This window comes from Fundulus heteroclitus, chromosome 17, assembly GCF_011125445.2.
Source record: "Fundulus heteroclitus isolate FHET01 chromosome 17, MU-UCD_Fhet_4.1, whole genome shotgun sequence".
In the NCBI taxonomy this organism is placed as follows: Eukaryota; Metazoa; Chordata; class Actinopteri; order Cyprinodontiformes; family Fundulidae; genus Fundulus; species Fundulus heteroclitus.
The window spans coordinates 1,078,426-1,146,963 of NC_046377.1; the positions used below are offsets into that span (position 1 = coordinate 1,078,426).

Genomic DNA, 68,538 nt, shown 5'->3' on the forward strand with positions numbered 1-68,538 from the left:
TTCTCTTTATTTTAGAGTACAAACAAATTACACATCCCCCGTTGGAAACCTAGTTTTAATGTCCTTGATGCCACTGAAGGCAACTGGAGAACATGTGTAGGAATATGTCAGTTTATTGCTTATTTTCCATTATCGCTATCCTTTTGATCACACTTCCATTTAAAAATCCATAAAATGATATACTTCACAAACCTTTCTTTTTTTCCTAAGATTTTAACGGCATTTACATCAAGCCTTGACTCCTGTATTCTGTGACCCTCCTTTCTTTTGTTATGTGATGGTGGGTTATATGACCAACATTATCAAACTTTGAATTTTTTTTTTTTAAGTTTTTTTTTTTTGGAAGTGGGGATTGGCAGATCACTTACGAGTAGTTATTAGGTTATAGCTCTGGTAAACAATCAAGTATTGGGGACCTTCTTTTCACATACAGCCTAAAAAAAAAATACATAGAGCCCAATTAATATCTTGTTTCTTAGCTAGTTATTTTGTAGCTATTAATTGTTGTTGTTGTTTTTTTGTGTGGACCAATGTCATTTAAAGAAATTCCATAATGAGAAGATGTGCAGAGCTACAGGATGGTTATTTGATTAGTTTACATTAGATTTACAATACACAGGAAACACCAGTGAAAACTACTCTATTGGTTAACTTAGCCCCATTGAACCACACGTCAAGATCAGCTTTATTTCCAGAAAGTAAAGAAATTCAATTTATGTTAACATTATTAGAATAATATCTGTCCATCCGGGAACAAAGTAACCCCAAACCAATACAGCGCCACCACCATGCTTTATAGTTTACTTGATTGTTTTAATGGCTTAGGGCATCCAAATAATAGCTATGCTTCCATTGAATTACTGAAAAGGAATAAATCCATTTCTGGACAACATGTCAAAGAAAAAATATTGTTAAAACCTATGATCACTTCATACGAATAAAACACGTGTGATGTCAAACCAAACTTGAATATTAGTTTTGCTGAAAGATTCACTTTTTTTTTCTCCATGCCCTGCCGCTGCTTCAGCCTCCACCTCATCATTGTGAAGCGTTTCCTCAGACGCTGTAAATCCATGTTTGATGGGCCGGTCTCCACCAGCCTGCCCCCCCGCTGAGCTTCAGAGAACTGTTTTCATTTCATTCCGAAAGCTCTGGTGACGTGATGAGCGCCGGCCTCCTTCCACTGTTTTCTAGTCTAAATCAGAGGAGTATTTCAGAGACGCCAAGCTGTTCAGAACACCACTGCCCACATGAACACATCCCAGTAACTTGACAGACCAGACAAGCACACAAACGCAACACGTGTGCACATAATACCGGCCCACTTGTGTGTCTCACTTCTTTGGCAGCAATCTACTGACCCGGACGTGAGTGATCGACAGAATACTGCAACGATCAGAACAACGCTCGTCCAGATTAAATTTAGCCTGCGGAAACGATTCAGAGCAATACAGTGGATCATAACAGTAGACAACCCTGGCGAAATCTGATCATGGCAAACCATTTGACAACTTTTTCCACCTTTAATGTGCCATCAGTGTCTGCTACAGTCCAGCTGAAAAGCAAACAAGTCTGCAAAAGTTGAGGTGACATTAGTCCTCTCTACATCATCGGTTACAATTAAATGGACCATGGGGATCATGTCATTCAGCCACTTTTAAGATGGCCAATGGCCGCTTTTCTTTTTGAGGCGCTGTCCTCAAATGTCCCCAGCCGTCTGGGTGAGGGGAGTTGAAACACTGGTCAATAGATTTTATGACGTTTAAGGCAAAGTGTTGAGCTTATAAAGTAGTAAAACGGCCTTTTCTCAAAGTCTGCTGAAAAAATTCCTGTGAGCCGCTTTATCGAGTCCTCCAAAAACAGAAAGCTAACATGTTAGCATTAAGCCAGGTCTTCAGCAGCCTCCTGGCATCAACAGCATGAGCAGGATGTAAGTTCATTGATGACTGTAGTGTCGATCACTCCATTCTGTTAGAACGCCTGGAGAACTGGGTCGGCCTCTCTGGTACAGCTCTCAACTGGTTTAAATCCTACTTAAGGGAAAGGGACTTTTTTGTGTCAGTAGGTAACTTTACATCCCAGACGACAAAAATCACATGTGGGGTTCCCCAAGGGTCCATCCTGGGTCCCCTCCTCTTCAACATCTACACGCTCCCTCTAGCCCAGATAATAAAAAACAACAACATCAGCTACCATAACAATGCAGACGACACACAGCTCTACATCACTATGTCACCAGGTGACTATGGACCAGTTCAGGCACTGAGTAAATGCCTAGAAGAAATCAATACGTGGATGTGCCAAAATTTTCTTCAGTTGAATAAAAACAAAACAGAAGTAATAATATTTGGACCAATAGAGGAGAGATCAGAAGTTAGCACACAGCTTCAGTCGCTTCAGCTAGAAACCACTAATCAGGCCCAAAACCTGGGAGTAGTGATGGACTCAGACCTGAACCTCCAAAAGCATCTAAAGACAATTACAAGGTCAGCTTTCTATCACCTGAAGAACATTTCTAGGATTAAAGGACTGATGTCTCAGCAGGATCTGGAAAAACTAATCCATGCGTTTATTTTTAGTCTAATTGATTACTGCAATGGTGTTTTCACAGGACTTCCTAAAAAGTGGATCAGACAGCTGCAGCTGATCCAGAACGCTGCTGCCCGCGTCCTCACTAAGACTAAGAAAGTAGAGCACATAACCTCAGTTCTAAAGTCCTTACACTGGCTCCCTGTATCTCAGAGAATAGACTTTAAAATACTTCTGTTAGTCTATAAATCACTAAATGGCTTAACACCTAAATCCATCACAGACTTGTTATCAGTGTATCAACCATCCAGACCACTCAGGTCTTCTGGCTCCAGCCTGCTCTGCATACTTAGAACCAGAACCAGAACTAAACATGGAGAAGCAGCATTTAGTTCCTATGCTCCATTTATCTGGAACAAACTTCCAGAAAACTGTAAAAGTGCTGAAAGCCTGAGTTCCTTTAAATCGAGATTAAAAACACATTTGTTCAAAATTGCCTTTGAATGTTCTAGTTAAACTGTTTTACTGTTTTTAATGTTCTTTTTTTGTTTCTACATTCTATCCCTACTTGCTTTTATTCCTATATTTTAATCATGTAAAGCACTTTGCATTGTCTCTGTACTGAATTGTGCTATATAAATAAATTTGCCTTGCCTTGCCTTGTAGTTGCATGTGTTGAGTCAGAGATGTATTTGGAAAGATATGATGACGCGATGCATGTTTGAGGCGATGCATTGTCAGAAGGATATTTGGTGGTTGCTGTAGTGCACCTGTTAACTTCCTGTTCGCCATCTTGGAGAACAAACAGAACAAACCAACACCACGCGGGGTGGACCCCAGTTAAGTTTCTGCACTGTTGCAAACTTTAGCAATCAGAGATAAAGAGATGAGCAAGATATTTTTAGATTTGTCCAGTCATGAGCACAGATAAAGGAAGTATCATGCCACAGTAGAGGTGGTTGTCAAGGATAGCACTGGATTTACGTGATTTAGCACTTTACCACTGATCCTATCTCTTTAAATCAGTCAGTTCCTGTTATATTTTCCAGAGGAATAGTGTTTTTTTTTAAACATTCATATATCATATCATATCAGGATGGTACTTAGAAATAAAGCCAAGAAGCTCCGCCTCTATGATCACAGTCACACAGCAAGATGAGAAACGGAAAACAAATTTAAGATTATTTTTCGTTTATTTCCATAAACATGACTAGCATTTACACTTATGTATGCCATGTCAGAGCGTTAGGAGATTATTTACAGGAACATTATTTGAAGGAATACTTTAATAGTTGGTGTATGGATTCATAAAAGGCACTTGTCCCTTTGCATTCAGACTGTCCAGCAGTCTCTCCCACTCCACGGCCAGCTTTCAGTCCACTTGGCAGATAAAAAGAGTTAAAGCTGCATCCTCTCCCGCGCCGCTGCACCCGTAAGACCCCCGAGCGGGGGCTCCTCCTGCGTCACCGCATTGAGGTGACGCTCCGCTGCCTTCAGTCGCTCCTGCAGCTTCCGTGCCTCCTGCTCGGCCTTGCGTGCCGCCTTGCGGGCGTTTCTCAGGGAGCGTTTCACCTTGCCGACGCGCTCCTTCAGCTGCCGGTTCCTCCTCTCGGCCGTAGCCAGGCGCTCCTGCAGCTTCCGGCCCCGCTCCTCCTCCTCGAACAGGGCCAGCTGCACCGAGGAGCACAGCAGCTGCAGCAAAGAGTGGAAAATAGAGGGGTGCTGTTTAGTATCCGTGCTCAGAGTTTTGGGTTTTCCGACAGTAAAACCCAAGCACTGTAAATGACAACTACCACATCGTTATTTTTATCCTGAACACACTAACACAGGGGGATGTGTGGATCATTATTGGAGTAAGGTAGGGGTGTCTAAATGTGAAGTTGAAACATAATTTAGGTTTGTTTACGATGCAGAAAACAAACCTAAATTATTCTGTTTACCTCTGGAAAACAAGAAAATTAGTTCAATTTCTGTAGAAAAAAGACCTGTTAATCATTGTAGACGTGAAACATAAAGATAATCTTGCAGGTTTGCCTGGTCAGGGAAAAAAAAAAAAAAAAAAAACAGAGAATGGTTCAGGTTCAGGTTTCATATCTTTGTCTGAATCTTTTGTATTTTCATCAATAACAGCAGGATATGGGTCACTCTTCCTTTATTTAGCCACATTTCCTAAATGGGTGTGCATCTGGTTCTCAGTGAAAGCCACTGGATGCTAGTGGTCCTATTTCCTATCACTACATTGAAAGAAATTAAACATGGCTGAGAAAAGATGAACTCTTTGTGTTGCACCTTATATTTTCCATTCTAAGAAGATTTTCATTAATATCTATTTTCAAATGGCCTCCCATCATTAAAAATTGCACACTAAAATTTTCTTTTACATTCACATTACCCGCCGGAGCTGGGAAAACAAATCTATACCATGCTTGGACTGTAGTCCAGGGCCGCACAAAATCAGCCACCATCGGCCCCTGGGCCACACTTTGGACACTCTTGGAGAAAAGGCTCATCAAATCACAAATAACCAACTTTGAAATAGACAGCGACTGACATCAGGCAGCTGGAATTGCCATAATCTTAACTCTATTAAAAATGAATGGACTAGGTTTTTAAGAAAATAACAATGGTTACAAAACCAAGTGGCTTCCATTAGGGCTGGACGATATAGAAAAAAAGCATATTGATAAAATAGAAATCATATTGTCAAAAAATTCAAAACATTTTAAGAGCAGCCCTGGCCATTTTATGCTGTTGCTTGATGACCTATTCTTAAATGAAGGACATTGAATTCAAACACAATCTTTTAGTCAACAAACTTTTAACCAAAACTGTATGATTGATTTGTTTCATTGTTGTTTAATCTTTATTTTTAAAGTGACATTGAGTGTTTTGTAAGGTGCTTCTAAATAATATGTATTATTATTATTATTTATTATCACATCTTTAAAAAGAAAAAAAGGACACACGCTCCCTGAAGGAGCTTTCCTCTGTCTGCGTTTGTGATTGGTTGGGAGGATGTAATGACTGTGGTATTAACCTACATGATAGGCTGGAATGCAAAAGGAAGGCAAAACTGTTCTTCTGTTTAACTTTTTATTGACCCCTGTTTTTCCTATATAACCACGCATCTATCAATCGATATATATTGTTATTGAATTATCGTCCAGCCCTAGCTTCTATGTATTTTTTTAAAAAGATATCCATCTGTAATAATGTCGAACAAAGAAATATGCGACCTGTGTCTTTTATAAAAGTGAAGTTGTGTGTTGCGTCTTCAGCCCCTTCTGAAAATCTGAAAAATTAACCGATCCAAATGCATCATCAGAAATCCCCCAAACTAATCTGACATTCAGGCCCATGATTTGTGTTCGTAAACCTTGAACCTGTCATTTTGCTGCACGTGTGTAGTCAAAGTGGGAGTGTGTCCGTTTCTGGTTAGTTCTGAAATCTTTTTGGTGCTCATAGGAAGGCGCTCAGTGTGATGGCTGCAGAACACACACACACACACACACACACACCATCTGTGAAAACATCCGGGTGTTGCCCGCCTGCTGCTGGGTATCATCTGGGTAAACACTCTCTGGAGAACATGTAAAGATACACACTCATATAAAATGTCTACAGGTTCATTTGAGAACAAAGAAACTTGTGTGTTTTTTAATTATTCAATAATAATTTAGCACATAATGGGCAATCGTCAGTACCCAACCCAAACTTCTACATGTTCTATAGTTCCTTTTACCAAAAACGATCCAACAAAACTGTTGTTACACAAGATAGCCTGGAGAACTCGAACAACTGTCAGCTGTTTGGCTAGTCCGAATGATTTGTGCTTTAGAACCAGACAGAAAACGTGTAAACTAGAAAACGGGATGGTGTCTTATCATTGTGAATAAATTGCAGCATCTATTTAAAAAAATGAAAATGAGGAAACGCAGAGGCTCTGTTAATCCTGTGCAATTTACGTGAATAATTAACATGTTTATAAGAGGAAATAAATATGGTTGCATAAATGTCCATACTCGGAAGTAAATATATTGTGAACACTCCCTTATTTCAGCATTCAGTCCTCCTGAGTTCTCATCCGCCATCAATTACAGAAGTGGTAATGGTGGTTATGAAAGAAATTTAAGCAGTTTGAGTATTTTTTTTTCTAAATGTTACGCCAGAAGCTGTTTCAATATGATTATTATTATAAATTATAATTTGGTATTATAATTTTAATAATAGGTAATTCAAACTCAAATAGTAGCTATAACAAAATATGGCTCAAATGGTGGTGATACCAGGGCTATAAGCTTGTAATGATTCATAATACTAATGCATTTATTAATTAGCTGTTATGGACTCATTTATGCTGGAACAGGAGGTCTGATCGGTTTCTGGCCGATGAGATTTATCCAGCAGCGTTGATAACTCACATTATAACTGCAATTAGAGTTTAAACCATTACTCCTTATCACCAATCCAATGTTAATGTCTCTGTAATAATGTTGGACGTTAACTCAAAAAGAGGCAAAGGGGGGAGGTCTTAATGATGTAATCAACCCTTACGCTAATGTGGGGTGGTACCTTGATTAAGAGGGTGGCCTGAATGAGAAATTCAAGGGGAGAGCGCAAATTGAGTCTTAACAAAGAGATTTAACTATTAAGATATTAAGATAAGAGGACAAGAAAAGAGGAACGGAAAAGATGGAAACATCGACCCGCGGCGGAGTCACTTATAAGAACCACAAATCAACACAGCCAAAATCACTTACAAAATGCATGCACATACATCAGAAAATATCCAGCAGTTAAACAAACTCCATCTTGGAGTAATTAAGCATTAAAGCTAAATCCTAATAGGTTCTCTGCCCAGGCAATGCTAAATCACCTTAAGGGTGAAAAGAGAAATAATAAAAAAAAGGGGAAATCTTTCTTTACATATGCTTTGTTTGGCCAAAACGAAAGCGTGGTCCCTTTTACGATCACCGGGAGATAACGGCTCTCAGTCTTCGATCGAAGTGGGTTCAGAAAGTACTTTTAAAGTTGACTTCCTGCTATGATTAAGCAGGGATGAAGTTTCTTCGAAAATCCTTTTTGCAGCGAGAAAATCGAGCATGGCACGTGGGGAAAATCCCAAACAGGATGAACAGCTGAGGGTGTCTTCCCAGTCCGGCGGGGCGCCAAGTAAGAAAGGATGAGCGCAGTATGTCCATCGCTTATAAAACCTTCCATAGTAACGTTATCTTGTCGCTTCGTTGTTAGGGTTGGCGGCAATTTTGGGCCTTGTTGCATGATGGGAGTTGGTGGCCATTTTGACCACATTGCATCATGGGAAATGCAGTCTGTCACGTCCTGAACTGGCGTTCCATAAATATGCTCATTTCCTCCCTTTACTTAACGGCATATTGCAGCATTGGATTTTCCTTTTCCTTGGGGGTGGGGGGTCTAATGGCATTTCAGAGGTTGGCTTTGGACATCCTCCTGCATCCATTACCTGATCCATGTATCGTCTGTACCTGCCTATCCATGCAGTGTCACAGGGGGCCTGGTGCCTGTCTCCAGCAGTCATTGTGCAGGAGAACACGCAAACCCCATGCAGACAGACCCCAGATCAGGATTTGAACCCAGAACCTTCTTGCTGCAAGGCTAACAGCTGCATCACTTTTCAAACCTGAATGCTTGCAGCAATTTTTAAAAACGTATTTATCGAACTTAACTCTAGACGCCCACAAGACAAATGCGTGACAATCAACAGCCTCTTTCTCTTAAAATACCAACCACAACAGTTTCACAAGCAGAATACGGGGTTTCAGCTGCAAAAAGCTGGAAACTCTGCTTTAGGTAGATGATCGGTTTAAGGATGACGTATCTCTCTGCTGCTGTCAGGTCTTAGCTGGATTTTTTTTGTTTTTTCACAAAGACACAACTTTCAGATATTATGTTGTCATGATTTAGGTTTTTGTTTGCTTTACTTTGGACTTTTCTGGACCTTTCATCAGCCTGTCACCTCTCAGCCACCAGCCACTATCCAATCAGCTCAGCGCCAGTCAATCAGCCCACATCAACTCCACCTGCTGCCAGTGATTAGTCAGCCAGGCTCACCTGTTCACCTGTCTACATATACCTGCTTCATCCAACCCATCTCTACCAGAACATCTCATTTCGTCTCGTCTCGTCTAGTGTGGTGTGCCCTGTTTCTACCAGATCCTGTGCTCAGCCAGCTGGACTCTTCAGATGGACGTTGCCAGTTTCCCCGTGAGTTCCAGCTGCTCCCTCTGCCTGATGATGATGAAAATCTTAAAACATTTTTCACAACATCAGCATTTAATCATCCTTCCACAAATACTGAGACCCAACCTGTACTTATCCAATGACACCAAACTCACAGCCGGAGCTACAATGGAAGAGTTTGGATCAAAGTGTAATCAACTGTTAGAACGGCCCAGTCAAAGTACAGACCTAAATCCAATGATGATCTGTAGCTAGGCTTGAGGAAAATGGATGTTCACAGACACTCTCCATCCAATCTGACTGATCTTGAGCTGATGGAGAGATACCCAGGAGACTTGCAGCAGCAACGGCAGCAAGAGGGAGTTCTGCAAAGTAACAATTCTGGGTGGTTGGATACAAATGGACGCTGCACAGACTTTTATTCTTCAAAACCTTTGAAAAGTATCTAACATTTTTCTTCCGCTTCAAAGTTGTGGCCAACTTTGTGTTTGTCTATCACATAAAATCCCAATAAAATACACTGAAGCCATCACAAAAGGCCGTTATACGACCAATGCATACAAACAGGAAGCAGAGGCGAAGGATAAAAAAAAAAAAAAAAAAAAAAAAAACAGAAACCCTTTAATCAAGAGACTTAATAAAATTAAAGTCAACAGTCCAAAATCCAAAACATGAAGTGAAGAGCAGCCAACAGAAACAAATCCAAAATCCTGATGTAAATCCGGGAAACCAGGGACACGAGATGCAAAGAAAGAGACAACGGACAACAGATGGACCAGCAGAGACTGACAAAAGGAAAAAGGAAGTATGGAGAGGTGATCAGTGGAAAAAGAGACAAATTAAAGAGAGACAGAGAGGCTGTGAGAAAAGACAGGAGAACAGCGAGTGAGGGAGCGAAAGGAAAACGACAGAACAATAGGCATACAGCGCATAACTCAACTCACGACAGGCACTCAAAACACAAAATAAGAAAAACACAGAAACTAAAGACTACAACTCTAAATGCAACCGTACAACAAAACATCACAGAGTGCAACATGTGACAGGATGCGAGGTTCAAGGGGCGTAAGTACTTTAGGGGAGCCCTTCAGACGGCTCATAAAAACATAAATAATCAGCGCTCATCTTCTCCACCTTAACAGAAAAATAACCTGAATGAACCCTGTGGCAAACAATCTGAGACCCAACAACAACGAGGAGGAGAACGCAGGCAGCCGATGTGTGAGCAGCTAAAAACTAAGAGCTCAGCGAAACAGGGACGACGTTTATTTATCGGGCGTTGTCTCCTGTCCCCAGATAAAGAGCGGTGGTCTTTTGTTCTGCTGGACAGCAGAGCCAGGAAACTGCCTTAATGGCCTTCCAGTTGGGTTCTGATCCCCCAACACACGTTCGAATCTTTACCAGTGATGTCACAGAGAAGTAGGGCTAAACAATTAATCGCATTTTCAATATAATCGCGATTTTAAAAAACGCAATTTCCAAATCGCAGAGTCTGCAATTTTTGGCTATGTAACAATTAGTGAATCAGACGCGTCCTTTAGGTGTTGGTAAAATGTTTAAAGTGGGTTTGCCTCCACATGGAAGGGAAGACAGTTGCAGCAGTGAGATAATTTAATTTATTACTTGTTTTAGAGTTTATATAATCATACATAGCATTAAGTACAGGTCAATCAGTTTAATACATAAACTTGCTTGTTGGTTGCACTTTATGTTCAACAAGGATTGATGTCCAAATCAACTAAAACCTGTTCTCTTGAATAATATTCTGATTAATAGAAACATTAAAAGTTCTTGTTTTAAATAGTCCTTGTTTACAAACATCTTTATTTAGACGCCATTTTTGTTACTTGTGGTTAACTCAGAGAAAAGTCAATATTACAATTTTGGTTGAAATATATCGTAGGCAGAATGCAATCATTTCTGCTCTGAGTTTAGATGCTGCGGGTCTTTTAGCAACTAATCCACATGGCGAGGAAACAAATTGATTTGTTGTTTGTATATGTTTAAAAAGACATGATAAATTATACATGAAATTGCAATATTAAGAAAAAAAATCGCAATTAGATTATTTTCCAAAATCGTTCAGCCCTACAGAGAAGGTCTGAATTATGTGTCTGGTTGGGTGGAGGAGGTGGGGAGCGATAAGACGACCAAAGAGGGCAGAGGGCCAAGCAAAAAAAAAACAGGCCCACAGGGAGGCATTTCTGCTCCACTTTTCTACCACACACACACACACACACACACACACACACGAGGCAGGCAATCTGCGCAGACAGGCCCTCCGAGCACCCTCATAAAATGCTAATGTGAGTCCGAACAAGCGTTAAAAGCGTTAACATGACCGTCGGCGCTGGAGTATCCCCTGACAATGAACCATCCACACGCTTTTCCAGGAGAATCACCACAGTTTGACGCGGTGCCGCTGTGACCTGGGCTGACAGAGAGAGAGAGAGAGAGAGAGCAAACCTGAAAAGGGCGGATCTGACCGCCACAGATAAGACCAGGCTTTGAGCGTAAAAGTTAATTAAAGGGTTTGGCAGGAAAGTGCTGCTCTCCGCTTGTCCGTTTGGTTCCCACGCACCTGAAACGACCAGCAAACCCCTTCCCTGCTCTCGTTTCAGGGGGGGCCTTTCTGTGTGCGTCTCAAACCTGAACTTGGAAGCGTCAAAGCGCGATAACATCAACTATGTACGGCTGAGATGTTGAAATCTGTGGCTGTTATCCCGAGAGGAAGAACCGGGGCTTTTTGGGCGTGCAGCGTTCTCCGCCACATACCCAAAGCAAGACACCTGTTTTGTCTTGCTTTGCCTTCGGGTTACGGCCTCTGCGTGTGCAGGCTCGTCCTCAGGATGAGCGTGGCCTCAACCCCTGACCCCTGACCCTGTACACAGCAGAAGAAGGCACCACATCACCAGCCAGCTTGTGTGGACTGATGTGGCGGTGCAGTGAGAATGTAGGAAAACATCATGACGTCTAGAAAGAGGTCCATCTCTGCTGTTCGGTCTGTGACCCAGACAAGGCTGAGGTTTTGGATTCATCAAGAATAAAAGTTAAAATTCTTCTGTTCCTGTGGAACCAACTCCCAGTTCTGGTCCATGAGGCAGACACCCTGTCTACTTTTAAGACTAATCTTAAAACTTTCCTTTTAGACAAAGCTTATAGTTAGAGTGGCTCATGTTACCCTGAGCTACCTCTATAGTTATGCTGCTATAGGCTTAGGCTACTGGAGGACATCAGGGTCTATTTTTCTCACTCTATAGACTTCTACTGTTCTTTAATTATGCATTATGTGTTGTCATTTCTGCTTTAACTTTCTGTTCTCTCTCTTTTATCTTCGTAGTAGGTACACCTGGTCTGGTGTTCTGTTAACTGTGACATCATCCAGAGAAGACGGCTCACCCGCTACTACCATCTAATGTAGAACAGATTACTGGATCAATGTGTGCTTCTGTGCTTTTTTGTCTCTCTTGTTGTGTCTCTGCTCTGTCTTCTGTAACCCCAGTCGGTCGAGGCAGATGACCGTTCATACTGAGCCTGGTTCTGCCGGAGGTTTTCCTTCCCGTTAATGGGTGGTTTTTCTTCCCACTGTCGCTTCATGCTTGCTCAGTATGAGGGATTGCAGCAAAGCCATGCACAATGCAGATGACTCTTCCTGTGGCTCTACGGTTCCCCAGGAGTGAATGCTGCTTGTCGGGACTTTGAAGCAATCAACTGGTTTCCTTATATAGGACATTTTTGACCAATCTGTATAATCTGACCCAATCTGTATAATATGATTGAACTTGATTTTGTAAAGTGCCTTGAGATGACATGTTTCATGATTTGGCGCTATATAAATAAAATTGAATTGAATTGAATTGAATCTAACCAGAGCATCTTGTGCCGAGACCGGTTAGGGATGTGTGGTTCTCCAGACTGAGGGTTCTCTTACCCTGCTATCCTCCTGGGTTTCCCAGTCTGGGCTGAAGGTGTGGAATGGTTGGCTCCCTTGGCTGCAGTTGGAAAACTGGAAAAGGCTGGAGAAGGTGCGTCTGTTCTCCGCTGTGTCAGGGAAGACTGCATCCTGGAAGTTGACACCGTGAGGTAGGATGCTGTAGTTCTCATCCATCCTTAACAGGAGATTAAAAAAGAAGGACTAACATGAGAGGGTATTCAAAATCCAAGAAACCAACGTGTGCTGGGTATTAAGTGAAATTATACTTAAAGAGTTCACCTTAAGCATCACATCTAAGCAGTTTTAAAGTTGCTTGCGGGAAATCTCCTAAATCTGGCAACCAACTTTTGTGGGAAATGCCAGCTGTATATTTTACAAATCAAGATGTTTGGAAGTGAACCATGAAGCCGCACCTGAGGAAGAAAAAGTAGGAGTAATTCTCCATCACGGCGTGAGACTGGCAGGACAGGTACCCCAGCCCGGTCAGGTTGAGCCTGGATCCAGACGGCACTTCCAGCATACTGCCCCAGGCCTGGTCGCACAGCAGCTCCACCTCCGCCGAGTACAGCAGCCCGTCCTCCGCTGCGTCGTAGCCGTAACCGAAGGGCAGCGAGTTGTGCGTGTTGCCCAGGCCGAAGCCCAGCGGCTCCCGGTGGATCGCCAGGACCCGAGCGTACACGATGATCTCCGCCAGCTCCGCCCGGCAGCCTTCGCTCAGCGGCCGCCACTCGGAGGGCAATTGGCAGCCGTGCGTAAACGTCTCCAAAGTGTCCAGCTGCGCCAGAACGCAGAGCGTTGCGAGGAAGAAAGTCCCGGAGAGCATTCCGAAAATCACGAAAATCTAATGCCGGGGTTTAAGAGACTTTTGTTCTTTTTTTTTATGATTATTAAACTGTTATTTCCCCGAAATCGAGTCAACCAATAAGAATGCGAGGTATGCGCACAGTTTAATTTCGTAGAAAATACTGTGATACGTTACCTAAGCGCTGGAGGATGCGGTCTAAAATCGTCTCAGATAACGCATCTATAAAGTTTTGAAATTACATCAGCACAACTTTCTTTAGGGGAAAAAAAGCGGATCAGATTTCACGTCGGAAACCTCAGCCTCTCCAACCTGTTGCTGCGCTCATTCCCCCGAGCTGCGGGAACCACAAGCTGCTGCAGTCTGTGCTGCATTCACTGACTGATGGACATCTCAGGTATTTGAGCTTCCCATCTCCTCTGGTGGACATGTAAAGTTGAAAAGCGCAAAACAAAAATCATAATATGACCTGTTATTATTATCATTATTATTATTAGTAGTAGTAGTAGTAGTACCACTACTACTACTACTACTACTACTACTACTACTACTACTAGTAGTAGTAGTAGTACTACTACTACTATTAATATAATAATAATAATAATAATAATAATAATAATAATAATAATAATAATAATAATAATAATTTAATTGTTATTGTTATTGTTATTATTATTATTATTATTGTTGGTCGTAGTAGTAGCAGTAGTGGTAGTAGTAGTGGTGGAAGTGGTGGTGGTAGTATACACATACTTAAATATATTTTTTCTGATTGTTTCTATAAATATTATTTAATACACTGTTTCTTAAGATAGAGGAAAAAGTAAATTCTGTTATTACACATTTCAAAGTTTTAATTTTTCTGCTTGTCTCTCTAGCGTTATAATTTAGCGTACTGTTGTCACTGTCAGGGTTTTATTGGTCATTTAGTGCCCTTTTTTTTTTTTACAACCCAAGCTATATATTATATTGAGATGATCTATTGCTATATGCTAAATCTTCTAAGCCTCTTGAATTCATAGAGATGCAGAAGTAGCTTTCTATGGAATTGTGATAATGTCACAAAAACGTATTAAATGTAGAAATACTAGATACTGAAACCGCGAGTATTTACAAAATCTCTACTGCTTAATGGAAGTAGATTTTCCTGCCAAACTGGACTGAAGAACACCAACCTGCTGAGATTAAAAAGTGGCCGATTGAGCTGGACAACACTGCCGCCTAGCGGATGTTAGTGTTAAATGTGAAAATAAGGAGGATAGCCTTTGATAGTATGAAATCCAGGTTATTCAAAAAAGAAAATTCTGATCCTCAAAACTTCTCACGTATTAAATCCATTCCAACTGAGTATTTTGTAAATGTAATCATTTACACTGAAGTTAATTATTAAACGTGACCTACTATCATACCCCTAGTTTGCAGAGGTTGCAATCATTTCTATGTTGTTGGTTTTTTTCCCCGACTAGATTGGAAGGTTTTCTTGTGTGCATGGCGTGTTTTTGGTCATGCTACAGCTTTAGGTGTAGATCCATCCAGATTTTCACGAGGACAATCTAATATCTTATATATTATTTATTTTTCGTTGTTCAGTGATTGAGTTGTTTGTGCATTTCAGATCAGTCTCCTGCTGCATAGCCCAAGTGTGCTCCCTGAGCTGAAGCCGCAATCTGACAGCCAGACCTTCTCCTTCGGGATTTTCTAGTGGACACCAGAATATGTTGCTTTATGATATCTTTTAGTTTTTTTTCTACAGGGAAATAGGTCCTATTTTAGTGATTTTTTTTTATTCTGTTGGACTGGACTATTTACACTTATTCCATTATATCAGTTAAATTTTGACATTGGGCTATTTAGGGATGATGTTCATCCCCTTAACAAATGAAATCACAATTTGAAAGCACCTTTTTCTTTTTACTACTTTGACTGATGTGTGTATATTGATGGATGATCTGAAACACAAAGGCAAAAAAAATGAAACCCTTAAGGAGGTGAATGTTTTATCATAGAACCAATATGAACCAATTTGAGTCCCAACTTTTCTCTGTAGTTGTCCTACATTAAACCTGTGCAGGCAGTTAACTAGGGGCCATTATCTACCCTGCAAAATGTCCCATAAGGGTTCAATCTCCCGGCCTGCTTTGTCCATATGGGCCCTATTTGTACATGTCGGTTGTGCATGAGCATCTAGTTCTTGTTATTAAAAATGATTTCCACCCTGAAAATATTATATTCTAACAAACTATTGTGGAGGACCAATCAGTTATGTCAGACAAGTATGATTGAGATGTGTCTTTATTTTGCTACAGCAGGTTATAGATTCCAGAGGTCTTGCGTTTGTGGGAGCTGCAACAGCAGCATTCTCCGAGGATTTATAGAAACAAAACCACTTCCTGCTCATACTGTCACACTCCAGCAGTCACGGCGCCATTTCTAATCCGTACACTGACATCCAACACAGCCACAAGCAGAAGGCTCAGACGACATGTGTCGCACAACAGTCTGCTATAATATACTGCCCATAAAATCCACAATCTCCACAAGGGTCAGATACTGTATCACAGACTTTGTACCCGTGTGCTCAAGATGGACTCTAAGTCCTAGTTCACAAAAAACCTTTCTTATATCTACAAGATCGTTGAACACCTGAAATTGATTAATTCAATTAGGCCAAAGGAGCCACCGCCTCACAAAGTCTGTATTGCTTTGTGTAATTATAGTGGAAGCATGGCAGATTTCCATTTGCTGTTAAATTATAAGGATTTCACTCTGGTTTAGGAATTCTGGACTCTCAATCCATGGAGAGGACGGAGGTGACGAGGACAGAGATTCTTCTAAAACACAAGTTTCAATGAAACCTTTATTTTATTTTGCATTGCGTGAACGGCAACATGTATACTGGTCAAACCTGGCCTGAATGCTCTAACTTGAGCATTAGTTCTTTATAAAAAATACGTATTATTATTATTATTATTATTATTATTATTATTATTATTATTATTATTATTATTATTGATATTATTATATTTTGTTGTTGTTGTTAATGTTCGACTCAGGGAATCCCCCATGGTCTCTCTTTGTGAGGTAGAGGTGACTAAAGTCGGAATTTCCCATTAGCAGCTGACGCCTGGCCACGTGACCTTGTCATCGGAGTTTCACCGATGTGTACAACATGCGGATGGGCTACAGTTCACCAGGCGGCCTACACTCAGGCACTGTCATATCTAATCTATGGTCGCAGTGTCGTTTGGAGGAAACGGAAACCTATGTGAAGTCCCGAGTCACCGTTTTAGCCAAGCTGACGGCTTCTTACAACGATGTAAACAGGAAGTGGAGCTGCAGAATTTCATAACTAAATGTTCAGATTATTTTTTTAACGATTCGCGTCGGGTCTTGCCGTACTTTTTGTGCAGGGATCTCGAAGGAGCCTGGTATTTTATTTTGAAAGTCTTAAACGGAAACCCCCTCAGCCTCGCCGTCGGTGAGTTCGCCACTGGCTCCCAGACTTCAGAGATACTCACGCCTGGGTCGACCCGTTTCGGCCCCCTTTCTCCGAGCCTCTCGCGCGTGTCGTCGGAACGAATAGCCGGGTCGGGTTCGGTTCTGCGGTTGGCAGCAGGTGAGTTAAAAAAAACCCGTTCGGCTTCACCGGTGACGCAGTTCGACTCGGCTCCGAACCGCGGGCAGCATCTCGGCCAGGGCCAACTTTCTCAACCGAAAGTTGCGCACAGGTTAAGGTGGACGCTGTTAAAGCGAAAGTAAAATAGCGTTCACCAGAAAGAGAAAGGTCGACAACGAGACGTTTAATTAATCATTTGCGTTAGAGACGCGGAGCAGGTGCCGAGGGTCCAGCTGACTCGCCGCTGGTCCACTTGGTGTGTTTTACTGCGGCGTCATAAGGGAGTAATACTCGGACCCTGGTGGTTTCCCCCTGACCCTGCGGCTGTGATGGGTCCCGCTGACCCTATCCGCGTTTGTTCCGACAGGCCGACATGACCAGCACCAGACTTTCCTTTTCCTCCGTCAGTTAAAGGAGCGTAATGCGGATCAGCTGATCGCCTGCTCATCTGGGCTGAGTCACCGCGTAATGGTGGTGCTGCTGTTTCACGGCATCCCAACGCCCTTCTGACGGCGAGTCCGTGCGGCTCAGACGCGTCCTGGGGTTCCGGGTTCATCTTCTCGGCCGTAAACAAGCCAGACATTTGCCAGGGAAGATCTGATAGTCTGCTTCAAACTTCCACGGCCGCGCTGGATCATTTCCACGCAAACGTGTTGCGCGTTTTTGTGCAAGTCGGTGCCACTGGGGGGTGGAATCAGTGGGAGCCCGTGGACCCATCCTGAGGCTGTGTTTACTTTCTGCTCCTGACGGGACATGTAGTTTGTTCAGTTCCTCCAGACAGCAGGTCAATGTGTCAGGGTGTCCACCTTTACGCTTAAACGCTTCAGTTCTGCTGGGTTCACGGCCACCTTGTATTGTAGAGAATCAGACTGATCATAAATAAAGCTGAGTTTTTTATTTATTTATTTATTTTTATTAGTGTTTTGGCCATTCGCATCCTTTTAGCTAATGCCATAGTTTGTAGGGAAGTGACAAGGGGACTACAAGTCTCTCTTTCTGCAACGCTACCAGGCCCCATTTTCAAAGAAAACCTCTGCGCCTGGCTGGAGTCACTTGAACCATGGTCACTTACGACAGAAATAAATATTAAATAAATTATTAATAGTTTAATGTCCATGTTCTGAGGAGATGGGCGGGCCCGTTAATCAGCTAATACCTGCTAGGCATCCTCGCGTTGTTGCTCTAGAATGATGAAACTAGAACAAACCTTAACATCAACCTCGGTACCAGTAGCAGGCCGGTGTTTCTGATTGGTTAAAAAATCGTCCTGTGCCTTGTGAAGCCGCGTTGTTTGACGAGGGGCACGTTTTGGGTCTGGGGATGGAAAGGAAATGTTGTTGTGACTCATATTTTGCAGGTTTCTTCAAAGAGTTGAACCATGAAGCCAACCGTCTGATGGCTGTGGCCAGGATTAAAATGCAGAGAGATTATTATCATTATTATTATTTTTCAATAGTGTTCAATATTTCAATGTGTTGAGAGAGAAAATGAAGCCGAAGACTCAGAAGGCGCCCGATCCAGTCTGTAAACCGGGTTTTATGCAATAGAAGCCTGAGGCGGACCCTGTTTAGAATCACTGCCGCCTTCTCTGGGTTCTGGAGGACAAAGAGGAAATGTAGAAGTTTAGATCAGTCTGGGAAAATGTAGAATTTGAGATATTTTTGTTACCGAGTTGGAAAAAGTCACATAAATATAAGAATCAAAGAGCTAAAGCAGGCAAGACAACTGCTGACTCTTAGGTTTTATCAAGAACCCTGTGTTCTGTGTTAGATTTGTGGCGTTCTAACAGAGACGGCCTCTTCCCCCTCAGCATCATGGCGTCAGGCGGCCCTATGATGAACGGGGACATCTCTCGCTCTCCTGCTCAGTCCGGCACGCTGGAGGAGACCGTGCAGCAGATGAACATCCTCATTCAGGAGAACCGAGACCTGAAAGGTGAGGGGGGGGGGGGGGGGGGTGGTCTCCCAGCTTTAATCAGCAGGGTGGGTCCGTGGGGAGGGAACCTTAAAGCGGAGCCAAAAACCAGACAGATGTTCTGTGCTTCACCATGTGCCCCGCAGAGGCGCTGCGTCAGACCAACCTCACGATGAAGGAGCGCTTCGAGGGTTTATCAGCGTGGAAGGAGAAGCAGGGCCAGGAGAGGGAGTTCCTGGAGGGCCGGCTCCAGGAGGCGCGGCGCTGCGTGGAGACGCTGACCCTCCAGAACCAGGAGCTGAGCAAGAAGCTGGAGGCGGGAGGTGGATGTCAGGTGAGGGCCGCGCCCGGCCGCCTTATCTAATCCAGCCTGTAGATGCAGTCAGATTGTGCCGGGACTACTTTATCACCTTCGTCTCGGTGTCGTCCAATCAGAGTGCGGAGGTGGAGGCCCTGCGCGCCCAGGTGGCCCGTCTACAGGCCGAGAAGAACGACCTGGTCGCTCTGAACTCTGAGCTGCAGCTGAAGGCGGAGCAGGGATCCGAGGACGACTCGTTTATTGAGATCATCAAAGTGTCGGTGAGGATATGAATGAAGGTGGTCCTGGGCAGAACAGCCTTCTATCGGCTACCTAGATCCCATCTGTTTAGTTCACAACACATCCTACGTTGTCAGGGCGGTCCTGAACGTCATTTAGGGGGTTTCCAGTCCTGGGAATATGAAAAGATTAACGAAGGACTTAATCTGATCTGCAGACTTATTCCCAATCTCACTCTCCAAAGGTTTCACTCATCCCTACATCCCTCTGTCCATATATCCATTCAGATACTGTATTTCTCTATAAATCCATCTGTTCATCCATCTCGTGGTGTGAGGTTTAGGGCTGACGAGTCTGGAAAATTTGACACGAAGAACCGGTCTTAACCCCGATTTGTGGCCTCTTCCTCACGCAGGACGCGGGCATCGAAGACGTGAGCAACGCGTGCGGCTCGGAGCGCGTGCGGCGCCTGGAGCACAGCATGACGGCGTCGCGGCTGGAGAACGAGGAGCTGACGGTCAGTCAGCTGCTGCAGTCCCTGAGGAACGAGACGCAGAGATGTGAGCGCCTGCAGGCCGAGCTGCAGGCCTGCGCCGCCAGGTGCCCAACGCCTCCCGCCGTTAATTCAATTCAATTTTATTTATATAGTGCCAATTCATGAAACATGTCATCTCAAGTCAAGTTCAATCATATTATACAGATTGGGTCAGATTATACAGATTGGTCAAAAATGTCCTATATAAGGAAACCAGTTGATTGCATCAAAGTCCCGATAAGCAGAATTCACTCCTGGGGAACCGTAGAGCCACAGGAAGAGTCGTCTGCATTGTCCATGGCTTTGCAGCAATCCCTCATACTGAGCAAGCATGAAGCGACAGTGGGAAGAAAAACTCCCCATTAACAGGTAGGGAAACCTCCTTTAGAACCGGGCTCAGTATGAACGGTCATCTGCCTCGACCGACTGGGGTTACAGAAGACAGAGCAGAGACACAACAAGAGAGACAAAAAAAGCACAGAAGCACACATTGATCCAGTAATCTGTTCTACATTAGATGGTAGTAGCGGGTGATCTGTCTTCTCTGGGTGATGTCACAGTTAACAGAATGTCAGACCAGGTGTAAAGATGGCGAATGAGACGAAACCCGGAACACAGTCGTGTAGCTGCTGGTGCCGCCGTACTGCTCAGCTTGTAGTAAAAATTTCTGATGTGATCCACCAGAATCCAGGAGCTGGAGGAGAAGAACGGCGAAATGGAGAAAACGATGAAAACAATCCAGACTGAGACCAAGGATAACGCCACCAAGGAGGACAAGGTGGGTTCTTATTCTCTGACAGCGTCGCTAACGTCTACAGGTTCACGCCGTTGTTGTCGCTAAACAGGTTACCAGACATTAGGATGTTTGACTGCTATTTCAGGCTGCCTCCGAGGTGGAGAACCTGAAGTCTCAGGTGATGACGCTCTTCAAGGACCTGCAGCAGGCCCAGAGCAAGCTGGATGAAGCTGAAGGCATGAAGAAGAACCTGCAGGACAGGTTAGCTGACAGACTCCCACACAGCGGAGCGACAGCTGTTTTTTTTTTTATTCTCGCTGCGTCACGGTGTACGCCTGTTGTGTTCGGCAGATGTCGGGACGTGGAGCAGGACGTGGCCTCTCTGAAGGCCCAGCTGGTGGAGAAGCAGGCCGTGCAGTCGGAGAACGACCGGCTGAAGCTGCAGCTGGGCAGCCTGCAGGCCCAGGGCCAGATGGAGCAGAAGAAGGCCGACGAGGAGAGGTCCGAGCCAGAGACGCTGACGGCGTTTGCGTCGCGTTTCCCCGCCGCGTGTCACATGCGTTTGTATGCGCGCTAACTCTGGAGGAGTCACTGAGATCCACAGCTCAGGTGGGGAGGGAATCCGTTAGCGGTGGCGATGGAGGAAAACCGAAGTTGAAAGGAGGGCATAAAGTGTCGTTTGCGGTTTACCACGAACCGCAGGGTGACAGAACCAAGCACTGATCTCTATTTATTCACTGGAGTGCTGATTCAGCCGAAAAACTGAAGCCACTGGCCGCCATATTGCTACTCCCTACTCTCACAGAATCCCACAGGATTTGGTTGCAACAACAAGCAGTTTTCTGGCTGAGTGAAAACGCTTCACAGGTAATTCTACAGTCAGTGGATGTACTAACACTATCAACTACTAGGAAATTAGGTGCTGAAATATTTTACATGTTATTCATATAAAATTTATATATATATATATATATATATATATATATATATATATATATATATATATATATATATATATGTATGTATGTATATGTGTGTGTGTGTGTATATGTATATATGTATACATATATGTAAATATATGTTTTTGTATATTGTTATTTATAAATATTATTTATCTATATATATATAGATAAATATATAACATGCAAAATAAATAAATAATATGCAAAATATTTCAGCACATGACTTTCTCAGTACTTGATAGTTTTAGAACATAACATAAAAGTATATGTCATTTGACATTTTAAAAGTTTTAAGTCCCCATTGAACATGAGAAAATCCTCGTTATTCGATGCTGTAGCGCACATATTCCCTAGTTACTGGGGGAAAATAGGGAGTACCAATATGGCGGCTGGTGGCTTCAAAGCGACTCGTTCTAACAGCAGGCTATTGGCACAGTGAATAATAGAGATCAGTGGAACCAACGTGTCTACAGGCGGCGCCGCCTTCTGGCCTGCATGCGAGATATGTGGCGTAAAAGTAACGTTGCGCGCCTGAACGCACCGTTACTGTGGGGAAACACGGCGGTGGCAGCATCATGTTGTGGGGATGCTTCTGTTCAGCAGAGACAGGGAGGCTGGGGAGCTTTTGGGTTGATGGAGCTAAGGAGTTCAGCAGCGGTAATGGAGTGATCAGAAAAGCGCATGCCGCACTTTTCAGATTTTTATTCACTCTTGTGCACCACTATGTGGCGGCTTGTCGCGTAGAACTTTAGTAAGACAGATTGAAGTCGTGATTGTAAAGTTCATGCTACACTATGTTCTCATGGAGAGAATCCTGTTTTTTTTTCCCCCTTCCTCACAGGAACAACCTGGCACAGCTGAAGGATGCGTACACCAAGCTGTTCGAGGACTACAACGAGCTGAAAGAGGAGAAGAAGAGAAAAGAGGTACCCCCCCGTGTGAGGAAAGAATGCGCCGGATAAAAGCAGGAAAAGAGCTTTGCGACATGAGCGTCTTGTCCTGTCCCACAGTCGCACATGGTGGAGAGGAACCTGGCGGAGGACCTGCAGCACCGGCTGACCGCCGCAGAAGAAGCGCTGGTCGTCAAGCAAGGCAAGATCGACGAGATGAAGCAGGAGATCTTCCAGAAGGAGAAGGAGCTGGAAACCATCTCTGTCTTCCAGGCTCAGGTCGGTGCAAATGTTAACGAACCCTGTGAAAAGAGCATTGTGCCAGTCAGCCCTGAAAGGTTACCTTCTCCGCCTCCCACTGCTGTTACGTGGCATGGTGGGAATCTGCATCGTCATGATGGAAATAGCAATGATCTTTGTTCCTCGCTCCACCTATTAAACAATTACAACTCTAAGGACCTTGACTACATTTAACCAGTTTCCATTAGATTTACAGAAAATTTCCGTATATAAAATAACCTTCTGAGCGCCCGGAGTGGACCCGCGCCAGGTTCTAGGAAGGTTGCCGTGCTGGCCAATAAAGCTGCAGGCCCTTACATGAGAGATGTGGGCCGCACGTGTCCAAATGACATGATGGGACCAAGATGGACGCTGTTGGGGTTTACGATCCGCATAAACCCATTGTCTCATTCAGAATATAATTTCATTCTGATTGATCTTAATCCCATGGCAGTATTAAGTTTGGCGTGTTTACATGACGCGTTCTTATTCCGACTGGCCCTTTTATTCCGATCACTTCGGCCCATGTAAGCATGCATAGCTACCGAGAGCAATCCATATATATCGATTGATAGACGTATATCGATGAAAGAAAAACCAGGGTCAATAAAAAGTTCAATAGAATAACATTTTTCCTTCCTTTTACATTCTAGCCATGTAGGTTAATATTAGTCATTACATCCTCCCAACCAATCACAAACGCAGACCCAGGAGCCAAGCCCCGCCCCCCCCTTCAAAGAGTTCAGCGAGCACACGTTCTTTTTTCTTTTTTAAAAGCTTGCAGTTTTAGTAAAAAGGTAAAGGTAAATAAAGGGTTGCGTTTGAATTCAGGGTTTGTTTGTTCTGTATCTAATAATAGGTTGCTAAGCAACAGGGCTGCACTTAAAATATGTTTTCAATTTGTTGATAATTATCGATATCGTTCAATGAGATTTCAATTTTATCAATATAATTTTTTTCTATATGGTCCAGCCCTGCCGGAACACCTCGTTTTTTTTTTTTTTTAGAAATGCATTTGACCGCTTCGGTTTTGCGCTCTCCGCAGGCCGAGGTGTACTCCTCAGACTTCTACGCGGAGCGAGCGGCGAGGGAGAAACTCCACGAGGAGAGGGAGCGCCTGGCCGCTCAGCTGGAGTTCGTGAAGAAGCAGAACACGCAGCTGCAGCAGGACATGGAGTCGCTGGGCCGGTACGCACCTTAACACTCTTCTGGGCTCCGCAGACTGACTGCAGGAAAGATGTCAAACACGGTCGTCTTTCTTTATTGCTGCTGAAGCCCTCAGTGTTCTACCCGTTTTAGTCATTTTTACTGTAATGGAATGTAAACGTTGTAGAAATCAGTTTTGCTTTAAGACATTTAAAGTGTTTTACCTGTGACGGATCCAGGCAACGTTTTTCTTTTTTTTTTTTAAGCGTGTATTTGTCCTTTATTTGAGCAGGTAAATAAGATTATCTGCCAACAGCATGAGTATTTTGACCCCTAAAATAAGATAATTAAATACACTGCACTTGAAATAAGATGTTGCTCCTATTTTAAGAAAATCTTATTCCATTAGCAGATGATCTTATTTACCGGCTCAAATCAAGGACAAATACACTCATTTCAAGAAGGTTTTTACTTAGTTTTAGTTTTCTTTTTGCAGAGCAACCAATCAGGAACAGGAATTCCGATGTGTCAAACGGATCTAAAACTGTACTTTGTCTCCCTCTAGTGGTTGTTTTATGCCGTTGGTGTCCAGACTTCTCTGATCCTCTCTCGCTGTCCTTCAGGCTTTCGCTCAATGAAATGCAGCGCAGACACGGATCGGCCGGAGCGGGTCCACGCGGAGCTGAACCGAGTCTCGTAGGAAGAAGTAAGCTGCTTTTTTTTTCCCTGCCTGGGTCTGAAAGCGTTTGATCTGCAGTGTTTGTTGATAAATCTCTGAGCCCAACGACCCAGGTGGATGTCTGATCGCGTGAAAACGCCGAAAGCTTTTATCGCGCGTGGGCGTAACGGGATGTGTCGCTCACAGGTACGGACTGGAACCAGGACCACATTCCCGAACACGCCTGCCCCAAGTGCAACGAGATCCTTCCCGACCTGGACTCCCTGCAGATCCACATCATGGACTGCATCAACTAGACCTCCATCACTATAAGCTCCCACAACAACACCACGGGCTGCATTAGCGCCTATAGCTGAGTCTTCCTCTGCTTTGACCTGCACTGTTCCCCCTTATGTCTGATGCCTCAGGATCCAAAGATATGGTTGCAAGATAGAGACTTTTATTTCTGGAAGTAATGGGTCTAAAGAGGCTTCATTTATTAAGCCCTGGCATAGAATGGTGTGCAGAAATCCTCATTCACCAAGTTTTAAATAGGGATTATAAAAAAAAATGCATACAGGCTAATCCCAATACTGTCTAATAGGACCCTAATTTTTTATCTTAAGCTTCAGTTTGTTCATTTTGTCAAAAAAAATACATATTTCTCAGAATTTACAGATTTTAAAGCAACAGATACTTAATGACGGACCCATAAGGCAGGTGAAACGCGTGTCATTTGCTACATGAAAATCTCTGTAAATGTTGTATAACGTCTTATTTTAACAGCGTACAAGCGAGACAGAACGCATACATGTCGTGTTTTAGAAACGCCGTGTGAACTCCCGTCCGTTCAGCAGCCAACCAGAATGAGTTCACCTGGCTAAAGAGCCAAAACGACGTCTGGTGCGTCTCGTTTGTGAGCCGTAGCACTTCTCCGGCTGATCCAGGGCAAACTGAAAGTTGAGCTCACCGGGCATGTCGACGACGGCCGTCACGGAGGTCCTGAGCTTTTATCTCCCCTTTTAACAGCCAAAAGTTTGGTTTTCTCATTGTCCTCCATCCTGTTTCCTACGAGTTTTCCTCCATCCTGCATAAATGCTCCTGCAGTGACACAACTTCCCAAAGCACGTGGAATCTTTATGCAAGCAGCCTTCATAATCTTATTTCTTTTATCTTACTTTTCTTGAGCCCTGTCTTTGCCTTTCTGGCATAGCTTCCCTACGGGTGCCAGGGCAGAGCCTTTCTAATCTTAAGAGTAAATAAAGAGTGGCCTAAAAGGCTAATAAGGCCGTCAGTAAAGATGTCACCTGAATCCTTTTTTATGTATTGAAGTGTCCAGTTTCTTTTGGCCATCGGCATGCTGGGTAAATGAGGGCCTTGCTTGTTGTGCGTTTAAGTTAAAGAGTATATGAGAAGCTTGTTGGGTTTCTGATCTGTGCCCTCTGAACTGCAAAGTGGGAAAGAAGGAAAACGTGTTGGGAAGAAGTTGCCCTACCACCAACGGCATCAAGTACGCAGTCTTTGAAGGTTTTTTAAATCTATATTCTGTGTCCGATCATAATTTAAGCTCCTGATTGTATTTTTGCTGTCTGCCCTAAGAGGATGTGTCATATGAAGGTACTGATTTCCTTTTCAGCAAGCAGATAAAACTAGTATATTTTAGCTGTTATTGCTCATGTAGGAAGCGCGCTGTCAGTTCTGTATACTGTATTGGTTTTAAAGGCTTGGGATTCTGTGAGAAAAAAAATAAAATTACAAATTGAGATTTGTTGTCAGGTTATTTTTCCTCTTTCAGACACTTTCGTCAAATCATCTACCGACCATGATGGCTCTTCTTTAGTCCTCCGGAACCTTTGTCGGTTCAGAGCTTGTTGGTTCGGACTTAACTAGTCTGATCACGCTGAAATTACATTTTTCAAAAACTGAAAAATAAATGACTTATAAATAGCTTTTTTTTAAAACCATTAAGCCCAAAATGGGCTCTCATTTAAAAGTGGGATTGAAAACTTTAAAGACCGACTTCTTTTTTTCTTCTTTTATTGTCTTTTTGTCAAATCTTTTCAGCTACATTAGACCTAAAAGTTGATGGTTTTTTTTTTTATTATTTATTTAAAATATGTATGTTTTATGTGCTTTCTGTCAAAACAGACCCTGAACAGAGAATATTCAGTAATTCCCCAAAGATGAGGTGGAAAGTAGAATATCTGGCAGCAGGTTCTGACAGCTTTGGTCAGTTTTAATGCACAGTTAACTTTGCAGCAACAAAAAGTGTTTTTCAGGAAACAGAATATTTACCATCAGGTTCTAAGTGACTGCATATCAAAATCATGATTGTTGTGTTTGTGACATGCATCTTGCAAAAGAATAAGGCCTTCATCGAACCATTGCAGAGATTAGGCTCTGCCACCCCTGGAGGCAAAATGTTGAGTTCCAACGCTCACATTTGATAGGTAGTCATAGAAATAGCATTAGAATATATGAATATTACAGTATGTCAAAACCACGTTGTTAGAATGGGAATCAGCAGAACCAAAGGGCAAAGAGGATACAAATAAATGTGGACAGAGATCAAATAGACAGGATCAAGAAAGGTTGCAGTTAAAAAGTAAAACAACTTGCCTTTCAAATGACAGATATATTGATAATTTATTTTTTCAAAAAGGTTTGTAAAACATACAGGTTCAAATTGAATGGTGCATTGAGGATTAAGTGCTGTAACGCCTGTCCTGCCGTGCCATCATCCTGCAACATTTGGAGGCGTCCCTGCTCCATCACGCCTGAGTCACGGTTAATGCTGGCCCCTGCCATGTTTGCTGACACGCCATAAAAAGTCATTCAGCCTTTTGATTCAGGTGTGTCGGAGCAAGAATGCATCCAACATCTGCAGGACAGTGGCACTGGAGGACTGGAGTTGCAGGCCCCGGCATGGGCTCAAAACTTCTCTCACAAATTCAAAATGAGGGTGCAAATTGGTGAATTGGCAACTTGAACAGGGGCCCACAGTTGCTGCATCTTCCCTCTTTGTTTTTGCTTACATGCTTGTCCAAAGACACGTTCGTATCATTTTAATGTGAAAAATCAAAAGCAGGGCGCTGCTAAAAGCTGTGAAGACAAAGACAAGCATGTTTCTTTTTTGGCCCTCTTGGCCTTCCATACTTGGGTTTATCGCTTCCTCCATGGACAGTTTAACTGACAGCTAACACAACTGGAAACCAATTAAAACACGGGGCAGATTCTCAGTTTGTAGGGCAGGGCGAAGGAGGTTACCTAATCCATGGTTTTTCCAACTCTGGTCCTCAAGGCACTACATGATGTCTCCCTGGTCCAGCACAACTGATTTCAATTGCTGGCTGATTAACAGACTTGTGCTGAGCTGCAGCCATCTGAATAAGGTGTGTTAAAGAAGGAAATACAATGCAAGGTAGGGTGCCATGAGAACTAGGGTTGAACACTGCCCTAATCAGCCAGCCGTCCATGCATGTATGCAGAGAACAGACAGCTGAGCAGCTGGAGCTGAGGTAAGTGTTTGATAAAGTTAGAAGGGAACAGATAGGTGGTTTTTGTTCTTGTCAGTTTGTCTAAGTCAGTATTATGTCATTGAATTTATTACAAATCTCCCTGTGGAACAGGAACCTGCACAAACAGGTTCTTGAGCCAAAAAAAAGGCCACCTGTAACATTTAAAAAGGCAGGATTAGTTTAGGGTGTGTAGCCTGTCTTTTGTTAGCATTTTGCTCCGAACATCATAAATGAAATAAATCAATGGTGTGCTGTGAATGGTAATCAAGAGAGACTAATTTAATTTATAATGCTTAATAAATTGCTTAATTGGAAAAAGGTGAGGCCCATGAAGGGGCCTTTAAATTAGCCCCGCCCCCGACAGCAAAACAGTGTCAGCCTGTAGTGATATCGTAGCTGAAGGAGCTCTGCAGTGACACTGAAAACATCTCTCATTGGGGGGGGGGGAAACAGCTGCATTAAAATGAGAATAAAATTAGAAAGTGTTTACTTTCTAACAATGATTGACATTTTTCAATGCCAAATCTTTTTTGATGTCGCTGCAAGCCGTCACTGTTTTAGCTCCATAACATCCTGCCATTTGTTTACAAAACAGGATGAAGAATGCACAATGTACATGGAAGTCTTAAAAATGGCGGTGAATGGAAGAGGGAACGCAGCGAGAACGGGTCCACTGCTCGTTCTCGCTGTTCTCGCCCTTCAACACTCCCAGGGTAGTCTGACAGTCCTACACCCAGACTGGAGCTTTTTTATGCGGGAAAGTGTGGACCTGGGATTTAGAGTAAAATGGTCAAAACATTGAACTATCTGTGTTAGTTGCTTAAAATCCAGCTCATTCTACCTAAACAGATCCTTCAGTTGATCATAATATTCAATTTGGTAAAAATGAGTTATCTTAGAAAGGCTAGGTGTTTTCACGGTTAATGTCTTTATTTCCATGTTATTATGTGAATCTGTGCCTAAGGGCCTGCTGCCTGCTTAAAATACAGAAGAGTTGAGCAACCCCTCCTCTCCCCTTGTAATGCCGCCCTGGGTAAGTGCCCATCTCTCCCATTTCAAAAAGCAGCCTCGGGAATGTTGAACTTAAGAATCTTTATCTGCTTCTCTGGGCTATGGGATGTCTGGGCTGGACAGGTATCGCACATGGATGCAGGCTCGGTACTGGGCAGGGATTTGGATCTAGCTTTGCAGGCCTGAAACGTAGCTATAAATCAATACTTGCTCATTAGAGACTTGATTTAACAGGCATCATCTTTCTAGGACTGTCTCATGGCGTCTGAAGTCCATGTGACATATGATGATGGAGGCCCTGCGACAAACAGTGACATGTACCGCTCTCCCGATCGGCCCGGTGAGCTGGAGGAAACCGTGGAGGAGGTGAAAAACCTTATTCAGCTGAACCAAGACCTGAAAGGTGAGTGGAGATTGGCTTGTTTTGGTGCGACGTGATTGTCCGGTCTTAAACAAGAGAAAGTCTAAAACCTAAAAAAAAGCCTGATGACTGTTTATGGCTTGCTCAAAGTGCTCCTTTGCAGTCTAGAATTTGATTTCCAGCTGTGGATAGGAAGTGTTCCATACTTGAAGTGTGTCCCTGTAGAAATATCTACCAATAAATTGAACATGATCTTTAGCACACAGAGAGACTGAAAACATTAAAGTTTTGTCATTTGTACTAGACTAATATGTTGGAACCATGGAATCTGACTGATCTGTGTGTTTCCCACCAGCAGCGGCATGTCAGTCCAACCTGATAATGAAGAAGCAGTTTGAGGTGCTGTCTGCTTGGAAGGAAAGACGGCAACAGGAGCAGCAAGTCTTGGAGAGCCAGCTTGAGGAAACCCGGCGCTGCGTGGCGACTCTGACTCTCCAAAACCAGGAGCTGCAGGAATGGCTGGCCGCTGCCGAAGAAGACCTGGTCGCCAAACAGAGGAAGATCGATGAGATGGAGGAAGAGATGGTCCAGAAGGAGAAGGAGCTGGAAACCATGTCTGTTCTCCGGGCTCAGGTGAGGGGTTCTTAGTGTTTTTGCCTTTTAATAAATGTATTCCCTGCATTAAGTGACAACGTCATGGAAAAGAGGGGAGCAGAGCTGATTTTTATTTTTTTTTTTTCTGTCTGCAGGCGGAGGTATACTCTTCAGACTTCTACGCAGAGCGAGCGGCAAGGGAGAAGCTCCACGAGGAGAAGGATCATCTGGTTTCTGAGGTGGAAAATCTAAGGGAGCAGAACATGCAGCTGCAGGAGGAGATGGTTTCAATGCAGGATGGTGTGTGTAGTCTCTCAGACGACGGTTTGCTTTCCAGTTCATTTAGGACAAGAAATGTTCCCCGTTATTAAAGTATTGAGCATTCTGTGGAATTATACCCAACATCATAGCTTGTTTGACCATAACTGAGTCCTGTTGGCCGTCATGGTATTGAGATATATATATATATATATATATATATATATATATATATATATATATATATATATATATATATATATATATATATATATATATATATATATATATATATATATATATATATATATATAATGGTTTTCAGACATCTTCCTTACTCCAGACCGCTTAGCTCCTATCATTCTTAGCCACACTGTATGTCAGTCATGCACTTCATTAAAGTTTGACAGCAGCCTGCTTTACAACACAAGGCAGACTGCAGGGATTCCGTAAGAAACAAAATATACTTCTGTTGAGGTCAGACGACTTTAATGTCTTTGCTTATATCCATTGTCTCATCTTGTCCTGCAGCCTTTGCTCAACAGAAGGCAGCAGAGACAGATCACCAGCATCATGTCCAGCATTAACCCATGCCTATTCCACTAGAAGAGGTAAAACTCTAGGGTTCTTGAAGGAACTGAAAGGGCAAATGTCTCTATTATGGCTTGTGCATTTTTTTTTAAAAAAAAGTGAGTATAGCTCACAAGATCCTGACAATGGCAATAATTTTTTGTACATAGATGCACATTCTATTCCCAAAAGAAGAGCAAGGGAAAATTTGTCAAACTTGCTTTTAATCTACAGAAACTGAGGGAAAACAAGTAAGGCGGATTTAAAAAAAAAAAGCCACCATCTTTTGTTTACGATCAAAGGACCTAACAAAATATTCTGAGAAGCATCCCTGAATCATGCCTGTGCGACTGTGCTTCAGTTGTACTGCAGCTTGACTTCTGCGTCAGACCTAAAAAGGACTATTTCTCTCATCTATTCAATCAATGTCACACCATTTCTTTTTAGGTCAGTCCATGGCACCTTCTAGGTCTTTGTACTGACTAGGCCTGGTGATCAGTATACTAGTGGACAACGATCCCTCTAATCCGCCTCAAGAACAACAGCTAATGTAGAACTGGGGAGTAAGTGATGTAATCACATCCAGATAAAATATCTACGGACTCTCTAGCATGCTGCTCTATATATGCAGGAGACAAATACAGGAGTACGGAAATTAAGACGTAGAGGAAGAAACCAGCACCTGCAGCTGTGGAAAGACAAAGCTATTGGTAGATCACATATAGATCCGTAAACCTTTTGGCATCCCTGCCTCCTTTGGGCGCTACGGTCCATTTGCTCACCCACTGCAAGCGAGCCACACCAGAGTCCAATAAAACTTTCAGCTCTGCCTAAACGAAGCGGACCATCTGAGGAATCAAACTGAAGGCCATTTGAAAATGATCTAAAAGGGGCTGCAAAAGTAACCCAAGGTAATTTTAGCAGAGTGACACAATAAAAAAAAAAATGAAAGCTTCTTCCACAGTTGAAGTTAAACAGCCTAGGAAGACTGATCCATTCGATTTATCTGCACTTTTCAATGGTTTCCTCTCCCCAGTCAACTTTTTAGTCAAAGTATGCTGACCTGCTAAACAAGGTCCTATTTTTTATTTTTTTTATTTTATCAGTTTCGTCCTTAGATAAAAGATCAATGAACTCGCTGAACTCCACAGCTCTCATTTTGAGCGTGCCCCTTTGAGTTAACGACTTGATTGCACAGACTATGCCACATCCATGTCATGACTGTTGGGGCTATTGATTTTTTTATTTTTTTTTATTTTTTTTCTATTGCTCTGTTACATCTACTGGTAAGTGATTTGCTATGTAGAAATGTCATTCTTACCAACAACGGTGGTGGATCTGGTTAGCATGGTGGGACAGTTGATGTACACGCTGGGTTGACTGAGTCAGCAGCTCATAGGCCCACCGTGTATTTCAATAGCGTTAAGTAGTTCTGTTCTGTGCTCTGACTTGCAGGTTCTGAGGGGGACGACACTGGAAACCTTGGCTGTCCTGTGTACGGTGGAATTCCCCCCAATATAGACTCCCTTCAGATCCTCCATCCACATCGGGTTCTGCTTTGACCCGTACAGTACATCCTCCTGTCCGATCTTTGAGCTTTTGTAGATCTTGTTGCAGAATGGAAACACTTTGCTCCAGGAATTACCTGTTTATAAAAAACACGCCTATCATACCTTCTTCAGTAAACATGTTATTTTGACTTGGAGGATGATGATGAAAATATTGTAAGTAACGTGTTGAGCTTCAGGAAACTCTGTGGCGGTTCTGCATGCTTTGTTTTAGATGTTTGTAAAGTTTTGAAAGAAAATAAAAGTTTGAGCACTTCTGTCTGAATTTTACTCTTCCAGTCAATTTTATTAATTCATCTACAGTCTAACACCGCATATTCTGTCTGTTAAACTGGGTTCAACCAGCCTTCCTTCTGGAAGGCCACAGGAAGTGTGTGTGTGTGTGTGTGTGTGTGTGTGTGTGTGTGTGTGTGTGTGTGTGTGTGTGTGTGTGTGTGTGTGTGTGTGTGTGTGTGTGTGTGTGTGTGTGTGTGTGTGTTCTTGTGCTTGAGCTAGTAAAGTACCAAAAAAGGGTCTTCACATTTTCCCCCTCCTGGGCTAGGGGTTAGATTTAGGACTAAGGTGTCCAATTAGGGCTGGGTATAAATCGGTAAAGGTTGGGGTCAGGGTTAGGCCATAGAAAGGCTTGAAAATGAATGGAAATCAAGGCATGGTCCTCACTATGTACATTAAACAAGAAAGCGTATGTATGACATTTTTGTTGATTATTGGAACATGTTGCAAAGTAAAACCTCTGTTTAGTGGATTCAGTCTAAATCATTTTTGCACTTTGAAATAAACAATTGATCGGACTCTTGGCTTGTATAAATCTTCCTCCTTCTGAAATGTTTTAATCAGAAACATGCAAACTGTATATTTGCACCTGTTTATTCAGCTCTCCCTGCTGACATACTAGGCTTGTCCACTCTGTTACATAAAATCTACTAATGTAGGGAACACCTTCTGAAACGGTGTCCAGCTAATGGGGGTTACTTATATCTACATTTCATTTCTGAAGAGGAAAGGACAGAATTTCAGCCATGTGCCCCACATCAGATTTCTGACTGCTGTCAAAATGACAATTTAAAAATACTTGTCAAAAGTCAATGAACACTTTCAGAGTGCTGCAAAAGACCTTGAAGCAGCAGTCCCCCTCCCCCCCCCATGAAACCAATGGGTAATGTATTGACTAGAACTGACTGTGCATACACACTGCACATGACTCCACTACTGAAGAAAAGACATGTTAAAGCTTGTTTAATGTTTGCGTCAAGAGATCTGGACAAACCAGTGAAATACTGGGAGAATATTGTCTGATTAGATGAGGCCAAAGTTTAATTCTTTGAATGTTTTTGCCTACATGTTTGGAGAATGGTTCTGAACATAATCAAAAACCAAAAACACTTAAAGCAAAGTTTAAATGTCTGGCTGTCCAACAGTACATATGGTACTGGTACTGGCATTGGAGGAAAGATTGATGATGGCATTCAGAGGTACAGGGGAAGGGTTGCCAGATCTGAATGGCAGTTTCCAGCCCAAAGGCAACATAAAACCTGCTGAATTAAATAAAAAAAAAAAAACAGCCCAAATTACACAACATAATTACACGACTGCACTAAAGCAAAGAACAAAAGGTTTTGCAGACAGGCTCCTGTCAAAGTATGCAACCAAATTACCAACATGCAAAGGTCGCTTTCTCAATCATGCCATCATAGCAACAGAAAAAAAGCTTATCCAACAATAGCATTAAGTGTAAATCCAATTCCGAAAATGTTATAAGCTTTTAAACGTTTTCTCTCTTGCATACAGATATAGTGTTGATTGGTCAAAAATGTCTCCTTCACACAGCCATCAAACGTTTTTTAAGTTGATCAGCTAAAAACCAATCGGCAACAACAAGGTGAAGAGTCCAACAGGTTCAAAAGAAGTCTAGTTGGCCTGAAGCCAGCCCAATCTGGCAGCACAGGAGCATTCATAAGAGTTTAATGTTGAAATGAGTGCGGCCTTCCAAGTAACAGACCAAAATCTATGGAAAGACCTGAAGATCAGATTGCATAGAAAGGACCCTCAGAACTTTGACAAAGACAGTTTGTTGATCAAAGTCACATGTGGACCACTGTTGCCTCTGGTGTAAGTGATCTATTACAAACATTAAAACTGAGAAACACATTGATGTGTCCAATACGTTTTTTACCTGCATGTTAATCAATGCAAGTTGGCCCATAACGTGGTTTGTTTTATTAATATTTTATTAATGATATAATGAACATAAATAACTGTCACATCTATACCTTAAATATCAATGCAAATATTAATTTCTGGATCAACTAAAAACTACCTTCAATATATGTAAAAGTTAATACGTTTAGTGGTTTGTTATAATACTTAGTATTATAAGTATTATAATTTAGACCAGTTTGAATTTACAGTGTACTGTAATCATTGTACTTCAACTGTATCATTTTTACATTAGGTTACTTTTCAGTTTTAACGTCAGTGGTCACCATTATAGTGCACATAATCAACATATAACATTGGTGTATATGATATCGTATAAATACTTTCCTAGTTTTTAAATTGGACTGAAACACATTTTCCCCTCTCTCTTTTTTTTTTTTTTAATCAGGCAAATCTCTGGGCACCTTGCAGGTCGTTTGACAACACAACGGGGTCCTTCGTTTAGCGCCAGTTTAGATTTCCCTCTCTGTGTAGGAGCACGGTTTGGTGGGTTTGTAAAAGAAATAAGCGACTGCCTGGCTTGGAAAGGAACCAAAGTGACTCGTTGTTGTAAGCGGTTCGGATATTTGGGTCAGTATCGCCGGTGCAGGCGGAGGACGGACAGCTGAGCAGCTGCGAACAGGTGAGCCTCCATTCATAGCTGGAGGTAGAATGGATAGGAAGTACTTTTCTTTTCTGTTTTCTGATGGCACTCCGCGGAGATGTATTCATCGGAATAAATAGTGATACACGTACGTGTGTTAGGAGTTGGATTGGCATTTTACTCATGTCTCAGGTGAAGAACGACAGATTAGTTGAAAACGTGTTCTTTATACGGAAAGAATATGTAATCAAAGACTATTAAAACTAGTTTCTATTTTAGCTGGCTTTTTCTCTCAGTCTGAACCTTTAAATGCATGTTTTGTCACCGCTAAAATCAATATCCCACAAAGGTTGAGAGATTAACTTTACAGGATGGGACCATGTTATGCAGTTTTATTTATTTTTCCACACCAAATTGTACAGTTTGAAATCTGTACCAAAAAAATGACTGAACTAAGAGTATAGTGACATTAAGACAGCCATATTATAACTAGGTAGGTTTATCTAGGACCATTCCTTCATTCAAAAGCTTTCTATAATAAGGCAACAAAAAGCTCCCTGCTTCCATTATATACTTTTTTTTTTACATTTAAAGAGTGTGCTTTTTTTTTTTTTACATTTAAAGAGTGTGCTGTCACATAACAGCACACTCTTTACTGGCACACATCAATAAAACGTAGTTCATAATTGTAAAGTGGAAAGAAAACAATACAGATTTTACATTTTTGGCTTTTTTTTTTTTTTTTTTTTTTTACGAATAAAAGTCTGAAGTGTTTAGTTCCCGTTTGAAACACGGGAAAAACAGAAACAGCCCAAAGCCCACGGTTGGCACATGCGCAGTTTGATGTCTATGGTGGCGCCTTTTAAAGCCGGGAGTGCTTGTACGCATGCGCACGCAGTTGAGTTTCGAAGACCATACCGCCCACTAGTGTCGGGGCAGGGAAATTACATCGTTTTTTTGTTTTTTTTAGCGTTTCTCCTGATGTCCGCGTGCACATGGATCATATTTACAGTGTTGTCATAGAAACGTGTTTACAGAAATGGAGAGAGAAAAAAATGGATAGTTGATATGTGTGCAGGGTCTAGATGGAAATAAGTCTGGAAACAACCGTTTCCATGTCCGGGCTTTCCATTTGGATTTGGGTGTAAACTTTGACTAGGCCATTCTGGCACACGGATAGTCGCTGCATGGGATCTCTGGCTGGATGTTAGGGGTCGTCCTGCTGAAAGGTGAACCTGCTCCCCAGATTCAAGTGTAACGTATTTAGTTCCAGCCTCCCTCCATCAGTTCTTTCTGTCCCTGTTGAACAGAAGCTTCCCCACAGCAGGAGGCTGCCGACATTCATGTTTTTCCTCCAGGGACGTTAGGTTCAGCGAGATGAGAATTATTTAGTTGGGCTTGTAGAAAACAAAAAACACTTTAATTTTCACGTTCTGCATGTTTGCTGAAAGAAAAAGATGAGTTAAATATTATTTTTGAATTTCTTCTTGATTTATATATAACTTTTGTTACTATTAATCGCAGAAACTCCCAGATTTCTTCATCATCTCACACCACCTGATCGTTCTAATTGATATTCACCTTTAAGCCGGGCCCAGTCAGCGCCTCTGAGATGGACAGTGAGTAGAATAAACCTTCACACGCCATTAGAGAAAAGATTTGCGGTAGCTTCAAACACGGTGTCTGAGTTTTCTCTTCTAATCCCCAGGTGAGGATGACTTGGACATTCTGACGGCGCTCCTGGCGGAGAGCGAGGATGGCGGCGACGTGCGAGGCGGCGAAGAGCAGGCGGACGATTTGGACGGCCTGTTCGACGAGGACGACAAAGACGAGGAGGAGTACAAGGAGGGCAGCGAGGGGGGGACCCCCGAGGACGCAGCCTCGCATCTCTTCGGGGATCTTGGCGACATTGAGAGCGAGGAGAAGGACGCGGAAGGGAAAGGAAGTGACTCGAACAGCTCCAAAGAGGATTTGCAAGGTTGGACGTGCAGCGGTCCGCTCTCGAATCCAAATTTAGTTTCTGCGGTTTTGGTGTTATTAACGGGTCCTCGCCTTTTTCTCCAGAGGAACTGAGGCGGATGCAGGAGCAGATGCAGAAGCTGCAGCGGCGGCTGGAGGCGAGCCAGAAGAGTTCAGCTCCTCCGCCGGCTAACAGGAGCCACGCGGGAAGCGCCGCCTGTCCCAAAGCGGGACGGTCAAAAGCAACGCCGAGCCGGCCCCCAGCCTCCAAACAGAGCCAGGCCAAACCTAAACCACAAGCAGGTAAAGGTGTGCTCACCAAGTCAGCTGACATATGCCCCGCTGACGCTGCAATGCTAGTCAGAAGCTCACAGTGGGCTTTGAATGGCGTTCATTTTGGCCTTTTAGCCAAGAAGCATGCAAAGCTTAAATGATTTGCAACGATTCGGTGCACAGGTTTCAGAAATTCCCCCTAAATTGGTTGGTTTTCTCGCCTGGATCCATCTGTTGAGCACAGCTCTGGAGTTTTCACTCTATTAGAGACGAGAGCCGTGACAGAAGCTGAATATCAGCCCGCCCTACCTGCTCCCAGACCAGTTTTGGTGCGTCTTTGTCACATCTGGGACACCCAGATGTGTCAAAGTTTCAACCATCTGACCCAGACTTGTATCCTCAGATCAGATGGAATTTGTCACGTTGTTTGTGAAAACCCCCTGGGCCCAGGATCCAGCCCGCCCGATATTTGAGCGGACTCGTTTTGACCGGTTCTAGGTTTTAAAACGATCGCTCCAGCCGGCGGTTCAGCCGCCCCATTAAAGAGCCAGAATGAATGCCGTCATGGCCGCTGTTTCCTTAGGGAGCGTAAAGCAGCGGCGTTCACGCGACCTGCTTTCTTCCAGTAGCAGCGTCTCCGTCCGCTCCGGCCAGAGGAGGAGGCTCCAAGCTGCAGGAGTCCTCAGACTTCCTCTCTCAGCTCAGCAACGCAGACTCATTCAAACGCAAACCGAGAATGGCTCACCAGCCCAAAGCTTCCCCGCCAGGTACCGCTTTACTTTGATTTAATCACAGTGACCCAGGTTCCTCCAGCTCAGCGCATTCTTTCCATTTCATGCTGCCTGTGCGTGTTTTCTCTGCTCTTTTCAGAGGATAGGAGACCGCTGGTGGAGGTGAAGCTCGGCAGCTCCTTCCAGCCCCTAGAGGGCAGCAGCGAGGCCTCGGGTCGCCTGCTCTCATCCCCGCCCTCCCACAGCAGGACCGCACCAGCCGGCCCGCCTAAACCTGCTCCCCAGCCCCCTGTCCCTGCAGACGTAGGCGTGGAGAAGTACTCCGGACTGCGTCTCAGGTCAGGACCCGCACCGGGAGCACCGATTGTTTCTGAGCCCCCCGGTCTGAATCCTTGCTCCTTTTTTTTTATCCCCCCCGCATCAGGAAGCCGCGAGTTTCCTCCAGCGAGATGGACCGGAAGATGGCCGACCGCCGGCTGATCCGGCTGTCCCAGGTGCCGGAGCGCCTGCAGCGGGACAAGCTGGAGGACAGCGACTGGGTGACGTTCGGGGTGCTGGTGGGCAAAGCTACGCCGCAGAGCAGCACCAGCGTACGTCGTGATCCGCCGCGCTCGCTCCGTAACGAGATCCCTGTGTACTCAACTCAACTCTCCCCCCCGCAGGGCAACACCTTCAGCGTCTGGAAGCTGAACGACCTGCACAACCTGGAGGTGTTCGTGTCCCTGCTGCTGTTCGGCGAGGTCCACAAGGAGCACTGGAAGATGCAGCTCGGCACGGTGGTGGGACTCCTCAACCCCAACCCCATGAAGCAGAGGGACGGCTACGACGGGGTGAGCGGGTCGTTCTGGGCCGGCTCTGGGAGACTCTTAACGAAACCCCGCAGATATGGAGCCGGCGATAGCAACGAGCCGTGAAAGAATGGATCGCTTCTCGTCTAATCTGAGGTGTGTTTGTACGGCAGGTCAGCCTGACGGTGGATCACCCTCAGAAGGTGCTGGTGATGGGCGAAGCCCTGGACTACGGCACCTGCAAAGCCACGAAGAAGAGCGGGGAGCCCTGCTCTCAGATCGTCAACATGGTAGCTCTGCGTTTGTCGCTGCGTTTCGCTCTCCAGTCCGCCCCGTGCGTGCGCTAACCACCTGACCTCCTCCTCCTCCTCTTCCTCCTCCTCCGCAGTACGAGTGCCAGTACTGCCAGTACCACGTCAAAGCCCAGTACAAGAAGATGAGCGCCAAGAGGGCGGAGCTGCAGTCGGCCTTCTCGGGGAAGGCCCCCAACCGGGTGAAGGGCAGCGGGAGGGGGGGCGGCCTGAGGGAGCGGCTGTGTCAGGACGGCTTCTACTACGGCGGCGTCTCCTCCGCCGCCTGCGCCGCTTCCCTGTGAGTCATGCTTGTCTATGTCCCCGACAGATGCTGCTTAGGAGGGCCGGGTCATACGGGGAGAAAAAATAATATCTCAGTGTTTTTAGGCTGAGTGACCATATACGATATTTAGCGCAATGTGTTTTTTTCTTTTCATAAAGTCATTTTCTAAAGGCATCTCTGACTGAAGGCTTTAATGTCTCACAGGCACATTTGTGAACAAACTACTGGAACACTTAAACGTATCATTCTGACGCAACGTAGGCCATCTCGATCTAAACTATATAGTCTCATCTTATATATCTTTAAAAAAAAAATCTTGATATTTTTGAAATATCGATATATTGCCCGGTCCTCTAAAACTCCCAACTCAGCCCAGGCTGGGTGCTGGTCCGCCGGGGGTCCTGAAGTTTCTTTGTCGCGTTCTAATTACAGACCTCCATGTGTTCTGTGGGGATTTTCTATGATAGAGCAACACAAAGAAGTCCATAATTTGTCATGGAGAAGGAAACAAAGGATGCATGTTTACCAATTTTTTTTAACATTCATAATAAGAATCTGAAATGTATTTGCACACTGCAAAAATGGATCTAAAAATAAGTAAAATGTTCTTAAAGTTAGTGTATTTGTCCTTGATTTGAGCAGGTAAATAAGATTATCTGCCAATGGAATGAGTATTTTAACCCCTAAAATAAGATAATTACACACCCTGCACTTGAAATAAGATGATGGAGATGAGTTGTTCCTATTTTAAGTGCAAAAATCTCTTTCTATTGGCAAATCATCTTTTTTTTACCTGCTCAAATCAAGGACAAATACACTAACTTTAAGAACATTTTACTTATTTTTAGATCCATTTTTGCAGTGCACTCAGCCTCCTTTAGTCTGACACCACAGCAAAAAAACTCCAATTCAGTCGTTTGCCTTAAAGAGACACGTGGTGGGAAATGAACCCATCATGCTAAACACAGCACTGCTAATGCGAGACGTGGCGGAGGCCGTGCTCCGCTGTGGGGGGGCTTTTCTTCAGAAGGGTCAGGGAGGCTGCTCAGATTTCAGGGAATGGCGGCTGCAGACAAATACAGTTCCATCCCGTAGGGAAACCAAAGATTTTCCTTCCGTAAAGAACGGCCTAGTCAAAGTCCAGACCTAAAGCTAAACGAGATTCGTTTAAAAACAATTATTAATGTTAAAAAAAGTGCATGTAGAGTTTAGCGTTTTTCAGTGAAACCCGTCGATGGGCTCAGTAACAGCTCCCGTGTGTTGCAGGACCGCGGCCAAACCGAACAAACCCGTCCAGAAGACTCTGGACAAGCTGTTTGTGAGAGGGTCGGCTCAGCTGGTCAGTCAGGCCCGGAGGCTGGGTGAGCGCGCCGCCTCTCCGTCCGCCCATGTTCTGTTCTGTTCTGTGCGTGTCTCAGTCGTTAACATCCGCCTGTGACGGTTATCAGGGATGCAGTCCGGGGAGGTGGCTGGATGCTCCGACGAATTTAAGGGCCTGATGTCGAGGCCGACGCCCGGCGCCCTGCAGCTGAAGAAGCACCTTGAGCAGGACAGCCAGTTAGGTAAGGCGTGCGTCGTAGTGGGCGGGGCTCGGCTCGCACCACTCCTTCATTAACCCGACGTTTGTCCTCACCCCCCCAAAAGATGCGTCCGGAGCTCCGCTTCAGTCCATCTCTGCAGCCGAGCTCTTAAAGCAGCAGAAACAGAAGCAGCGCGAGCTCCTGGACAGCCGGCGACACAGAGCCCAGCAGAGGGCGCCGCAGGACTCCAGCAGCGGCGCCACGACGCCGGGGCGATGGGGCCTGACGTCTCCTAAAGCCGCATCAGAGGTCCCCGAGAAGGCGGCACCGCCACGCCCCCCGACCCTGGGCCGCGGCTTCTCCGAGGGCGACGACATCCTTTTCTTCGACCACGCCCCGCCTCAGGCTCCGCCCCCGAGCGCCCTCAGCCTGTCGGCGGCCAAGCTGGCCGCTCTGAGGAAGCTGAGGGCCAAAGGAGCGGCGCTCGAGAAGGAAGACCCCAACGGCGTGAAGAGGAAGAGGGGCGACAGCGGCGAGATCAGCGCCCGCGTGGAGAAGAACCGGACCTCGCCAAACGGTACTTGCACGCCTGAAGTGTTTCTGACCGCTCGGTTGCTTTTTACTGGGACGGCACGGCGATTTTCAGCTTTTTCTCTTCCGTTCTAGTCCGGCATGTTTGCAGATCCTAGTTTAACAACGATCCGTCCCTTTTCTTAATTCCGCAGGCGAGCCGTCCGGTAAGGATGAGGAGGAGGAGGAGGAGCCAGCCCTGAAGAAGAAACGCGACCAGCTTCGCTACGTGGAGTCCGAGGAGTTCCAGAGGATCCTCAACGCCAAATCCCGCCACGGACTCGTGCTGCAAGCGGTATGACCGCCGCTTTTTTTTTTTTTTCAATACCTTTCAGCTACAGATACGGATAACCGAGTCCGCTTCCCGCAGGCGGAGTACCAGCTGCAGGAGCGCTACTTCGACGTTCTGGTGAAGAAGGAGCAGATGGAGGAGAAGATGAAGGGGATCAGGGAGATGAAGTGCCGGGCTGTCACCTGTAAAAAGGTACACTAGGGCGGCGCTGTTGGGGACGCCTCTGTCTGTCACCGCAGAGTCTGAATTTCCCCCCCTTCCTCGCTCCTTCCAGTGCAGCTACACCTACTTCAAGCCGGCGGATCGCTGCGTGGGTGAGAACCACCCCCTGCGCTGGCACGACGCCGTCAAGCGCTTCTTCAAATGTCCCTGTGGACAGAGGGCCATCGCTCTGGACAGGCTGCCTCACAAACACTGCAGGTGAGGACGGAGAGTCCAGACAGCCGTACGCTCCGTGTTCTGCTTTTTCCCTCCTAACGCCCGCCGGTCCCTTGTCTTTTCAGCAACTGTGGCCTGTTTAAGTGGGAGCGTGACGGGATGCTGAAGGTAAGTCACAGACCGCCGGAAGAGGACCCGAAGACGATTGCACATTGCGAGAGGGGGCCCTGATCCGAGGTTCTGCTTGCTCTCTTTCCAGGAGAAAAGCGGACCCAAGATCGGCGGGGAGCTTCTTCAGCCTCGAGGAGAGGAGCACGCCAAGTTCCTCAACAGCATGAAATGAACTCTGATTAGTGAGGGAATCATGTGATGAGCTTTTCACGTCCGTGTTGGAGCATTTTTTTTTTTAGTCAGTTTTTAAGTGTATTCAGATTTTTTATGGATTGAATCTGCTGTAAACAGGCTGATTAAAGCAATAAATTACAATGTCATGTAAAAGGTCAGGTTCTCCATATTTCTAATGAAAAACAGGCTTTGGAATGGAGAGTAATCCACAGAGTTTAAGTTCAGTAGTTGTGAACAAAATGTTAGAGATTGTATTGTTTTTATGGAGCAGACACATGCGTATTTGTGTCCTGCTGGAGGTCTGGCAGTGCTCCTCCTGTTCCTCCCTTCCTACAAAGGTGGAGGTAGCTTTCCTGCTGCAGGGTTGTTGTCCTCCTACAGACTCCTCCATGTCTCCTGATGTACTGACCTGTCTCCTGGTAGCACCTCCATGCTCTGGACACTACGCTGACAGACACAGCAAACCTTCTTGCCACAGCTCTCATTGATGTGCCATCCTGGATGAGCTGCACTACCTGAGCCACTTGTGTGGGTTGTAGACTCCGTCTCATGCCACCACTAGAGGGAAAGCACCGCCAGCATTCAAAGTGACCAAAACATCAGGCAGAGAGCAGAGGAACTGAGAAGTGGTCTGTGGTCACCACCTGCAGAACCACTCCTTTATTGGGGGGTCTTGCTAACTGTCTCTAGTTTCCACCTACTGTCTATTCCATCAGCACAGCAGCAGGTGAAACTGATTGTCAGTCAGTGCTGCTTCTTAAGTGGACAGTTTGATTTCACAGACGTTTTATTGACTTGGAGTTACAAGTGCTGTTTAAGTGTTCCCAAAACGATTAGATAAAGTCACTCCTCTCATAATACACCCTGATCAAACTGGTGTCATTAAAGGAAGGCAGCCATCCATAAATCCACACAGATTACTTAATTTAATAGATTATTCTGATGGTAAAAACATTGAATCCAATATATTGTCTTTAGGATGAAAATCAGTGCCTCCAAATCCAAGACCATGGTCTTGAGCCAGAAAAGGGTAGAGTGCCTTCTCCGGGTTGGGGAGGATGTCCTGCCCCTAGTGGAGGAGTTCAAGTATCTTGGGGTCTTGTTCACGAATGAGGGGAAGATGGAGCGGGAGATTGACAGGTGGATTGGTGCAGCGTCTGCTGTGAAGCGGGCGCTGTATCGATCCGTTGTGGTGAAGAGAGAGCTGAGCCAAAAGGCGAAGCTCTCGATTTACCGGTCGATCTACGTTCCTACCCTCATCTATGGTCACGAGCTTTGGGTCGTGACCGACAGAACGAGATCCCGGATACAAGCGGCTGAAATGAGTTTTCTCCGTAGTGTGTCTGGACTCTCCCTTAGAGATAGGGTGAGGAGCTCAGTCATCCGGGGAGGACTCAGAGTAGAGCCGCTGCTCCTCCACGTCCAGAGGAGCCAGTTGAGGTGGCTCGGGCATCTGGTCAGGATGCCTCCTGGACGCCTCCCTGGTGAGGTGTTCCGGGCACGTCCCACCGGGAGGAGGCCCAGGGGAAGACCCAGGACACGCTGGAGGGACTATGTCTCCCGGCTGGCCTGGGAACGCCTTGGGATTCCTCCTGAGGAGCTAGCCCAAGTGGCCGGGGAGAGGGACGTCTGGGCCTCCCTACTGAAGCTGCTGCCCCCGCAACCCGACCCCGGATAAGAGGAAGACGACGGACGGATATTGTCTTTAGATGCAGAAAAAGCATTTGATACAGTTAATTAGAAATTTGTATTTGCTACTCTACATTAATTTGGTTTTGGAACTTTTTTTTTATAAATACGTTGAATATTTTATACAGCTTTCCAAAAGCATGTGTCAGGACAAATAACCGAACATCTTCCAGCTTTTGTCTCCAGAGGGGCACCAGGCTAGGATGCCTGCTTTCCCCCTAACTGTTTGCCATTTTTATTAAACCATTAGCAGCAATAATTAGACAAACTAATGTTAAAGGTATAAAAATGCATGAAAATAGAGCATAAAGTCAGTCTTTATGCAGATGATGTATTACTTTATCTCCAGCACTCAAACACTCCCCTCTCTCTCTCAAGTGATTAGATTACTAGAATCTTTCTTAAAAGTCTCAGATTACTCTTATCAATTGGTCTAAATATACAGTACTGTCAATTAACTTTAACTTTACAGAACCCCCTAGATTTACAACTGCAACCAGGCAGTATTAAGCATTTGGGTATTACTGTATCGTCTAAATTGGCTGATATAAAAAATATAACCACATCCCTCTTTTAAAAAAGATAGAAAATGATCTTGACAGATGGAAATCGCTACCAATTTCACTTATGGGAAGGGTCGCTTCAATTAAAATGATTGTTTTACTTAGAGTTAATTACTTATTCTCAATAATCCCATCATTAAACCATAAAACCTCAATAAATCATCATTCAACTGGTTTAAATTTCTGAATTCCTCTATCTCTAAATATCTTTTGGAAAGACGCCCGGCTGCAGAGCGCCGGGCGTCGGCCCATTTCAATAGAGAGTCTCAGTTACATCATCTTCAATTATTCCAAACATGCAGACTAACACAGTTTTAAACATTTTCAACAATATAATCCCATTATTTTTTATCATGATCTGCATATCGTAAGGTATATTTTTAGGTAACAAGGGAAAATATATGTGATCAAAACTTCCTATTGACATTTTTATTTTACACTATGGTTTTTTTTAAGGTGACACCACTGACAATAGAGACAAAAAGATGGAACTTGTCTAATTTCCGCCATATGCCATCCAACTTATGCCTTCCGACTTGTCAAAACCCTTTAATGAAAGAAATTAATATATATTTGCGTTTTATTGTTAAGAAAATTTAGATAGATAAATCCATGTTAGGAGTAACAGGGATTAGATTTTTAAAAGTTCCTCTTGAGAGTATTAAATAAATGCTTTTTCTTTAGGGTGACACCAAGAATGTAATTTTGGGTGACAGGTATTTCTTTAATATTGTTTAAAAAAAAAATTATACAGAAATGTGGGCCTACTGAAAAGTCTGTCAATGCACTGTACAGTTTATGCAGTCCATATTTGGCAGGGGTTCCATTTCTGGTGTCTCTCATCTTCCTCAGGTACGTTTCACAGCTCCACCTGTTGCAGAGAGTACTTCAAATGTAATAACTTATTAGGTTTGAAGTGCAATGTGTTCAGCTTTTTCTTTTTTTTTTTACATTGTAAAGATTTTTTTAATCTAGTGGCAGCACATCTGTTGCTAAAATAAAGTAAAAAAATCTGAATACAATAGTTACTATGAAAAGGATAAATCTAGTCTAGTAAAGAAAAGACCTTTCAGGCTCAGATGGCTCTGTGTGGGATGGGTTTTTCTTGGAAGACTGAATTGTTGCTTTAAATCGGCAAACGCTCTGTGTTGGCAGCACTACTGCTAATTCAACTCTTCAAGTTGATGCACATCAGCTTAAGAAAACAGAACCCCGGCATTCATGGTCTTACAGGGCAGAAAAAGCTTTGGAGAGAGTCACGCCTCACCACTTCAGTTTTCTTCTCCTTCTTAGGGTTTTTTTTCCACCTTCTTACACCGTCTGTCTCTTTCATCCAGCATGTGTCAGATTTTTTCCACTCCATATTCTGGGATTCATCCTGGAATCCATCCTGAGAACTTCAGCAGCTGGCTTCATATTTTTATTTCATTCCCCACCACCCCTCCCTCCCTCTGGATTCTCTACATACCAAACATTGTGGAGGCTAGGTAAACTGATGGAAACTGGTCTTTATTCATTTTCAACTTGGATACATGATGTTCTTTAAACTCACATACATAAAGCAATAAAAAGTGGCATTGTGTATTTCCTATAGTATGTACACATGAAAACATATAAAAAAGATTGCAAACCATTTAGCTTCCCATAGAAAATGCGCTTGACTCAGATATATTGCGCAACATCAAATGTATGGAAATATCGGTTAGTAAAATACACATGTATAGACATACATGAATAAGTTTAGCGCTTGCCTCATAGTGTCAGGCATTTGCCTTTGATGCAGAATAAAGTCAACGGGGCTAAATTGGCTTTCAGAAGCCTATAGGGAGAATCTTCGTGCCTCAGCATGTGTTCAGTGGAACCAGTGGAAGCGAGGATAGAGACCATCATAGTGATACTCTCGCAGCTGCTCGTTCATCGCCCTCGTCCTCTCATTTATTTCTGTTGAGAAAAAAGACATCCATAAGTTACTGCAGCTAGTAGCATTGTAGCTAACGTTAGTTTGTTAGTTAGCATTTTTCAGGCCCATAATGTCAGTGTTTCTGAGAAATAAAAAGATGTTTATGAAGAGCATAATCCATGAACCATGAGCCATATTAGCCATTTAGTTGTACAACTGTTTAGATTTAAACATGTTTCATCACTGCTGGCATGTTTCCAGTTGATAGATTTCTCAGAGCTTGACTACCAAAACGGCGGGAAAGCTACCATCTCCATGGAAACAACTGCAGTTTAGCCCATGGTTTTATTTACCAGCTAAAAATGATTTGTGGGAAAGTTTGACAGGTATTTTTTTAAAGTCATTTTTTAGCAAACTCCGCCTGCCAGAATAAGCCAGGTTGTAATTGCTAAATCAATTCTCACCTTGAATTCTGAACTTCCCCGGAGACCCATTCTCATTCTAGAACCTAACCCTAACGGTAAAGATTAGCACTTAAAAATATTTTTTTTACAAAACATCACTTTGCTTGAAAGGTGTCCTGGAAAATAATAATAAATAAAATAATACCCAGCACACTTTTGAGTTTTTTAGATTTTGAGTTTTTTAGCCCTGCGACAGACTGGTGACCTGTCCAGGGTGTACCCTGCCTCTCGCCCAGTGAACGCTGGAGATAGGCACCAGCACCCCCGTGACCCCATGAGGGATAAAGCGGTTTGGAAAATGGATGGATGGATGGATGGATGGGATTCAAACAATCCAATCAGTGTAGACTAATTCAGTCCAGGTTTTGTGTTGTGCTTTAAATGCATTACTCAGTCCACATTACTTCTAATACCAAAGAAGCTTTGAAAATACTATTTTATGCATGTTTCTTCATATAGAGTAAAGGTTTCACAGACCTCAAATTGTATTGTGAAGAATTTCTGTTCAGTATGTAGAGGAAACCCATTTAGGAGTGACCAATCTAAACGTGTTTTCTGAACATCTGATCTTTAAAAGGCTGGTAAGCTTTAGTGTGCTAGCTTTAGTGATGGATCGTCTTCTTTTGATGGTATCCAGAGACCAGCATTATGCTCTCTTTATGTGTCTACTTTAAGATGCTGGTATACCAGAAGTGCCAGACTTGGCCTTGGTAGTGATGCTTGCCTTCTACTTAGCTACTCACGCTACTATTCTTGCCTACACAGGTGGCAATTTTGGTTTTCTACCACAGCCTTCTTTTAACGTTTTTTGCATTTTTAATCATATATTGGTATTCTAGACAGGGGCACTGGCAAGTCTCAGATATTGCTTTCTTGCCTGACAAGGCTTTTGTTTCAAAAGTACGATTTAACACTTTTAAGACTTTACAACAAAAATATCAAAAAGGGTATGAGGCAATTGTTGACGATATTCATATAAAAATGGTAGACAACACACAAGGATTTTGAAAATATCTCTCTTTTCATCTCTTGTTTATGGCATTGCCTCTTCAGAAGACAGCTAAAAATAATTCCCTAATGGTTACACATAAATTGAACTGGCAGCCATCTTTTTGTTTTCCTCTCAAACCTCCCTGAACATACCGCGTAAGAAGCCAGATCACATTTTTATGGTAATTAGTTCTTAGTTTAGAAACTGTGAGTGCAACCATATCACAGCTTACTGGCCACCGCGGGGATGATTGTCAGCTTTGGGTGGACCACAAATAGACACTTTGACTGCGTGCGGTGTCCCAGGCGTCCTCCTGTGGTTCCGGAGGGTCATCCTCTCCAAGTCCCAACTGAAGCTGGGTCTTGATGTGTTCTTTGTTCAACAGTGTTGCGAAAGCGTTGGGTTTTTAGAGGGTACCTGCTGGATTTAACGTGCCTGAGCTTGAGTTTAGCGACTCTCAACTGAATCAGCTTCAATCAGCGTTTGCAGGCAAATTGATGTTAGATTTGATTTCATAGTCTGTTTGAACCAGGAAAGAGGATGAGGTACCTAAATTGAGCGGGCCAGGAGAGCATTAATCAGAAAAGTAACCAACAGTTCAGTGGTAACTCTGGAAGAGCTGCCAGCTCAGGTGATGCTCGGTGTCAGGGAGAATATCAGTTGTGCACTCCACTAATGAGGCCTTTTTCATGAAGGTGTGGCAAGAAGAAAATCATTATTTAAAGATACTATAAATCTTGATTGCTGTATACCATGAGCCATGTGGAGGACACAGCTAGCATATGGAAGAATTGTCTCTGATCAGATAAGATTACCTATTTGAGTCTAAATGCAAAATGCTATATATGGTGAAGAACCAGCAGGTTATGTGACGGTTCCAGTATATCAACTTTATTGAGAGACCAGTAAAGGTGGTTTCTGCATTTGTTGTAATTTGACTGTAACCCCCAGTCGGTCGAGGCAGATGACCGTTCATACTGAGCCCGGTTCTGCCGGAGGGTTTCCTTCCCGTTAATGGGGAGTTTTTCTTCCCACTGTCGCTTCATGCTTGCTCAGTATGAGGTATTGCAGCAAAGCCATGTACAATGCAGACTACTCTCCCTGTGGCTCGACGCTTCTCCAGGAGTGAATGCTGCTTCTTAGGACTTTGATGCAATCAACTGGTTCCCTTATATAGGACATTTTTGACCAATCTGTATAATCTGACCCAATCTGTATAATATGATTGAACTTAACTTTGTAAAGTGCCTTGAGATGACATGTTTCATGATTTGGCGCTATATAAATAAAATTGAATTGAATTGAATTGAGTTGCTGGAGCCCCCACATCATTAGATCTTTGTTCCTCTCAATGAAATTTAGATGTAGATGAAGCTGTTGCAGAAACTCCTGGCTCTCAAACACTAACACTGTACATCAGTGTTAACGCACCATTCTAAATGTCCAAAATGGCAGGGATAGCATGATGCTGTGGGAGAAGCTGGCTTGATAGGATGATGGATGGAGGCAATCCTAGAAGAAAACCTCTGAGAGGCTGTAAAACACCTAAGACTCAGGCCGAGCTTCAACATCCAGCAGGATGACGACCCTACACAGTCAGAGCTAGAATGGCCCAGTCAAAGTCCCGATCTGGAATAAACTTGAGGCCTTTTTCTGCAGAAGAGCGGGTCATGATCTCAGTCTCCAGACTCTTTACAACTGTCCTACTTTGTGTTGGTCAGCCACATATAGTTACAATATAATGCTGGGAGGTTTGCTTTTGTATGGTTACAAAATTTCAAGTGGAAGAAATGATTTTACAAGGCACCGTAACTGGCGATCAAGTGTGTAAATCCAGGTCTCACCATCGCGATCCTCCTCAACGTAGTTCTCGTATTCGTTCCTCTGTTCCTCGTTATACTCCCTGCGTCGCTCGCTGGCAGCTCGCTTCATTTGCTGCTCAGCTGTCGTGGAGAAAAATCAACATTTTAGACTTTCATAACAAAAAGCACACAAAGACCCCCACTGCCCTGCTTTGAGTTGGTCTTTCTTTTTCAACATCATACTCACTAAACGGTCAGCTCCTGAATTTTCCTGTCAGGGGCCAGTTTTGCCTGCAGGTTTCGTATAATGGTGGCTTTTAAAACTCATTGTCATCCATGCATGCGGCGGAGGGATTTTTTACACTGCTCCAGCAGCAGCAGCTGAAAGGTGGATAAAACCTTGGATGCATCTGCAGGAAATGTGAAGTCTAACTCAATTTGGCAATTTGTGAATATTTGTTCAAAAAACATCTAACCTGAAGTATCTGGGCCAGCTTTGATCGTCTTGACCCAAAGTAAATAATAAATGAGTTTTAGTACATTTACCTGCCTTATTTTATGCACTTTGCAACCTTGAAGCTGGTATTAAACATACTTTTCATTAAGGCCACATTTATGTATTACTGTAAAAATGTTTTGTATTGGTTTGATTGATGCAACATTCTACTCTTAAATGTCAGTTATTGATTTTTTTTTTAGCTTTACGTACAAAAATCATCATGGTTAACTCTGCGAGGGCTTGAAAGCATCAGTCTGTGTGATTCATCTATATAATATGTTTCATTTAGTGAAATAAGTTATCAAAATAAATGCTCTTTTCAAATAGTATTCTAATTTATTGGACATGCCTATATGGAGAATCCCTTGCCGTTTTTTTTATAAATGCCATTTTATATATGTTTTAAGATTTTAAGACAAAGAAAAACATAAAACTTTTGGAAAAAGGATGAATATATGTACGTCTTACGAATGTTGATGTTTCTGCAGAGTGATGTAATGTAATGACATGAAAAATGGAACACATTATAGTTAAAAAAATAAAACACATTACAGTTGTGGGAATTTAATGCAGTTATTCCATGAAAAAAGGTGAAAAACAGCTTAAAACCAGCTTCCATTCTTATCTTTATATCACAAAACATTTGTTGATTCTTTAGCACTTTTAACAAAGTTAGTAGGAGACATTGTGGGAGCCACTTGTGGCCCCGGAACCTCAAATTTTAGATGTCTAACAATCAAACATCCAAACAATTTACAGATCCCTTGGCTACAAAAATCAGACTACCTTGCTTGTTTCATTAATGCATGGAGGTAACAATAAAAAGATATATAAGGTGTTAAATTTTAGGTTTGACTTGTTTTGTAACCCACCAATACTTCCAACTTGAAAAATTTGGCTTGTGTCACAAAAGGTTTCTACAGTATGGCAGTAAAGATTTTACAAGTCACGAGCTGTTTCAAACAATCAGGCCTTCTCAGTTGCTGGCCTAGACTCTGGAACAAATTGCCTCTTGACGTTGGCACGACGTTGCTGATTTTAAGGCCAGGCTTAAGTATTTAGTTTAGACTCAGCCTGAACTGTGGTATACAGCTAATGTGCTTGTACTGTAGGATCCCTACACCCTATTAACTGGACATACAGACATGTGTTACACTTGTTCTAGGCCCAGCTGACAGATTATGATGTGCCACCCTGGGCAATGAGCCTCATGGGCTCATTGCCCATGAGGCTCATTTTTTTTCAAAAAAAAAACAACACAAAATTGGTTAATTTCTTAAATTTGGGAGCCGTTTTATTCCTGTGTTATTCACTAGTGAGAGGTATCAGACTTTTTAAAGGTGAAAAAAACAAAACAATGATCTCAAACAAAAAGTTTAAAAACTAACAAATTCTAAACACCTAAAAAAGATTACAGTAAGGTCTGGATACTTGGAGGGAGAAAATAAGAAAAGTGAGGGAGGATTCTTCAATATTTTGTACCTGGGTGAAAATGAGGAGATGACAGCTGGAGACTTTCCTACGCTGGATTGACACGAAGTCTCGAAATGTCTAGAATATTTTCAGTTGCTAAGAAATTCTCTGCTCAATATAACGGCAGCAAGACTGTCTACACGTGTTTCAGCTTTGAGGGTGAGCTGACATATTTGGTGGTGCTTATGGAAGAGAGAACTTTTGGTCCCGAGAAACTTAAAGGAACAAAACCTGCTCCACAGTACCCTGTGACTCCTTCTGCCGCCTCCAGCTTGTGTGAGTCTCTGTAAGACTCGCATTCAAGAGCTGCCTTTGTCTCCGACTGCACAGCTAGTGGAGCACGTGTTGTTCCTCCTGAACTTTGACAGCTCCCAGTCAAAACAAACCACGTCATCGTCCCGGGCCGACCACATGCCAATAAATCCACTTCCACACGCTATCTCAGCTTCTTAAAGAGAGGCCAAAGGTGTCTCATTTAGGCCTTAACTACTACTGCGGCTACATAAGGGCATGCCACAATAACTAACACCAAAAATAGATCAAAGAACCCAACCAAACCTTTTATCCTATTGTTTTTTGGCCATTGTGGTGTCAGGCATGGTTAAAAGAGAGTTTTCTTTAACTACCTTGGAGCTCAGCGTAGTACTTTGGTGAACGACGACTGCGGCGTTTGAAAAAGTTTGACGCATCCGATTCAGCCATGAATACCTGCCGTCTGGCTCCTAAAAGCCAAAGGCCACATGATTAAAATTACATAAACATTGGGAGCTATCAAGGTAAAGGTTGAGCAGACGGTACCTGGAGCATCTGCGGGTTTGGAGTCATCTCGTACTACGGAGCTTTTCACCACACTGGAGACTGGAGGGAAGAGAACAAATCAGTGATTGCTCATCAATCATTGTTCAGAGTGGAACAATCTGGCCCGGTTTGAGCAGTCTATATAGTAGTTTTCATATTTTTCGCCATCTAAGGTGATCATAAAATGAACAGAAAATCAAAGCGACTAACATATATGTTCATTGTTCCAAATCTCCAACTGTGTTTGAAAGGATCTCTGTTCTGTGGGAATTAATCCAGTTCCATTTTACCATTACCATTTTACACTATGAACAATTTAGACTAGCGTTGATCAAATACAGTCCAGCTTTCCTAAACACAAAGTGAAATAGCCCTTTAAGTTGACATGTACCGTATTAGAAATCTCCAGTGCTTACACTAATTACACAAGGAATGCCCAGTTCTCAACTACAAGTTTCAACAATCATCAGATGTACGGGCTATCATTGGTACTAACTGAGCTGGGGTGGTTACTTTGTTCCTTTACAGCTTTATACTGTTGCAATTTTGGTCGCTTTATGCACAGACTTCAGTGTCTCTTTATACCCACCTTGATTGCTAATGATCTAAAGCTAAAGTCTTCAACGTGGGGGCCGTGGAGGTACTGTACCCACCCGGTCTAACATGGAAGGGGGTCCTCGCACGGCCTCGTCATTAACCAAGCAGTTAACTACTCTATGTCTAGTCTTACTCTAAAAATGTTACTTTTTTAATTGATTCGTCTAAATTACATTTTGTTAGCATAAAATCCCCAAAGTCTATAAATGAGATGGGTATAACCTTATTGTACAGACAATAGGAAAACTAGTGGGATTTTTTTTGTTGTTTTCTTCAGAGCCAAGGCTAGCTATTATTAGCATAGAAGTTAGCAGCATTTTATGCTTTCGAACTAAAGGATCATGTTCACACAGCTGTGACTGATTTAACCAACAAACTACCAGAAAACAAAAACAACAGTACATCGATAAAGCCGCTGCTCATATTGGATTTTAAAAACGTCCAATTTCACGCTCCACTAATTGAGACGCACTGTTATAGAGTAACACAAGTATAAGAATGGTAACAACTACCGCCCCCTGTCTGCGGTTTGACAGCTCTGCGTCCCGTCTGAAATTAGCCCGTTCTTTGGTCAGGCTATCTGCTCATGTAGCCAGCCAGAAAGTTTGTCAAGTCTGCTGACTGACGAACTTGCCGTACATTGCTTGCCAATGAGCAGTTGCCATTTGAACAACTGCGCCAATGAGAGTGATAGGTGGCGCTGTGCAGTTTCTACACCATGGGTATTTGTGAATCTTTTACTTTCTCTGGAAAAAAATTCGAAATACAAATACAGACATTTTTTCTGACAGTTTTACACCTGAAAATCTTGGTATTAATGAATACTGGTAACCAGTTCATTGTTAGTCTGCTCCAGCAGACTAGGCCACAATCAGAGTAGATCAATTTAAATCATTGGGCATCATGGCGGCGGGTACCCAGAGAGTTGTGGTAATGTAGAAAATAGCAACACCAGGAGAAGACAAGGGGATAAGAAGTGGCAAAGGAAGCCAACTCAGCCCAGTATCCTTGTGTTGTTCTGGATTTTAAAGAAAAGTCCCACAGCAGAAATATGTGAGTTGGCACTTTATTTGTGCTGTTTCCTTTCTTGGTAGGGTTATCGTGCACCATTCAGCAGCAACAAATCATCCGAAATCCAACGTGTTCCAATGCAGTGCATCACATTTTAAATCTATATTGGCCATTTTTATTATATTCTGTGCCTACTACTCTACATTTACATTCTATGGTTACAATGTCTGCACAAATAGCACTTATTTCAATGTTGCCTGACTCATTTGTAAAAAAAAAGAAAAAAAAAGAATATATAAATAAATAAAATAATTTCTCAACTTGCTGTATTTGAAACAATTGACACGAAAATATTGATTCATGTCTGCGTTTGTAAAGTCCCAACTAAAAACAAAATTAACTGAAATCAGAATTATTACGATTTATGCTAAAGGCGATACGATGTTGATTCTAAGATTCTGCCGAGGTACTTACAGGCTATGAGGAGGAGGATGGAGAGCAAAGAGAAGACAAACGCTCGAGTCCAAGACATTCTGAGAGAGAGAAGCCAGATTTCTGCAGGACTGAACAGCACACCTATCTGACCTTAACTGAGAGACTGAGATAGAAGGATGGAAGGGAGAAAGGTGGGAGAGCCAGGGAGGAGGGAGAGAGTAGGAGGAGGAGAAGGAAGGGGGAAAAAAGATTTGTTGAGGGGAGGAAAGTTTCTGGTATTTCTATTGCTTTGGGGAGGGAATAAAAGAGGGAGAGAAGACTGCTGTACTTTAGGCACCTCATTTCTGGCTTATTTCAAATGGCTCATACTACCACTAAGATGGAAAGCACAGCGCTGGCACTAAAAGCAAAGGTCGATTCATGTAAAATTTAACTCAAATCTATAATTGAATTGACCACAGCATTAGTTCATTAAGGTGTCTATTTGTCTATGGTTCCATTTTCTTTTTTTATTTGCATTTCTATAATTCTATACTCTAACCATGAAGAATTGAGAGTAGAGCATTATAGTAACCAGATATTTTGTCCCATAAATCTTCTTCTCGTCTTTGAAGAAAGCTTTGTGTATGATTTCTGGATTCAACTGAACCTACTGTCCTGCTGTAGACTAAATCTGGGCTAATTTACATGCCCATGTAAAGTGCAAAATTCTTAAAAATATTTCTAGACATATGTCCTAAATCCCTGAGTTGGCGGTCATTTGTTTTTCAGAAGCTATTGTCGTATTTGGAGGTCATTTTCTATACATGCAGACCGACAACAGAGATGTTAATCGCTCGATTTTGCAAGGAGTTAGCAAAGACCAGCCACCAGAGGGCGTCCGTGGTTGTATCAGGAGTCAGGTGACGTTTTACAGGCAGTAGCTGGAGGTTCTGACAGTCATTCGGCACAGAAGATGCCTCATACACATGTCACGGTCACCATTTGTTAGGGTTAAAGGAGGCTGTCCGATGCTTCACTCACTGTAAAACTCACACATGATGCCACCAAGACCTGTTGTAGATGTGCCAGCTCCATATGTCGCTTGTCTGCATGTGAACCAGAAAATGTCGAAAGCCAACTATAGCTTTTGGGTACTAAACATATTGCTCAACTGTGAGTGGATATCCTGTGAAACCGCAGTACCCGGAGAGGCTTTAGATGGAAGTTGAGATTACACCAGGTGCACCTAATTTGACTTTTACCAGTATGGATTAGTTTGAAAGGATATCATTTACTTAGCTGAAGAAGCTTGCAGTTTAAATCAAAAGGGTTTATTCAGATGTAAACTTGAAAGTGTTTGTATTTCAACCAGTAAATACTAACTTTCCTTTGATATGGTTAAACCAGGTCCAATCAAAGCTAAAGGTCAGAAAATGACATTTTTGTGGCGTTTTCTACATTTCTCAATAGTCAGTAAAACATTCTGGATACTACTGAATACAACTTGTAGAATATCCAGAATTAAAGACAGCAGTGGTTCATTGTAAAAAGTCAAGGAAAGTTGGGGTTCATTGTTGTTAAGCTGCTTTTTAGCCTATATGCCATAAGTACCCAGCCAACAGGGGTGTGTGGACTCCACATGAATGTTGCTCAGGGAGGAAATCTACTAAATGGACATGAGCATGGATAGGGCTTCTTGGATGGGGTTTACTAAATAAACCTTTATCAGTAAACCCAGTTGGGAAGCCTTTAAGGTCTTAGCTGGATCTAAAACACGCACTGCGGAAAACACTGCAAAAAGGGAACTAATAGTAAGTATTTGTCCCTGATCTGAGCAGGTAAATAAGATTATCTGCCAATGGAGTGAATATTTTGACCCCTAAAATAAGATTATTAGATATACTGCACTTGAAATAAGATGATGGATATGAGTGTCAGGACTCAGCAGGCAGAGCCGTGCAGTTTCTACCTGTTCTTCCTTCTCTGCTCTCTCTGCGGGTGACTGCAGTTGACAGGTGGGCGGGGGCGCGAACACCTGCGGCTTGTTCAGCAGCGTTCGGCCGTACTATAAGAACTGCGCGTGGACAGCAGGAGGACGCCAGAGTGTTAACTGTTGTGGTACGCCCCGGTGGCCACTGTCTCACGACAGCTTACCTGTTTCCAGCGCTAATCCTTGTTTCCTGTGTCTCCCAGGTTGCCTCACGTTCTGGATCCCTCTCCGAGCGTTCTATCGTGTCCTGACGTCTCAAGTCAAGTCCTCTGGTTCTCACTGTTCTGGATCCTGCTCCAGATGTCCCCTCATGCTCACTTGGTTTTACCAAGCCGGGCTGAAGAGCTCATCGGATCTCCCTGGTTCCTCCAGCTGTCCACGGATCACTGCTCCCACCGGCGCTGCTCGGACCCTGCTTAAGCTCTCGCCCATCGGTCACTCAGTCACCAGCTTCCATCACCGTCTGGCAAGTGCTGAGTCTGTTCCTCTGCTCCGCTTCCCCCGGCCTGGTTCCCGTGTTCAGTGATTGGGCGCGTCCCACTCGTGCTCCTCTCCTCGTCTCCTTCACATCGAGACAAATCCTCTCGTTCCCTTGTTATCCTCTCTGTCTGTTTAATAAACATCTTTAAACCGCTTCCTGTTTACCGAGTGTGTTCTGCATGTGGGCAAAATTTAAACTCACCTGCTCAAATCATGGACATATACACTCATTTCAAGAAAACGTTCATTTTTTTTTTGTTTCCTTTTTGCAGTGAACAAATTGAACTGCTCAACGTTTAACCTTTAGATGTTCTGCATTAATGTGGAGCCATCATGCAACATGTGGACAATCTGCTGCATAATGGGCCAATTTGCTAGTTCATATCCTACTCAAGTGAGCCCAATGATGGATGGATGGATAAAGACAACTTGTGTTGTAACAAGTCTCTGTCTAGTGTAACATTATACAGTTCAGGTTTGAGCAACCTTATGCATTCAAGGTTTCTTAAAAACATTGTTGTAGGTCTTTAAATTAGAGTCCAATAGGAATCAGCTAATCAGATAGCAACTTTAGTGCTATAAGCTGTGATGTAAGAGAATATGTTCTTATTTGCAGCTCATTCCACCTCAAATACACAGAAATGTGCAAATACACAGAAAATCAGGCTTATGGAAGGGCATCCTGCAAGGTGAGCCACATCTCAGGGTTTTGAACCCACCCTTTGTATTAACCTTGCCTATTAAACTTTCACACTGCAAAAAGGAAACTAAAAGTGAGTAAAATCTTCTTGAAATGAATGTATTTTTTCTTGATTTGAGCAGCTAAATAAGACTATTTGACAACGGAATGAGTATTTTTACCCCTAAAATAAGATAATTAGATATCCTGCACTTAAAATAAGATGATGGAGATGAACTGTTCTTATTTTAGGAAAATGCATTCATTTCAAGAACATTCTATTTACTTTAAGCTCACCTTTTAAGTGCATATCCTACTCACAACTTGTTTTGCTCAAGGAACTCTTTAAAAGAGTATTACAGGAAGGTACCACCAGAAATGGGTGTGCAGAAAGGAAAGAGGGAATGAGGAGGAAATATAATCCAGGGGAGCAGGGGCTGCCGCAGCAGGACTGAGAAGCACAGACGGTGTTCTCATGAGGAAGACCTCTGCATTTTTTGGACCCCTCTCTGTCGCTGTAATTCCACTCAGGCCAGCTGAATGTTGTTCATATTAGAAGCCAATCAGAGACAAGACTCCTCCGGGAAGCCAGAGGCCCTTTTGTTGCTGCAGGATGAGATACGTGCTTCTAACCGCTTCACGTAGAGACACCATATATTATGCACTGATTAATCCAGCCACCCTGTAGAGTGTCTGTTGTGTAAATGCACCTTACCTACACACTGAATGACGTGCTGTATGTATGTTTTCCTTCCAGGCAGATTAGGTGCAGGTGGCAACATCTTTCTGCAGCGCTGAAGCCCTTCATTTTCATTCCAGATATAGGCAATCATAGTTTTATCCATGCATCACATCCCTCCTACCTACCCTTTGTTTAAGCCTTTAACAGCCTGAACCCCGCTGAACTCTGCACAGAGTTGCTTCAGTATGGCGTTGCAAATGAACTGGTCTCTGTAGATTTCCGCCTCAGACTGTGCAACCCGATCGGGTCTGACATGTGTCTTGCGTGTAGGAAACTGGGCAGAGAAGACTCGCGGCGCTGCCCGGATAAAAACTGGAACGGACCCTAAATCTGGTAGCGATTAAGCTGTGGATGAGCTTTTAGTCAGACCTGTGCGCAATGAAAAAATGAGAATTTTCTGAATATGTAGGTGTCAGTGGTATTTCAGTTACTTATTTATTTTTTATGCACATGTCAGGCCTTCTTTGTTTGCAAAGAAAAAATCTGCCACCTCAACGGTTTCTTCTGTTTTTGCCTGTTTATCACATTCTAAAAATTAGCTGCAGTCAATCATTTGTGATAACCGTTGAAAAGTCTTATTTATCACTCTGGAGGAACTATCGCCTGCTCCTCTTTGCAGAATAGTTTTTAATCAGCTGCGTTGGAGGGTGTTTGAGTATGATCAGACTCCCACATAATCTCAATTGAATTCAAGACTGGACTTTGACTAGGCCGCTCCAGAAACATTGTTATTGGTTTTTTTCAGCCATTAAGAGGTGGCTTCCTTTGCTGCATAACCCAAGCGTGCTTGAGCTGAAGGTCACTGAAGTCAGCAAGCAGCATTACCCAGCTTCAAAGTCATGTTACCTTCAGAAGCAAACAGAAATAGGAAAAATACGTCATCTATCCAAGTACTTCTCAAATGTCTGTTAATGAATGAATTTCTGTGCATCAACACCGATGTGTCCAATTTTTAAATTCCATGTTCTCAAAAGAATCCCCTTCACATCATTTGAAAGACAATCACAGAGAGGCAGCTTTGATCTGATTGTACGGTAAAACACAGCTATAGCAGTGTTACTCCCACAGTACAGACAGAACTATCTCACCTTCCATCATGTGTTAGAAAGACATCAGGAGCATCACAGCTGCAGTAGTTACACTGTAAAGGCCCTGGTTCGCATTATAGTGTTAGTTAGTCAGTGTTTAATACAGTTTTATTTAACAAGGGCTTGCAATTAAAAGATTTAGACTTTTTTTGTTTTGTTTTTCTCTTTACAGTGCTTCCAAAATCTTCTTGATGTCGCAAATCAGACTTTTTTTTTAACTTCAGAATCAGCTTGAATTGTTAAGTATGGATCGAAATTGTCGTCAGGAATGTTAAACATAAGGACAATAGAAGAAGCATCATAAAATGTTCTGTTTGACCCGAACAACTTTAGTCCAAACGTGGGCTTTTAGACAAGAGGCTAAAAAAGACTAGTTTCTCTTCAAACGTAGTTTGATCAATTTTCAGTCTCATTTACAGATCAGACAGGAGAGAGAAAATGATTTGTTTGGAGAGAAACTGATAATTTTCAGGCATCAAAAAGATGATGTTAAGACTAAAAATATTGGGTTAAATATTTCAGGCTTAGTACAGAGAGTTGAGCATCTATAATGCAACTGTGGTATTTTTTATCTATGAAAGACAAGTCGCTCTCACTTATTGTCTTTAATAAACTAGATAAAAAGCCTGCTTCATAGAACTGAGCTAAACAGTTAAAGGTTAGTCTTGATATTAGCTCCAAAGATAAAATCAGTGGATTTTTCTGCCTATCACATAGTCAATTTAAGTCTCTCATTTTAAGATGATGTTTCCACGCCTGCAAATAGTTTCAGTGGAGAGCAACTTTAAGTTTGATCAGTGATGCTAGTAGTTAAACATGAGGTACAAATCCATGAATGCTCCTTTGCTGAAAGCACCTGTTGGATTACCATCCATTGTCCTGGGTTTGAACCCAGGGACCTTCTTGCTGCAAGGCAACAGTGGAACAACTGCGGCACCGTGTTAACCCAAAGATGTCAGTCTTTGGGTTAATACGTCGCAAACAGTCCCAAACAGGCTTTTACCTGGCATGCTGTGTGTGGACCCACTTGTTTCGCTATAAGGATGCCAGGGCTTTGCAGACAACGACGATGTGTTTAACATCCGGTATATGCTGGTGAAGATTCTCAGTCATCCAGGTCATGCTCAATACAAAAAACAGTTATAAAATAATAAACAACTGGACTTCTACTCTGAAGCTGAAGACGAGTCGCTTCCCATCCAGGAAGCTTTCTCAATTCCAAATGTCTGGAGTAGTGTGGAGTTCCAAGCACTACAGACCTGCCAGTGAGCCTCATTAGATCGTCCAATTCATGTATCTAGCAATTCCTCCTTAAAGAAATTATGTAGTCAGATCTGATAGTTGTAGGACAATGATTTATATCATAACTGCATTAATTTTGGGTTGGTTTGCTTGCATGGTTGCTGACAAAATCCACACCAACCACAGACTAGAAAGCGTAAGGGCCACAGGGACAGTCATCTGCATTGTCCATGGCTTTGCAGCAATCCTTCATACCGAGCAAGCATGAATCGACAGTGGAAAGAAAAACTCCCCATTAACGGGAAGGAAAACCTCCGGCAGAACCAGGCTCAGTATGAACGGTCATCTGCCTCGACCGACTGGGGGTTAGACAAGATAGAGCAGAGACACAGAAGCACACATTGATCCAAGGATCCTTTCTACATTTAATGGTAATAGCGGGTGATCTGTATTCCCAGGATGATGTCACAGCTAACAGAACAGCAGAGCAGGTGTACCTACTATGAAGAAAAAAGAGAGAAAGAACAAAAAGTTGAAAGCTCAAATGACAACAAGCAATGTAAATTGGAGAACAGTAGGAGAAGTCAGCAGAGTGAGAAAAATAGGCCCTGATGTCCTCCAGTAGCCTAAGCCTATAGCAGCATAACTATAGAGGTAGCTCAGGGTAACATGAGCCACTCTAACTATAAGCTTTGTCAAAAAGGAAAGTTTTAAGATTAGTCTTAAAAGCAGACAGGGTGTCTGCCTCACAGACCAAAACCGGGAGTTGGTTCCACAGAAGAGGAGCCTGATAGCTAAAGGATCTGCCTCCCATTCTACAATGTTCTCAAAGGGAGGCTTTGCTGCAGCCGGCCCAAGCTAGAACTGGACCCTGAGCCCATGAGCACCAAGGACCACATGTGGTGCCCATGAGCCTGTTCTAAAAAAAAAAAAAAAAAGCACACAATCCACTAGTGAGCTGCATTTATTTTATTCCATTACACTTCCTGTTTAATCACACTTGCATTTGTATAGATTTAAAAATGACAATATCTATAACAGAGCATGAAAAATCTGTTTATCTTGCATGAAATTAAGATGAACTTTGACTCTCCTAGTTCAAAGGTCAGCACTGGTACCCCTTTGTATGACACAACGCCAATGAAGTAACTCTCAGTTTCAAAAAGGTTGGTGTGGAGTGGAGTAGAGGGTCAATCCTTCCGACCAATGTCAGAGACTGTTAGACGGCTACGAGGAGCGTCTCACTGAACCGATTTCAGTCAAATACAAGCTACTAGGCCAGGCGCCTGCAACCTTTACAGTCTAAAGAGCCATTTTGCCTACAGCCCACTTGAATTAAACTCGTTCATAGCTGCAAATGCTGCTTGGCCTTTTGAAAAAAGACAAGTTATAATTTTTGATAATGATCTACTGTAGGAAATATGTTGTCATCATTAAAGAAACGCAGTTTTATGTCTATTTTGAGGTTCAAAAATAGAGGATGGACGAGATGTTCATTTGTGGATAATGTAAAAAACAAATCATAGTTTCTAACATAAAAAAAATATTGATTTAAAATTAAATATTACTGGCACTTTTAGCATCATTCTGTTGTGAAAATTAAAAGCAATTATTCTGAGAAATAAACTGCTAAAACCTGCATTTATTATCATTATTATATTTAAATACCATAATAAAAATAGAATTTTTATTATGCAAGTTATTAAGAGCCACTGTGGAAGGTTCAAATAGCTACAGGTTGCAGACCCCTGTACGGAGGGTAGGTTGTCCTGACCTTTCTCAGAACAATAATTTTTGCTTCTATCTTTTTTTTATGAGTAAAACAACTTTGCATTTTGTTGTTTAGGTGCAATAAAATATTTTTCTTTTTCAGAAACGATAAAAACATTGATTAGACCTCAATATGTGGACATGAGAGATCACCAACAAGCCAAAAACAGCTTATTTTTATTTATGTTGTAGTTCCATTAGTTTCTGTAGTTAACCAGCGCTTTTGCTGACTTGACATATCTTAGTGTTTCCTGTGAACTTAGTGAGTTTAGCAACTATGTCACTGGCTCAACCCACATACTCACTTCTGCTGCTCACCCCATGAACGTGGCAGCATCTAGGCTCTCGGCAGTACTGGACTCACTGCCCAGAAGCATCGTTACAACAAACCAATCCACCACACATACATTTTCCTGCTAGATGTGCTACATTTGGTTTAATAAAGCAGTTTGGCGTGTCAGATTTAGTGATGCCGCTGCTGGCTTTGCTTTTGATTGTAGAACAACAACAAAAAGGAAAGCGTGTTTTGCGGTGGGAAGATTTTAAAGAGAAAAAGAAAACAGATACCGGTTGTTTTTCAGTTTATTCTTAGTCACCATAAATTAGTTCAAGATTGAAAACTATTAATCACTCCACAAATAACAGTTTGCAGGTTAGTAATATAATAATGCTAAACGGCAGGCTGCTGTAAGATCAAGGCCTCCATTGGTGTAAAGTGCTACAGGCATCATTTCTCTCAACACTGATTACATTGTTTCCTTCCTTTCAACCTCAGTCTGACTCCTTCTCACACATCCATTCTCTCCTTGTTAACCCATTATCGTCTGTCCAAGCTTACAATTCATTGTTTGAATATCATCCTTTTACTTCCCATTTTGCCAAAGGAGCTTAGTAAATTAGTTTTTTTATTATTTCATTTAGCTGTTTTGTCCTGGTGCACTCGATGAGTCCTCAGAGTGTAGTCCTCTCTCCCTGCACCAGGCGACCCCTGAAGGCCCAGGTATCCTGTGGAGTTAGCACACAGAAGAACCAATTAAACGCTTCTAGTTTTTGCGGGTATATTCCACTTCCGTTTTGTCCACCTAACATGCGAGGCCTCTGACGGGTCTTCGGCGACGATTAGGTAGACGGCCAGGGGCACGGAGGCCAGCGTTTCGATGTCAGGGAACAAAAAGGTGCTTTAAAACGTTCAGCACACCAAGTAAAGTAACACAAAAGAGCACAGAGTTGTGAAGCACAAAGAGAGAGATACAGGCGTTTTGAAAAGCCTCCCCAGAGCATGATGCTGCCGGCACCATGTTTCACCATGGTTGGCTTTCTGCGTACGGAGAAGTTAGGGATGGGCGATACATTTGATTTAAGTAATCGATTTAATCAGAATTTACAATTTTTTAAAATTTAATTCAGGATTTTATTTTGCCATTGCACTCATTGGGCTTCCAAGAAGAGAATGGCATGCAATGCTGAGTACATGCTTAGGAAAATATGTTGTCAAAATATTGTAAAGAAGAAATGTTTATTGCCATAATACGAGACACTTTAATTTACTAATTCACTTATTTTTTTAAAGTTAGTTTGAAGTTACACATGTGAAGTGAAGCCTGTTCTTAGCTTATTGTGTAATATCACTAGCAGCTAACATTTAGTTTTATTTTCATTGTTGACTATGACAGGGCCACCATCTTGTTTTACAAGCATGTTTCACACCTTGTATTTGGTTGCACTTTGAAGTCAAGTAAACTCCCAGATGAAATGCTTGACTAAAAGCAAGTTTTTAAAAAAAATTCTTTTACCTCTGAAAAAAACAGCGGTTAATCAGATTTGGTATAATTAAATCGGAGGTTTTATTTTTAAGCCATATCGTCCAGCCCTAATAGGAGTGGTTACAAATGAAATGTCTTCTGAAGTCAAGTGAGTGCAGTGGATTTTATTTATGGGTGGCAGAGTAAAAAAAACATGGGTGGAATGCAAACGCACTTTTATTTCTCCAACGCTGTGAGAGCACTGGATCCATTTTTTTCCCATTTCACAGTGAAGTGCTGCTTGGTGTTGGTCCAGTCAAATAAAATCCACAGATTTCTTTCTGGTTTTAAGGTGAGAAAACTTGAAACGGGTCAGTGGCTGTGAATAACCATTTCCAGATGTCGTGTATAACGCTGGTTTAGGCAAAGGCAACAGGTGCCCAAACACAGACGCTTGCTGCTCACCACAAGCTCACCTCACGCTATATGGAGTGGATGACTGAGACGCATAATGTTGATGTTTTTTAATTTTCGGCACCGCTCTGGCTTGTGACCGGTAACAACACATCAGCTAATCATTGCTGGCAAGCTCCAAACACATCATGCTGCTGTGATATTAGCGTTCCGCAAACAGATGATGCACCGCGGCTAATTTAAGGGCTTGGAGGTTCTGGAGTGAGCGATGCAGAGCCTGGAGGTGCAGTGTGACTGGTTCTGTCTGCATGGGCTTCAGGGATACTCCAGGATCAGAGGCGCTCCACTTCCACTTGCCACCGCAGAGGGTCAGGAACCCCCTCTGGCACCTCACTGGGCCGAGGGTTTAGGGGCTGGGTAAATTCAGAGAGGCGCTGGTGCTCACGAATGAGCTCAGGTGTTTTGTCAGAGTAGAATTCACTGATCTCTATTATACACTGGAGTGCTAATAGCCTGCTGTTCGAACGAGTCGCTTTGAAGCCACCAGCCGCCATATTGGTACTCCCTATTTTCCCCCAGTAACTAGGGAATATGTGCGCTACAGCATCGAATAACGAGGATTTTCTCATGTTCAGGGGGGGCTTAAAACTTTTAAAATGTCAAATGCCATATACTTTTATGTTATGTTCTAAAAAACTATCAAGAACTGAGAAAGTCATGTGCTGAAATATTTTGCATTTAATTCATTTAAATATATATGTTTAACATTTATAAATATATACATAACAATATACAAAAACATATATTTACGTATGTGTATACATATATATACATATATACATATACACATACTTATATATACATATATATATATCTAATATGAATAACATGTAAAATATTTCAGCACATAATTTCCTAGTAGTTGATAGTGTTAGTACATCCACCGACTGTAGAATTACCTGTGAAACGTTTTCACACAGCCAGAAATCTGCTTGTTGTTGCAACCAAATCCTATGGGATTCTGTGAGAGTAGGGAGGAGCAAGATGGCGGCCAGTGACTTCAGTTTTTCAGCTAAATCAGCACTCCAGCGTATTATATAGCTCAGTGGTAGAATACCAGTCGGGTAAGGGGAAACGTAAACAGCTTTAGAACGTCTGAGAACAACACAGAGACCGAGCTGCGAGTTAGATTCCTAACCTTGAAGGCCACGTCGTTTATTCCGTACTTCTTCTCCGCGAGCTCTTTCACCTCGTTCTCAATGTTCTCCTGCGTGGTTCCCCTCACGTCGATGTAATAACAATCACTGCTGGCGTAGTGGCAGGAGATGGCCTGGGGAACGTGCGCGCGCGCACACGCACGCACACGCACACACACACACACACACACACACACACACACACACACACACACACACACACACACACACACACACACACAGTAAGACCTATGCATTAACTTCCATTCATTTTCCATTGATTTCTTTGCCCAAATCCTAAACCCTCTTCACCCATTAGTCCAAACCTAATCCAAAACAGCACTGTTCTTTAATGGGACCAAAGCCTGGTGCATGGTGCTCCCCCATAGCAATAAGGTCCACCACCCCACACTTCAGGATCCTACTGATGATAAGAGAGAGATAAGATAGACTTTATTGATCTCACAGTGGAGAAATTCCCGTGTACGATGCTGCATATGTTATGCCTGCCCGTCTCGCCCACACCCACACCAGTACAACACTGGACTCCCACGGATCCCTAAAGAAACCTGGGGGGGAAGTCCCCACAAGGTGGCTGCAACTCAGCGTTTATGTTCAGGAAAGATAAAGTTCTTCCAGGTGGTGCTGGATGTCAAGGCCGGCAGCCAGGACCCAGGCATCGGTCTAATGTGCAGAAAAATGTTAAGCAGAACAGTTTTAAGAGAGCTTAATGTAGATGGGTGGAATTACAGTGGAGCAGGCACGTCTCTGTAACGGAACGGAGGCTTTTCAGACGACTTCCACTTTGATGCGGAGCCTTGAATCCGGATCGAATGCTGCCACCTGCCTTCCAAAGACGCATACTGTATGCATACTGTGCGAAAAAAGAAATCCACCTGTGTGCAGTTCAATCTCGGTATCTTGATTTCATCTAGCCGTGCAGTTTTTGTTCCTCGCTGAGTCAGGTGGGGGTGCCTGTATCAGTGAGTGAGAAGTGGGAGGGACAGAGGACAGGCATGCATGCTGATACGGGACAGAATCCCCACTTTCACGGGGAGGAAACGCAAACCCCACAAACTCAGAACCTTCCTGCTGCAGGGCAACACAGCCAGCATGCAGCCCCAATCAAATTTTTATCTACGTTTAAAAAATAATAATATCTTTTAGAACTAATAAATCCACTGTTTGAAAATGAAAATTCAGCCTGACCCATCCTGAGCAATCACCTTTCACTTAGAAAGCTCAAAAAACACAACCTTTTTCCGGGCCAGTGAAAGCACCATAGCTGAGCGGCAACAACAAAAGCACTCGGAGACTGGAGAGCAGCCCGAAAAAGTGGGAGCGCCTCTCTGTGTGACCCGACACGTGCAAAGCGAAGGGGAAACGTGGAAGTACCTTGCGGAAGCCCTGCGTCTGGTTCATGCCGGAGCCGTGGATGAGCAGCGGGTGGAAGAAGACCGTGTCGCCCTTTTCCATCTCCACGTACACCCTGGGGTGGTCGGGGTCGTAGTCCCGCACCCCGTGGTACATTTTGTTCACCCCGCCCTGGGAACACACACACACACACACACACACACACACACACACACAGCGGTTAGGCCTTTTCTTCTTGGACCTTGGAGCAGGTCTCCGGCAGCGTTTGGCCCCTGGCCCCCCGCGCACCTCCCAGTCCGGGTAGTCGTGCTCCTTCAGGGTGCCCTTGTGCGTCCCCGGCAGGACTACGAGGCAGCCGTTCTGCCTGTTCACCCTCTCCATGGCAGTCCACGCGCAGACGATGCGGTCCGTCGGCCGGAAGGGGAAATAATGCAGATCCTGGTGCATGGGGTGGCGGGACGTCCTCTTACCTGGAACAACAGACCGACGTCAGCGGCTCCAGCGCGGGCACAGCCGTCGCCTCAGCACCGCGACATGTTTCTACCTGCGTCGGGAGGCTTGTTGATCAGCATGGTGTGCATGGCCATGATGTTCGGTCCGGTGAAACACTCCACGTACTTCAGGATCTGCCACCAGAGAGACACACGCTTGGTTCATCAGGGGTTCATTAATCCATCTTCCAGTGGATGTTCACGTTTCATCTGTCTTGTTTAGGCCCGAGACGTAGCAGCTCGGGCCTTTAAGGCC

At 43.3% G+C, this 68,538-nt stretch overlaps 6 protein-coding genes across 11 annotated transcripts in view; 3 read left to right on the plus strand and 3 right to left on the minus strand.

Annotated features, from left to right (window-relative positions):
* Window positions 1-3,485: 3,485 nt before the first annotated feature.
* Window positions 3,486-13,827, minus strand: ccdc3a (coiled-coil domain containing 3a). 2 transcript variants are annotated; one of them, XM_021310010.2, is made up of 4 exons: window positions 13,662-13,827; window positions 13,096-13,523; window positions 12,680-12,857; window positions 3,486-4,221 (listed from the first exon to the last, which is right to left on the minus strand). In XM_021310010.2, exons 2-4 carry the CDS (start codon window positions 13,503-13,505, stop codon window positions 3,928-3,930), a joined length of 882 nt encoding a protein of 293 aa, XP_021165685.1. In that variant the 5' UTR covers window positions 13,506-13,523; window positions 13,662-13,827; the 3' UTR covers window positions 3,486-3,927. The 2 variants fall into 2 exon arrangements, with proteins under 2 accessions (XP_021165685.1, XP_012706952.1); XM_012851498.3 differs by lacking the exon at window positions 13,662-13,827 and having other exon boundaries at window positions 3,487-4,221; window positions 13,096-13,646.
* A 3,103-nt stretch (window positions 13,828-16,930) lies between these two features.
* Window positions 16,931-26,523, plus strand: optn (optineurin). Its single transcript, XM_012851499.3, has 13 exons — window positions 16,931-17,100; window positions 18,911-19,035; window positions 19,161-19,348; window positions 19,450-19,593; window positions 19,968-20,152; window positions 20,772-20,865; window positions 20,969-21,084; window positions 21,175-21,324; window positions 22,627-22,711; window positions 22,796-22,954; window positions 24,000-24,142; window positions 24,724-24,806; window positions 24,966-26,523. Exons 2-13 carry the CDS (start codon window positions 18,915-18,917, stop codon window positions 25,073-25,075), a joined length of 1,578 nt encoding a protein of 525 aa, XP_012706953.2. The 5' UTR covers window positions 16,931-17,100; window positions 18,911-18,914; the 3' UTR covers window positions 25,076-26,523.
* A 1,349-nt stretch (window positions 26,524-27,872) lies between these two features.
* Window positions 27,873-32,610, plus strand: LOC118566594 (optineurin-like). Of its 3 annotated transcripts, none has more exons than XM_036149094.1 (6): window positions 27,873-28,276; window positions 29,537-29,690; window positions 30,004-30,281; window positions 30,398-30,481; window positions 31,032-31,111; window positions 32,526-32,610. In XM_036149094.1, the coding sequence occupies exons 2-5, from the start codon at window positions 29,546-29,548 to the stop codon at window positions 31,104-31,106; spliced, it is 582 nt and encodes a 193-aa protein (XP_036004987.1). In that variant the 5' UTR covers window positions 27,873-28,276; window positions 29,537-29,545; the 3' UTR covers window positions 31,107-31,111; window positions 32,526-32,610. The 3 variants fall into 3 exon arrangements, with proteins under 3 accessions (XP_036004987.1, XP_036004986.1, XP_036004985.1); XM_036149093.1 differs by having other exon boundaries at window positions 27,874-28,276; window positions 30,007-30,281; window positions 30,398-30,542; XM_036149092.1 differs by having other exon boundaries at window positions 27,894-28,276; window positions 30,398-30,542.
* A 2,674-nt stretch (window positions 32,611-35,284) lies between these two features.
* On the plus strand, window positions 35,285-43,023 carry mcm10 (minichromosome maintenance 10 replication initiation factor). Of its 2 annotated transcripts, none has more exons than XM_021310001.2 (18): window positions 35,285-35,477; window positions 36,963-37,057; window positions 37,147-37,416; window positions 37,503-37,700; window positions 38,297-38,437; window positions 38,541-38,739; window positions 38,826-38,991; window positions 39,064-39,231; window positions 39,363-39,479; window positions 39,578-39,780; window positions 41,032-41,126; window positions 41,214-41,327; window positions 41,410-41,862; window positions 42,011-42,150; window positions 42,226-42,339; window positions 42,422-42,567; window positions 42,651-42,693; window positions 42,785-43,023. In XM_021310001.2, the coding sequence occupies exons 2-18, from the start codon at window positions 37,051-37,053 to the stop codon at window positions 42,866-42,868; spliced, it is 2,658 nt and encodes an 885-aa protein (XP_021165676.2). In that variant the 5' UTR covers window positions 35,285-35,477; window positions 36,963-37,050; the 3' UTR covers window positions 42,869-43,023. The 2 variants fall into 2 exon arrangements, with proteins under 2 accessions (XP_021165676.2, XP_021165678.2); XM_021310003.2 differs by having other exon boundaries at window positions 38,300-38,437.
* A 3,587-nt stretch (window positions 43,024-46,610) lies between these two features.
* On the minus strand, window positions 46,611-59,145 carry ucmaa (upper zone of growth plate and cartilage matrix associated a). Of its 2 annotated transcripts, XM_012851490.3 has the most exons (6): window positions 58,939-59,145; window positions 55,132-55,255; window positions 53,050-53,109; window positions 52,878-52,973; window positions 50,322-50,420; window positions 46,611-47,063 (listed from the first exon to the last, which is right to left on the minus strand). In XM_012851490.3, exons 2-6 carry the CDS (start codon window positions 55,187-55,189, stop codon window positions 46,975-46,977), a joined length of 402 nt encoding a protein of 133 aa, XP_012706944.2. In that variant the 5' UTR covers window positions 55,190-55,255; window positions 58,939-59,145; the 3' UTR covers window positions 46,611-46,974. The 2 variants fall into 2 exon arrangements, with proteins under 2 accessions (XP_012706944.2, XP_036005220.1); XM_036149327.1 differs by lacking the exon at window positions 58,939-59,145 and having other exon boundaries at window positions 55,132-55,279.
* Window positions 59,146-63,629: 4,484 nt separating this feature from the next.
* Window positions 63,630-68,538, minus strand: part of phyh (phytanoyl-CoA 2-hydroxylase) — a 10,702-nt gene continuing 5,793 nt past the window's right edge. Inside the window, exons 5-9 of the mRNA XM_012851502.3 lie at window positions 68,336-68,417; window positions 68,080-68,261; window positions 67,813-67,962; window positions 66,420-66,551; window positions 63,630-64,070 (exon numbers count right to left, since the gene is read on the minus strand). Coding sequence (XP_012706956.2) covers window positions 64,017-64,070; window positions 66,420-66,551; window positions 67,813-67,962; window positions 68,080-68,261; window positions 68,336-68,417 — 600 coding nt within the window. The 3' untranslated portion in view covers window positions 63,630-64,016. The remainder of the gene's footprint in view (window positions 64,071-66,419; window positions 66,552-67,812; window positions 67,963-68,079; window positions 68,262-68,335; window positions 68,418-68,538) is intronic.

What these genes read in the sequence shown, in the direction of transcription:
- ccdc3a (XM_021310010.2), bottom strand. Translation starts at nt 13,505, where the DNA reads ATGCTCTCCGGGACTTTCTTCCTCGCAACGCTCTGCGTTCTGGCGCAG. An exon ending in TCCTACTTTTTCTTCCTCAG is followed by an intron (nt 12,858 to 13,095) that starts GTGCGGCTTCAT and finishes TCTCCTGTTAAG; the next exon opens with GATGGATGAGAACTACAGCA. An exon ending in AAACCCAGGAGGATAGCAGG is followed by an intron (nt 4,222 to 12,679) that starts GTAAGAGAACCC and finishes TCTTTGCTGCAG; the next exon opens with CTGCTGTGCTCCTCGGTGCA.
- optn (XM_012851499.3), top strand. Translation starts at nt 18,915, where the DNA reads ATGGCGTCAGGCGGCCCTATGATGAACGGGGACATCTCTCGCTCTCCT. An exon ending in AGGCGGGAGGTGGATGTCAG is followed by an intron (nt 19,349 to 19,449) that starts GTGAGGGCCGCG and finishes TCGTCCAATCAG; the next exon opens with AGTGCGGAGGTGGAGGCCCT. An exon ending in AAGAAGAACCTGCAGGACAG is followed by an intron (nt 21,085 to 21,174) that starts GTTAGCTGACAG and finishes TGTGTTCGGCAG; the next exon opens with ATGTCGGGACGTGGAGCAGG.
- LOC118566594 (XM_036149092.1), top strand. Translation starts at nt 29,546, where the DNA reads ATGGCGTCTGAAGTCCATGTGACATATGATGATGGAGGCCCTGCGACA. An exon ending in GCTGAACCAAGACCTGAAAG is followed by an intron (nt 29,691 to 30,003) that starts GTGAGTGGAGAT and finishes GTTTCCCACCAG; the next exon opens with CAGCGGCATGTCAGTCCAAC. An exon ending in GATGGTTTCAATGCAGGATG is followed by an intron (nt 30,543 to 31,031) that starts GTGTGTGTAGTC and finishes CTTGTCCTGCAG; the next exon opens with CCTTTGCTCAACAGAAGGCA.
- mcm10 (XM_021310001.2), top strand. An exon ending in CAAACCTAAACCACAAGCAG is followed by an intron (nt 37,701 to 38,296) that starts GTAAAGGTGTGC and finishes GCTTTCTTCCAG; the next exon opens with TAGCAGCGTCTCCGTCCGCT. An exon ending in CGCCGCAGAGCAGCACCAGC is followed by an intron (nt 38,992 to 39,063) that starts GTACGTCGTGAT and finishes TCCCCCCCGCAG; the next exon opens with GGCAACACCTTCAGCGTCTG.
- ucmaa (XM_012851490.3), bottom strand. Translation starts at nt 55,189, where the DNA reads ATGTCTTGGACTCGAGCGTTTGTCTTCTCTTTGCTCTCCATCCTCCTC. An exon ending in CAAACCCGCAGATGCTCCAG is followed by an intron (nt 52,974 to 53,049) that starts GTACCGTCTGCT and finishes TTTGGCTTTTAG; the next exon opens with GAGCCAGACGGCAGGTATTC. An exon ending in CGTTGAGGAGGATCGCGATG is followed by an intron (nt 47,064 to 50,321) that starts GTGAGACCTGGA and finishes TTTTCTCAACAG; the next exon opens with AAATAAATGAGAGGACGAGG.